Source organism: Thermobia domestica, chromosome 4 (assembly GCF_964235325.1).
Source record: "Thermobia domestica chromosome 4, izTheDome1.hap1.1, whole genome shotgun sequence".
Classification (NCBI taxonomy): Eukaryota; Metazoa; Arthropoda; class Insecta; order Zygentoma; family Lepismatidae; genus Thermobia; species Thermobia domestica.
In genome coordinates, this window is record NC_137457.1 from 334,282,177 (window position 1) to 334,343,124 (window position 60,948).

General features: G+C 37.4%; 2 protein-coding genes across 2 annotated transcripts; one reads left to right on the forward strand and one right to left on the reverse strand.

The window, feature by feature from the left end:
* Positions 1–23,187: 23,187 nt before the first annotated feature.
* On the forward strand, positions 23,188–23,526 carry LOC145683231 (protein GVQW3-like). The gene has a single exon (XM_081754600.1). It carries the CDS (start codon positions 23,188–23,190, stop codon positions 23,524–23,526), a length of 339 nt encoding a protein of 112 aa, XP_081610726.1.
* Positions 23,527–23,954: 428 nt separating this feature from the next.
* Positions 23,955–59,963, reverse strand: LOC145683232 (uncharacterized). The gene is made up of 3 exons (XM_081754601.1): positions 59,623–59,963; positions 25,921–26,386; positions 23,955–24,043 (listed from the first exon to the last, which is right to left on the reverse strand). The coding sequence occupies exons 2-3, from the start codon at positions 26,339–26,341 to the stop codon at positions 23,955–23,957; spliced, it is 510 nt and encodes a 169-aa protein (XP_081610727.1). The 5' UTR covers positions 26,342–26,386; positions 59,623–59,963.
* Positions 59,964–60,948: the final 985 nt, after the last annotated feature.

A 60,948-nucleotide genomic window follows, 5' to 3' on the forward strand; every position in this document is an offset into this window, starting at 1 on the left:
GCGCCCAGTGATTTATACGAATGAGTCCATATGAGACACCGCATTGTTTTTTTTTTTTCAGTTGAATAGACGTTGGAGACGGTGGTAGAAGCGGAGAAAATAAAACAGTGCTTATTTAAGTAGATTATCCGTACTGCAATCAGTTTTGGAAGTTAAAAAAAGGATTAAGATAAAAGACAGAGAACAGAAAACTATTTTGCTAATAAATTTTTGTGACCTTCTGTATTCATCTTCATATGTTGTTCTTCTTCCCATTCTCTGAGTTATTTACAAGTGAAGGTAAATGAGCGATTTGCACATTGTAGACTGAGTGCCGACCATGCTATAGAGGTAACAAAGAAAGTTCTGTCACTTTTTCACCTACCACCTTCGAACATCGATACGTCACCTAAGACGTACCTGGAACATCAAAAATAGTAACCATCAGGATCGACGACATTCTGCCACGTTCTGGAAGGCTATGAATGCCATCGCGGTAGAAATTGGTGGGCCGTCAAGCGAAGAAGGTATCAAGTGCATTTTGCACCCGTACTAGGGATTTGAACTGGCTTCCTCTAAGGTGATTGTCCAAGAACTGGAGCAGGTGATAATTGGACGGTGAAATATCCGAGGAGTATCGCGGATGCAATAGTGTTTCCCACTGAAGGCGTAGAATGGTGTTACGGAGTCATCCTAGCCACGTGGGGCTTAGCGTTGTCCTATAACAGGAGGACCCCTTTGCGATTCAGAAGTGCTGGCTCCAGAGTTTTGAGTTTTTCTTGAACACGGATCAACTGCTGACAGTACACAGTTTTACCAGTTGGTAGCAGTTCTCGATTATGATGCCACGAACAGTCCACCAAACACACAGGTAGACTTTCTTCTGGTGCAGTGCTGGTTTCAGTTGTTTTGGAACCGGTTCATGGGATGTTAACCAATGATGACGTCGCCGTGAAGCTTCGTACAGGACCCATTTCTCATCACATGTCAACACCCTGTCCAGAAATGGCTCCTTCCTCAGACGAAACAGCGAAGAATCACAGGTGTCTGGTCGCGTTGCCTTCTGGCCCGGAGTCAAATCATGTGGAACCCATCGACCCAACTTGTAGTCCGTCTCAATTTGATGAAGGTGCTTCCGAATGGTTTCTCCATTCACACTGAATTATAGCCCGAGTTCCTCACATGTCTGGCCATTGTTCGAGACAATTGTTGCCTGAAGATATTCGTTTTGTACACGTGTTGGTCTTCCGGTACGCGGTGCGTCTTCGAGTGTTTCATCATCGTTCTTAAGCTTGTTAAACCACCGTTGCACTGTCCGCGTAGTCATGACACCCTGATAAAAGGCCTGGCTTTTTTTCCGTTTCGATGGAGCGGCGTTTGAGTTCAGTATGAACTCATACAGCATAGACGCCTTATGACGCTCTGAGGAGGTCTCATGTTCACTCTCTGCTTACGCAAGTTCACAGTGTAACTGAATTTCCACAACAAGTTAGTATGTTGGATATACTCACACCAATAATTTACCTTCGTCTTAACTCTATTCGCATTCAATTCACGGTGTGAGCGCCAATTGAAGACTTTGGGGCAAAAACCTGTCAAGTCCAAAAAGTGAAAGTATTAAGGAGATAGCCTCACAAGGGTTTCTGGCCATCCGATTTTCTTCAAACTTGGCACATATATACTAGACCGAAAGTAAATCGACACGCATCTTTTTCCTTTCTAAAAATAGGTTAAGGGTGGCAAAGGGCTGTTTTCAAAAAAGGGCCTCCTCAATTAAAAGGACCACATTAAAGAAACAAAATTCTACCGATGCAAAGATAACTTCGAAATAGGAAATACTGTACACGTTTTTGTCGTTTTTACTAGAAAAGGGTTGTAGGGGCAATACCCCGTTAGAAATGACAAAATACCTTGCTCAATCCTTGCGAAAATTGGATTTTGGTGTAATTGCTTGAAACTGTGATATGTTGTAGATATTATGATCCTGAGAAAAAGTCTCAATGAGTACAACCACCAATCATCGACCATTCGGCAACTACGGGGCCAAATTTTTCAAAACAGCAGAAGGTAAAAATATTCTGGAATTTTGGTGGAATTGTGTGAAACCCTGAAAAGTCCTATCCCACAACCTAGAAAAGGGATGGGGAGAATAGCGGCCAACATAATTTAAACATAGACAATATTCTGATGTTCATCTTGGGATAAAGGCAAATCCTGGAAACCCTAGATAATTTTACTCAGATTGCGACATCTACAGCATATCATAATTTCATTCATTTACATCAAAATCAAAAATATCTTTATACTCAGCTGTTTTCAAAAATATGGACACTGTAGTGGCCAAACGGTCAAAAGGTAATGGTTGTGTCCATTAAGACTTTTTCTTACGATGAGAAAATCTTCAACATATCACAGTTTTACTCATTCTTACCGAAATCCAGATTATCGTTATACTTGGCTGTTTTCAAGAAAGTAGCTCTGTAGTGACCAAACGATTACTGATTTGTGGTAGTGTTCATTGAGACTTCTTCTCAGGATGATAATATCTACAACATACCAACGGTTTCTGCCATTTTGACCGAAATCCAGAATATCACTATCTTCGGTTCGGCTCCTTTAAAAAATGTGGCTTCGTAGTAACCAAATGGTCAGTGATTAGTGGGTGTGCCCACTAAGACCTTTTCTCAGGATCACAAAATCTTCAACATATCATGGTTTTAAGCAATTGCACCAAAACCCAGAGTATCGTTACCGTCTGTTTCCAAAAAGAAGCTCTGGAGTGGCCAAACGCTCAGTGATTGATGCAATTGATGTTTGTGCCCATTAAGACTTTTTCTCAGGATCACAATATATACAGCATATCGCGGTTTCAAACAACTCCGCCGAAATTCAATTTCTGTAAGGATTGTGCGGGGTACTTTGTCATTTCGAAGGGGACATTGCTTCCTGCTACCCTTTTCTTGCAAAAAACAACAAAACACGTATTTACTATTTTGAAGTCTTCTTTGCATCGGCAGAGTTTCGTTTCTTTAATCTGGCCCTTTTAATCAAGGGAGCTTTTTTTTGAAAAGGGGAATTTTGCCACCCTTAACCCACTTTCCGAAAGAAACAAAATAATAGGTGTCTTTTTATTTTCGGTCTGTTATATATGTGCCAAGTTTGAAGAAAATAGAATGACGAGAAACTATTGTGAAGTTATCTCCTTTGTACTTTCACTTTTTGGACTTGACAAGTTTTTACTCCAAACTCTTCAATTGAACACGGATCTGCAGAAGAAGCGACAGAACTTTCTTGGTTACCTTTATATGTTGAGTGGTATTCTTATGTTAGTATTCGTACAGTTATGAACGTAAGTACAGTTATGACCGCTACCGAGTCCAGATCGTGTTCCGTCTTGCTGTGAAGAGGAAGGGGGTCAAATGATACTACCTTTCCACATACACTACACTTACATCTATCTTCTTTTTATATTTACTCCTTCTGACATTCATTTCTTTCCTTTTCACTTTTCCCTTGTTTCATCTTACATTTCCCCCTTTTCTCCATCTTTTTAGCTTTCACCATCTGGATATTCAGCCTATACTGTCTGAACTTCTCTACGGATTCTGACGTTTCCTTTTCCCTATTGTGACACTTACTTGTCATTTTGTTTTACCTTATCATACTTATTACGTTTCCAATCCTTGTTACTTTTACCCTTTTTTACTATTAATCAAATATTTACATTATGCTCGTTTTATTACCGTTGTAAATTGCCGGTAAATCTTGTTCAAGACCGTGGTAACCATTTTAGAGTCGCTTTTATGTGATAACAAAAGAAGAAGAGAAATAACAGACCATGTGTTTAGTTCTTACTGGTATGTTGTGTTAAACATAATTTCGTAAGATTATCAACTGATAATAATACATCATTGTTTGTTTTACTTTAAAGTTCTTTGTGAGCACCAAGGGTATATGATATGGAACCTACCTAACTAACTAACTAACACTATGGCCTATACATTGCCGCGTTTACAAAAGCTTTCCATTGACTTCTGACCTTAGCTAACTTGATCCAGTTTCTATTTATGCGAGATCCATCTTAATATTGTCCTCCCATCTGCGCCTAGGTCTTCTTAATGGTCGTTTTCCGACTGGTGTTCCAGTCAAAACTTTCAAAGCGTTGCAAGTTTCTTCCATCCTGGCTACATGACCAGCCCACCTCAACCTTCTAGACTTGATGACCCTAACAATGTTTTGCAAACTGAATAAATCAAGCAGTTCTTCGTTATGAAGTTTCCGCAATTTTCCATTCCCATTTCTTTCCGGTTCGAATATTCGTCTTAGGAGTATTTATTCTTAAATACTTTCAGTCTGCATTCTCCCCTCAGAGTAAGCGACCATGTTTGGCAACCATACATCACAAGAGACATGACTATATGACATGTAACCCACTGATTAAAATTGACTTTATCCAAACAACGCAAAACATTTTTCGCTTGACTGCCACTGCAGCCCCGATATCCTAAATATTAAATTACATTCGCCTGTCAAATGAAACCCCCACAAAGTTTTTCAATCATGTAGTTTGTGTTGTGGGGCTGCCATACGCTGATATATTTCTTATATTGTTAAGCTTCTGCATTCTATCGGGAACGGCTAATTGAATTAGTAGCAAACTCTGTGCTGTCTGCAGTAATACGAGGTGAAAGGAGGAAAACGGGGAATTATGTTCTATTCAAAGAAATGTTCCAGGAAGCCAGAACTGCATCGAGGAGAGTGCTTTAAGAAATAGCACACCAGGAAGGAATACAGCGAAGATACTTATATACAGAGCCACAACTGTCAAATCAATGTGTTAAGTTTGTATCCGTGTTATTCATTTTTTATAAAGCAAAATTTGAAACATAACTCTTCAGTTACTGCTTCTGACAGAAGAAAAAACGAGTGCATAGGGTAGAAAGGGTATAAATAATGCAAGTGAAAATGGTTTTAAAAAATACTAACTGATTTATCAAAGTAACTGGTTTTCTTCATATATTGTGCTTTTTTAGTGTAATTGAACGTCCCGAAGACAGGTTGTACACAGTTATTTTTACTTTTATGCCTTTATTGAAATCGATAGTGGTAACCAATTCCGGTCTCAACGTTGCAAGAATTCATAAGCCTACATGTACTGCACATACTCCACACGTATATTTTCACTACAAACACGTGTTTTTACAATTATAAACAAACCGTGGCAGACGACAGGAGACTACATCTCCAGGAAGTAACGAAGGAGAGCATTGCGGATGTTTCCTCGGTTTATTATTTATTTCACAGTTGCTCTAGTTAATATAGTTTGCAACTTGCACCGATATTTAGCTAATATTAATGGTTGCAAATAGTGATTTCGATTTTCTTCTGCAAACTCACTAAGTTATCGTTTTCGTTTAGCGAACAGAAACGATATGTAGAAATGAATTTCGGTTCGGTGCTTGCTGAGGTTGATCAACCCAGGGGCCGGAGGACCAAGGTTCCCCAGTTTTTGAGTGACAAAAATAATTGAATCTGAATCTATTATTTATATATTTTTGAAAGTTTACAGTAGACACATCATATACCTACTGTAGACTGAATTCTAGTCCCCCCCCAGGCTTTTACCTTCTAGACCCACGCGTGCTTACGAAAGGACATCAAACTAAGACGTTTATTTAAGTTCTTGGACCGCAACATAAAACATTTCGTTTCGCAACCGTTAACAAAACACTGGGGTGAGCAAACTTAAGTGTGACATTCACTTTTTTTTTAGTTTTTGGATAACGTGAAGGAACTCTGAGTAAAAGTTAGTGAAATTCTTGGGAACGTGATTTTAGTGCTTCTCTAGAACGGAATTGAAACTTTTATTGTACGCAATAAAATGGTGATTGACATGTTGGGTCTAAACGAGATAAAGGTGGGCGAATGGAAGTTCAACAATCCCTTCGCGTGAGCTGTCATTGGACTCCAATTCTTCAGCCAATGAATGACAGGTAATGACTACCTGTTGTTTCTTTCAAGCAGACAGGAAGAGATAAAAAAAAAAAAAAAAAAAGAAATTTTGGTGAAATAAATTGTAGAAACCTTTTGATTTACATTTGAAGGAAGTTCATTAGCTCCTACGATTGAATCAAAGCTTCAAGTAAGATTCTAAGCCACAATTAATTGTATAACCCTTAGCTAGGAGCGCCATATTTCGTAACGTAAGTAGACGCATGGGGATATCGGATACCCCCATTAAATAGTTTCTATTTCTCAGTTAGTAATGATATTTTTGATGAGATTTTGTTCATTTGTAATCTTTAAAGCAAATTACCTTGAGAGAATGATTAAGAAAACTTAAAATGTTAATAGTTCGTTTTCCAAAAATCAAGACTCAGTTGGATCGAACCAGGAATTTCACACACCAGAAGTGAGTGGTATAACACTGAGACACTCCGGCTCTTTTACTGGATCTGCTGAAGTGCGTTGAAGACAGGACGAAAGTGTTCTGATACGCAGGATTTTAAACCAGTTGATAGAACTGTAGCATCATAATGAAAACAGTCTACAAATAATCCTGAAGTTCTTCTTTGTAGGATAAGCAAATACACCTTCCGCATGTGAGATATAAGTCCTCACTTTGTGCGTGTTTCATAGGAAATAGTTACAGTATCTAATTGTCGCATGTTTCATTGCAAATACTGTTATAGTCTTTATAGTTATTGCACATTTGCGTACTAAATGATGACGACAGGATGAAATGATATGCCGCATGCAAGCAATTGCTGAACCTTCTTGATATAATCCCGTGATGTTTGGATGTGTATGCCATTTACCACAGTCCCGAAGAAAAAAAAAACAGTTGAAGCGCTTGGAGGATAAAGGTATAATGTTACATTTTTCAAAATGTTTCATTCTGGCTGTTCATGCACGTGTTATATGCTACTCATGCTACCTAACACATTATTTGGTGAGTCTTCGTCCTAGTGCAGATATTTAGAAACGGTGAAGATGGTATGTTAACGGACAAAGTTGTGAAAGTCAATTTTCCTATCATATTCAATTTGTTACATACCACCTTTATCCTCCAAGCGCTTCAGTTACCTGTGAAGCAATGAAGAAAACCAGTTTTCTTTAAAGAATTGGAACAGAATCCTCCCTATGTTATGATTTCGACTAGAAAATGTCCAACATTCCTACTCGGCCTATATTTCCTTGACTGTGCTGTTAGCCATGTAATTGTTTTAGCATGCTACAAAACTACTTTCTCCTTCATAAGTTCGAGGATTTATCGATCGAGTATTTCTTTAGCAACATGAATCATCGACACATTATTCGCTTTCCGTGAGAGAATGTATAAATGAAGTGTTTCCTAACAGGACACTACATAGTGACCCGCACTTCTGCAGTTGTGTCTTAAAAGTCCTAGTCTGTGATAATGCATTGTAAGGTATATCAAACAGAAAGATGCCAGCGCTCATTAACACACAACTGGTGAACTTAAAGAAACTGTTCGAGACACGTTTGCCAAGGTGAATTTTATGGATAATTTCACAACACATTTGGAGGCAATTAATTCTCTTATGAAAATGACTTAGCACACACACACACACACACACACACACACACACAATGAAGTAAAGCCTCCTCAGATAACATTGTCTCCTGTTGTTATACTTTTTAAAATTGAGATCCATCAATTCACATTCAAAACATACATACCGTTAGGCGTAATGGGAGTTTTAGAATCACCCTGTATAGTTGTAATTTTTTGATTCATGCAACTGTGGATTTTTATGAGTCTTAAATTTGTATTTAAAGAATAGTAAATTCTCAGATAGAACTAATTGATTAGGCGTTGCGATGAATAATTCACTTAACTGCTAACTTCACATTCCTTCAGCAGGTATGTCATTGAATCATCCTGTTCGGATTAAATTTTAAATGTACTCCAACGCCATAAATCATTGAGTGAATAAACCAATACAAAATTCAACTTGAAACAAAGTTCATGTATATAGAAGCTTATAAGTTATTGACAACTCACGCAAAAGAAAAAGAAAAAAGAAAACGAAGTTTATTGAACCGCCGAAGTCATTCCACGTTACTCACTGATCGATCGAACTTGGCAATGACATCAATGACAATAAAAACTTGTAAAATTCCAGAGGGAAGACTCATGCTATGCTTTATAATTTCTTCGCACATTTATATGGAGATAATCGATTTCCAACAAAGGTTAAAGATAAGAAGCCACAAGTCGTTACATGTTCGGATTTCAGTATCTTGTGGAGAAATTATGAACCGAGATAATCAATTGCTTATACTAATTGCAAATCTATAAGATAATTAAAAGATAAGGTCCATCGCCACAGAAGCAAAAGGTCAATAGATTCTGTTGTGACATAACACTTTCACATATGAGGATTCAATTTTGAAACCGGAAGTAGTAGATCTTTGACTTCCGGTTTGAATAGTCATAGGTCCGGTAAAGTCAGAAATGGCACTTATTCCGAGCACACTGAATTCATAGAAAAATTGGAAATTGTAATTAATCACAATCGTTTCCTTTCACCCTAGTCACCGAAAGAGTGTTGACTAACGGTTGATTTTTTTGTAGAAAGTTTTTAACAGTTGCTAATACGTTGATGATATCAACTTAGCCTCAGTAATTTTGAATCAACCAATTTTGACCCCAAGAACAACCAAATTTAATTTCATTTTCAACTCTATTACCAGAAATAAACGTTATCATACAGTAAATATTGGTTGGTTAAATTCAACGAAATTGGCAACTACAAATTGTTGTTGAATTAAACGTGAAAATTCGTCAATTCAAGTAAACTGTTTTGACTACCATAAAATGCGTGTTTCATAGTTGTTTCACGTACTTAAAGTTAACTCAACAACAAAGCAACATTGGGACGATCCTTCCGTTAGGTGTATTCTAGGAACATTGAACCAATATCAGAAACCTTTTCTTGATGCCTATTACTGTTTTTTTTTCTGTGCCGATCAACAATGCAACTGCATGGTAGATTTGTATCGTTCTCAATTGCAAGAGAGTAATAAAAACGGAAACAGAAATTCATGCCTTCTTATCTACTTACCGTTTTTGCTCAAACAGATGCGCCTTGCCGTTCTATAAGGCTTGCCATGCTTATGGAGAACGTTAATAAATATAACATTTTGAACCTGGTTTTCATGTTACATTCTTTTTATATAGGAAAACGACATTCAAATTGTTTACTATTCTGAAAAGATTAATGTTTAAAGTTTTGCCTCTCTTTTCAGTATCGAGGCTATATGAGCCTTGGACCTACATTTGAACTGAGAATTTTACCCGGGAGTTGGGCGTCAAGGTGCACGCTATAGCTACTAGATCAAAGGGGAGCTTTCACTTTCTTGCATAAATGCTATCATCACTTTCTTTTCTTCACTTCTCTAGACTTCCAAACTAAGCTGTGCAGTGGCTCAGTGGTAGAGCGCTTACCTCTGGTGTTTGGGGTCCCTGATTCAATCCCTGGCCAAGTAAGTTTGTGGTGGACAACATCGTGTCCTTGGGTTTTCTCCCATTTTCTCCCACTTTCTTCTACTTTCTCACTCCACCAATTCTTCCATCATTATTCAGTTGCTTTAACCATAATCTCTCAGCCTAACGGGCATAATTCTGGGACGTTAAACTCAAAGATTTCATTTAATGATTTAAGCTGTCCATAGGTATCGGAGTTCTTATAGAACGGTTTTGTGTCTGTCGTCAAATGTCACAACAAAAGCCGTGAGATCTTGCGAGAAGCGATCTTTGGAAGCGATTCTGCGTCCCAAGAATAGGATTCATTTCCATACTTAGTGTGCAATCTGGAAATGGTTCCTTGGAAACGTTCATTTCCTTGGAAACTGGTACTTCTGTGTTTATATTAAATCCCATAGTATCAGAATATCTCGCACTTTCACAATAGGAGACGAAACTTCTATATTTGAAGAGTATACGTATTATCACAAAAGTTACGTAACGAAAACAATTGTATAGAAAGGAATTTCGATAAGCTTGAAAGGGAAATGGAATAAGCAGAGAGAGTTCCAAAAGCAAGTTATCAATAGCATCGTGATTATTTTTGCTATATGTTGTGCAAAACTTTAGAATAAAAGGGCCCAAATGTAACAGAGTTACGGATAACGAGAGGAGTTGCAGCAAATATACAAATATTGATTAGACCTTGTTCGTTAAAAAAGAAAAAAAAAAAACATAAATAAAAGAATTGTGATTTGAATTGAGCAGCTGTCAATGTAAGCGAACTTGTTGATAGGTGGCATCCATTTACACGAAACACAAAGGCTTGGTTTATCAAAATTACCCTCCCCGCATCCCTCTTCGTCCCTTGCTCTTCTACCAACACTCCCTGTCCACAATGAAACAAAAAGCAAACACAGGCATAGATATCCATAATGCACAGCGTTATCTCAGCTGTTCACTCGTTCCTCCAACTCACTGCTCATCAGGGTTGGAGACTTGTTCACTCATATCGTATACCACAACACAATTTACATTATTCCTCAATTATTATTATTATTATCATTATTACTATCAAATGTTTAATGGAAATGGTTTTGGAGAACAAATAATTGAGTGAATATTGTTGAAAATATAAATAAATCGAGAAATAAGTTTTCCGTGGTGACTATGGCCACAGGTGTTTATGCAACCCAAATTTTATGTTCCAAAGAACAGGATTTATGATATTTCTCTACATAAAAGCCAAGGACTTTGGTGCGTTTGCCATACCGCTTTATAAGATTACATGTATGTCCTGGATACGAAAAACTTCTTCACTTGTTCTTTGGTTTCGAAGGTCTTTCTATTGAGAGCCTTCTTCAATATATATAACGGTATATAAGTATTCACGACATGCTTTAATACCATTGTTATAAGAATGAAGTTAGAGCTTAAATACTACAATAATTAGTACCATTATTTTACCAATTTCTTATTGGTAACTTTAAAGTTTTTCATTCTGCATAAATGAATTGTTTGATATAGAAGTATGTTTCATCATTCAGTTTAGTAGTTTTTTTTGTGAACATTTAGGAAAGGTGGAGATTTTCGTATGGTTTAGTGATTTTGTGCACGCAAGGAACACTTTTTAAAATCTATTGTCGGTGCGAATCCTGTTGAGGAATTTGAAGCTTAAAATATACAAAACGAGCCTGTTGTGTGTATGGCTGGAAAGAACGTAGACTGAAAGTATTTAAGAACAAGATTCTGAGACGAATATTCGGACCGAAGCGGAACGGGAATGGAGAATGGCGGAAACTTCATAACGAGGAACTACATATTTTTACTGCTTACCAAACATTGTTAGGGTCATCAAATCTAGGAGGCTCAGGTGGGCAGGTCACGAGGCCAGAATGGAAGAAAGTAGGAGCGCTTTCAATGTTTTAACTGGAAGTACAATCAATAAACAACCATTAGGAATACCTAGGGCAGATGGGAGGACAATATTAAGATGGATCTCGCAGAGATTGGAATACAAAGTAGAAACTGGATCCAGTTGGCTAAGGATAGAAGTCAGTGGAGAGCTTTTGTGAACGTGGCATTGAACTTTCGGGCTTCATAGACCATAAAGTTAGTTAGTTAAGGAAATTTTTTTTTTACTAACTTGCTATTGATAATATAGGTCGCTTTTTATGAACGTTGAAATGGTTTTTCTTTCTATATCGAAGAATGAGACTAAACGCAAAGCTCAATGCATTTGTTCTTTATCGAGTGAAAGTTAGAGTGAGGATTAGATGGCAATTCAGAGCCTTTATTTTTATAGGAGAGGTCAAATTTAAAATTAGTGTTGAATAGTTCGCTGTTTATTGTTGAAAGTTTACATGTTCGTTTGTTAATTGCGGATGACTACATTAGGAATGAAATGAATGAAACTACGAACTTTTTGGTGTATATATCACGGAAGAGGTAGTATTGAAAAGATGGAAAAGTATTACGGTGTTTGAAGTTTAAAGTTTTGAAGTGTGGAGAAAAGTATTACTTTGAGAGAAACGTGTTTATTAGCATAATGTAAATAGGAGTTTTCTGCAGGTTGTTATAATTTATTGCATTGCCAGTTTTACATAACACAGAAGCTACATAATGGAGACAAACAACATAATTTAATTTGTAGATATAACTTTCTACTTTAAAAGATTTAACTTTGTACTTTGAATGATTTAACAAGCGGATAAAGAACAAAACTAACAAACTTATGTGTGAAGTGAACGAGCGGAAAACGAATGAGAGGGTGTTAGAAATAGTAGGGGAGAAAATAACAATTTTAGATATTATTAAAAAGAGGAAGAGAAACTGGTTCAGACATTGGCTAAAACGGAGTTGTATCACGAGGGACGTGCTCAAGTGTATGATAGTAGGAAAGAGAGGAAATGGACGTGGAGGGAATAATTGATGGACGATATCGAAACAGAGAAATCATACGTGAAGACGACGAGGTTAGCGGAAGACCGTGGAGCATGGAAGCTTCTCAGTTGCAGCAAGTGATCTGCCAATAATGACAGAGTACCGATCATGATGAACGGCGATATACAAAAATCTGAGTCAATTTCGATTCCAGATTTGGTAGGAAAATATAAGGAACGTATTACGGTGGAAACTTTGCCCGATAATGATTCGGAAAAGAAAAAAAAGTTGTCGTATGAAGAGAAAATAAACACAAAACGACCAGGACAAAAGGTTGAAACAAATTAAACTAAAACCATCTAGTACACAAATGAGAAAATAACAATCAATTGGAAAATTAAAAATGTCAATGGCAGGTCATGCATATGTAATAAAAACTATCACGGTAAAAAGGTAATTTAGGTCATGTGGATGAAGCGAGAAATAAATGAAGGCCAACATAAGCTGCAGTATAATAATAGTACTAATAGTCAAAATGTCAATAATAGGAAAAATGGGAAAAATTTCTCAAATAATCTTGGTCCTTTTTCTCAAAATCGAAGACGAGGCTGCACAGTGGGGCGCTACTTCTATCATACTGTAACTTTATACATACTGTTCACTTGCTGATTACAAATGGTACGGTTATTTCCCTTCTAATAGTGACAGAAGGACCCCTAACCTTTAACGAGTTTTCGTTACCATTTGGTTACACATTTTTTGATCTTGACTATTGCGTGTGAACAGTATTATTTCCAGGTATTGTTCGTTGTGGTCATTTGCGTACATACTTTCCGCGATGGTAGAGCAGCTATTGCCCCCTGGTGACAACTCTGGTGAATTTTACGCGGAAGTAGTCTGTGGATATGTTGTTTTCCAAGCAGTGCCGGAAACAGACAGAAGAGGTAGTGGAACGTTAAGGGCTAAGTGAGACGTACAAACTACGAGCAAAGCCACTATTTATAATTTAGAAGTTTTCGAATCTATTAACGTCAGTATTTGCGTTCATCTGGTGTTGATAGATTTGCATGGAAGTGATTCTCACAAACAGGAATCTTGAAGAAAGGATAAAAAGTTAAGAATAGTGAAACAAGAAAAGGAAGACCGTAGGAGATGTGTAAAAATAGTGACTATGAATTACATTACCGTTTGGTACCGTTTTAGCGTTTACTTTCTGTATCAATTTAGATTTTAATTAGTGGTTTACCCACTAGAAATTTCTCTAATTAAAACTTATTTAAATTCATTCCAGTGGTGAAGTTTGGTTACGATTGGTTCGGCTCTCTAGGTGGAGCTTCATATATACTATCCTCCAGTGTTCGAAGTGGAAAAAACAGAGGCGGTATGTATTATTATAATTTTGACTCAACATTCCGCCTATTTAAATATTGTCTTGCTCACTGAAAAACCAGAGACGGTATGTCCTCATAACTGAAAAACCAGAGGCGGTATGGCACACCACCTCATATCATCTCACTTCGACCACTGCTATCCTCATCACTGAGCAGAGAATTCTGACCACAACCTGACTCATATGCAAAGCTGCAGAACAGAGGCGTTAAACGGGTTGCATAACAAATAGGTGTTTTTCAACTTTTGATTCTTCCGACTTCGAGTTTGTGAATCTTCCGGGAAATCAGCTAATCAAACAGCTACAATTGGAGTCAGGCTACTTGTTTTCTTCTTTTTTTCTGAATTCAGACACTAGTTTATTTAAGCAACGTATCTAAGCAAGGCCACTAAGCCAGTATGAATCATTATCGTTAGTATTCTGTTATCATAATGGGTCAGTCACTTGACGCAATTCAGAAAATTTTGAACATTCAGCTAACGTTTCGCATGTATAATTTCTTCTACATTTGATATGCAATTTCTTCTGAAACATTAGGTACTTCTTCTCTGTCTTCTGTTTTTCAATGTTATAACAGCGGAAAAGAAACTATCCATTCTGTTGTTACGTACTTTATCTTTATAAATCAGGCATTGAATTTGTTCCTGAGGATTAGCGTGTCAAACTGTTCCTACACTTGTCTAAAATACATAGAATCTTTCACTGGAGGACTCTGACGAATAAGAAATCGACCGACCATATTCCAAACTGCATGTAAGCAGGTAGTGTTCTACTGAAATGTGACGATCAAAATTGTCCAAAGCTAAGGTGGCCAACAATTCGACCTGCGGCAGTGGGTGCCATTTTGTCCATATAAGTGAGTATTATTGTTTTATTACTCTCTCTTGCAGGATATTGAACAGACAAGTAGATTGCTAGTGCTTTCTGAAATTTAAATTGGATCTAAAGGTAAAATGGTTGGCCACCGCTGGTCACAAGAAACACTACGACCTCAACCTCCAGCCTCTGTGATGAAGTTGCCCTGAATCTGTAGTAGCTGAAATTCCATGTTCTGACCGATATTTCGTGTGCAAGATTTCAGTAATAATGCCAAAATAATTCTGAGGAATGCCATGATTTTAGAAAATACCTTACAATATTTTAAAATTATTGAAGTTTTCTAATTTAATGTATTAAAACGAAAGGAAATGATATCTTTGAGTTTTACGTCCCACAATTATGACGTGTAAGCTAAAGTAGACGATGATGATGAAAAATGAATGAAATGGTGGAATGAAGAAAGTGGGAGAACTCCAAGGAAAACCTCACACACGGTGTTTGTCCACCACAAAGACCGCTTGGCGCGAGCTGAATTCGAATTAGGGTCCCATGCACCAGAGGTGCAACTGGTGATCACAGCGGCTCCTACTCTTAATGATATTTGTAATAATAAAAGTTGAAAAATTGTTCTTTCTGATTGAATAACGTTCAAAGGGCTCAATCGATTGACAGAACATTTAAACATAATTAGCACCTAACTTGAATTAAGCTTTCACCACGTTACGTTGATTAAAATGCATAAAAGAAGGAGAATTAGCGAGAATTTAAAATGTCACCGCAACAGTGAATTCATTCATTACCATATATTGCTTAAATAGTGTCCGTTTTCCATTGCGACAGGTGGATAAAATATCTTCCATTTTTACATATAAAATATTTCCTACTCTTTCTAACCTACATTTTCAACATAAACCATTGAAAAAGCAAATAAACTTACGAACAGAAACATACCTAGAACAGCAATAAAGAGATCGCATGAACGCCGTTAGACAAGGATCGAAACAATTGAATATATTTAGTACTTGGTTCGAGATAGATTGTCACTATTGCATTTATATTGAAATATATCTCCTACAAGAGGTCGAGAAAGAAGGTGTATACACCTTTCAAGTATTTCGGTAGTTCAATGGACGGGTATTACCTGGTTTTATGCTAAACGTATTCTAGTTAGAGAATTTAAGAGAAATTTATATTGTCACCAAAAGTGAAGAAGATGGCAAAGCACATGAAACTGATATCAACAATATAATAAACATTTTGACAATTTAGAAAAATAGAAAGAAACTCAGTTTGTCTTGTCTTGACGTTTTCTTTAGGACCAGCAACAATGAGAGGTCACCTGCAACAATGAGAGTTCCAGACCCTGAAACATAGATAGTTTCACTAACACAACGTATTGGTTCAAATCATTGCCAAATCTTTGGTTAACATATATTGTTTCGAATATATGAACCAGATATGTATTTACTATGATTATACTGAATCTATGAACCTTATCTTTGTTTGAGACGTATTGATTCTTGCCTATAAATAAGATCTTTGTTTAAGATATATTAGTTCGAACCAATTAACCAGATTTTTGCTAAGATGTATTTTTGCGAATGTACGAAGCAGAGATTTCCTTACGATGTTTTGTTTCGAATCAATGAACCAGATCTTAGTTTATGATGTATTTCTTGACTCAACAAACCAGATCTTTATTTCAGATGTATTGTCTTGAATTTGTAAACAAGGACTTTATTTTAGAAGAAGTGTCTCGAACTAGTGAACCAGTTCTTTCTTTAAGATGTATTGTTTGGAATCTATAAATCACATTCATGTTTAACATGTACTATTTCTAATTTATGAAATTAAGATCTTTGTCAAAATATATTGTTTAGAAACTATGAAGCAATTTTATATTTAAGATATAATGGTTCGACTTTATGACCAGCAGATCTTGAAATGAAAAATGAAATCTTTGAGTGTTACGTCCCACGGTTATGCCGGTTAAACTAAAGGAGACGGCGATGATGAGTAATGAATGAAATGGTGGAATGAAGAAAGTGGGAGGAAACGGGAGAACCCCGAGAAAACCCACGCACAAGGTGTTTGTCCACCACAAAGTTTACTTGGCGGGGGCTGGGATCGAACCCGGAACCCCTAGCACCAGAGGTGAACGCTATACTACTGAGCCACTGCGGTCCCCACCAGCAGATCTTAGTTTATGATAAATTGTATCGAATCTATGACCATTTATGGTGGGTAGGATTCGCAACATTGGTGCATAGAATCACGGGTCTGATTCCCAATGGAAGTGCATAGAAATGTGACCGCATCATTCCACATAATGTTCGGATTCCACATTAAACTGTAGATTCACATCTTATTTAGCTGGGGTGCTGAAAAGAACACTAAACTCAACCCATCAAATTTTGGATCAAATTCCGTATAGACAATAAAATTAACGTATAATTATGATAATCGGGATACAATTTCCAACTCTGTTGATGACTGAGCGCAGAGGACAATGTATATGGATCAGTCATTGTTGACAAAAGCCACCTGAAACTCTGGTTGCCATGACAACGAAACACGAATCCTCCCGCAAGGGTTTACTTTTCTGTTTTTTCTTTTTTGTCAAGCTTTTTCTTTCTGTTTTTCAGATTTCTCTGACCAGTCTGACACATAAATATACACAATTTCCCTGTTTGGATGCTCTATGTATTACTTTTTTTTTTAAAAAATACATTTTTGGACAAGGGAAACCACTGATAACAAATCTGTTAGAACCCTTTTAGAGGTTGTTGTTCGTGCGCGGTATGCCGCAAGCATCAGTAGCACATTTCTTCTTGCGGAACTTTCCACTGTAGAGTTCACTGTAGAATTCATTCTATTTCGTAATTTTATAAATAACAACAAGTCAACAACCAATATCGACATTTTCGAAACAAATAAAACATCGTTGAAAGAGGTCATCAGTGATGATTACATGTTTCCACCGGGGAAAGGGGGGACTTTGAATAAATAAGGGAGATAGTACTGCGAAAATGCTGGTAACCCAGGTTGAGACCGATCGGAAATATGCCTTGGGGAAATTTCGTGCCAGGGGAGTTATGAGTACGTTAAAATATCAAGTAATACGTTCTACAACTTAGACACTTTTAAATACGTAGGATCAATATTAAGAGACGAAAGCCAAATCTAATGCCAAATGAAAGCAAAGAATTCATGTTATTATTCAGTCTTAACTTTTGTCTTCATTCGCGAATTCTGTCAAAGAATTTGAAGCTTAAGGTACACAAAACGACAATTGTATCTGTTGTGTTGTTTGGTTGCGAAATATGTATGCTTATATTGAGGGAACAACGCAGATTGAAAGTATTTAAGAACAAAATTCTATGCCCAATATCCAGACGCAAGAGGTACGGAATGGGAAATGGCAAAAACTTAAGGAGAAACTGCATTTAAGTTATACTGTTCACCTAACATTGTTAGGGTCATGAAGCGTAGGAGGCTGAGATGGGCAGGTCATATAACAAAATGAGCACTGAGATTCAAGAAATTCGGGACATTTTTTAACAAAATTATCATGACATACATTTTAAAATATTGGGTTAATTTACCTCCTTTAAGATGATTCAGAAATATGTAAAACAAAAAAGTGTATTTAACGATTATCAAATATTTTGTACGAAATTTATTCCGGAAAAATATTTTCTTGTTATGTTTTGTATAGCTGTTTACAGAAATGTCAAAATTTGTATAAATTCTATTTCTCCTTTAGCCCCTTATTGTTGACGAACCACAAGTTCAAGCAAAAGGTTTATTTCTTAATATAAGGCATGAAGCGAGCATAGGCCATACTTCATTAAAATTGACCGCGGTTCACGTAAATTACCTTGAAAGAGAGAAAGACACACATGTATACAGTTAGACTAGCAGCGTTCACCCCGCTTCGCTGGGGTCACCCCGGAACGCAATAAACTTTGTTACTTAGATAATTTTTACTTTTTCGCTTTCAAGTGATATGATAAAAACCATAGAAGATTGCAGTAAATGTTAACATTATATCGCCTGTCATTTATGTTAACCCGCCGAGTGACACGGTCATGTGGGTTGCATATAAATACGGTTAGATTTAGCTATGATGAGCTAACAAAGGATTTCTACGTTATGGACACTTGAATGGTCAATTATCTCAAGACACTGGTAATTGAAAATTAAAGTGATATGATAAAAACCATCTAGGGTCCAAATCTTAATAACCCCCCAAAAATGAAAGAAATTGGTTCAGCCGTATTAGCGTGATGAGCTAACAAAGGATTTGTACGTTCTCTTTTATATATATAGATATATACATATATACGCACAAAAATGCAATATTGAATTGAATGTAGAATTAATTGCATTTAAGAAATGCAGAGATCTTATTAAACGCTTGCAGGGGATCTTATTAAATGCAGAGAAAACTAAACACATGGAAGTGCGTCGGGACCGGAATACAGCAAATTATGGATGCGTTAAAATATTAAATAATACTTTTGATAAAGTTGATAGTTTCAAATATCTAGGATCAATATTAACAGAGTAAAATCATACTCACGAAGAAATTAAATGTCGACTAAAAGCAGGGAATTCGTGTTACTATTCGGTTCAAAATCTCTTGTCGTCGCGAATTCTGTCGAGGAATTTGAAGCTTAAAATATACAAAACGATAATCATACCTGTTGTTTTGTATGGCTGCGAAACATGGTCACTTACTCTGAGGAAAGAACATAGACTGAAAGTATTTGAAAACAAGATCCTGAGACGAATATTCGGACCCAAGAGGAACGGGAATGGGGAATGGCGGAAACTTCATAACGAGGAACTTCATAATTTATATGGTTTACCCAACATTGTTAGGGTCGTCAAGTCTAGGAGGCTTAGGTGGGCGGGTCATGATGTAGCTAGAATGGAAGAAAGTAGAAACGCTTTCAAAGTCTTGACTGGAAGACCAATCGGAAAACGACCATTAGGAAGACCTAGGCGCAGATGGGAGGACAATATTAAGATGGATCTCGCAGAGATTGGAATCCAAAGTAGAAACTGGATGCAGTTAGCTAAGGATAGAAGTCAGTGGAGAGCTTTTGTGAACGCGGCATTGAACCTCCGGGTTCCATAGGCCATAGAGTTAGTTACTTAGTTATTAACTGCATATTCAATTCAATGTTGAATTAAATACATATCGCACTAAATTTAAATTTAATATGAATTACGAGGGATGACTGAAAAGTTTTGAACCTAACATAGAAAATAATCTAGAATAGAATAATTATATAGGGTGTTTAATAAGTAATGGTCATAAATTAAACCGTAGATAGTACATGCCAAAACTAACAAAAAAGCCTTAGTAAACATGTGTCCGGAAACGCTTCGTAACGGAGATAGGGGCTGTCGAAAGTGTGGGAAAATGAAGTTTAGAGACGAATATCTCAAAAACTATGAATCGGACAGAGGGCGGTCCAATGAATGACTATCGAAGTCAGACATGCGCTATGCAGAAATGCATGGTTGATAACTCTGCAATGCGCGCGCAAGGGATTCCCCAAAGAAACGGAGGGATTCCCGGAAAATTGTCTAAGGAAAGGAGGCTCGAGATGAACATCGAGGGCGAGTCTATCCACCAGTAATTCATACGTCGTGGTACCAGGTCGAAAGCTCGAAAAGATACAAAATGGCGGACAATGTTTACGTGCCGTGTGTGGTTGCATAACCAACAGGAAATGAGAGAGGCAATCGAAGAAAGTTAGTGGTACATGTTCTGAACTACTTCAGAGCAGATTCCTAAGGCGAATGCACATGTACAGAGTAGTCCTTTACTGTACCAATACCAAGGTAAAACAAACGATGCGCAAAAATGAATGGAATGGCCGAAAGGAACACTGGTAGAACATGCAAGCCAGCTGGAAATACTGAATCGGGGTTGCAACAGACGTTGAGCTCACCTTGGGTGCATGATGTTACGAGTTCAAATCCGCTGAAGTGCCCACTGAATGCAGTGGTTCTGATCTCAGATTTTTCAAATCGTAGGTCCTGTCCTTCGAAGCTCCTAAGCTCGTTTACAACAACAATAACTCAATCAATCGAGCGCCTGTAGGTTGCTCATTATTTGGTTCATCCCTTGTACGTATACGTAAAGAAAAAAAACTGTACACGCAGTTCTGTCAATCAGCTGGTAAACCAGGAAATATGGAATGGAAGAACTCTATATTGTTTCGATTACAGACGTGAATTGGAAACACGCTTGCCTTTCCACGTTTGTTTGTTATGTTGCCTGAAGGGTTCTGCTACAGGTCTACATGCTTTCGTCGTACCGGAGTAGTCGCTTGGGAGAATGATTCAGAGTGTAGAGGTTCGTTGTCTTCACTTGTCTTTCTCGCCTACAGTGAATGTAGTAGTTCTGTGTGTTGAAGAGGGGTCAAACGCGCGTGCCTTTACAGTGTTGTGGATGTACTTACTTCATCGTATTGCGGGGAACAGTGCAATAGTTTCAGTAGTGTTGCAAAGCCATGGGGATGCTTTTGTGCAGTGCTAATTAGTGCTATTAATGTGTTACTAAATTATTGTTTACCTTGCCATTGATACAATGTACAGAAATATTTCACATGCACTTTATGTACGGCAAAGCAAACGGGAATGCGGTAGAGGCCGTTAGGTTATGTCGCGATACTTTCCATACGAGACAACAACCAGACCGAAGAACATTCCTCAGAATATATCAGCGGCTACGGGAACATGGGAGCTTTACACATTGTTCCAGGCCGGGAAGGCCAAGGACAGTACGTACCCTTGAATAGAAGAACGCGTACTACAGGCAGTGGACGAAAACCCAGGAACGAGCACAAGACGTGTGGGACTTGCCGAACGCGTATCCAATGCTCTCGTATGGCACATTCTCCATGAACAGCAGTAGTACCCATAACATCTGCAACGTGTCCAACCTCTGCCCTCCCACAGACTTTCCGACGAGAATGCAGTTTTGTCATTGGCTTCGCAGATAAATTACTGGCAATCCTCATTTCACTGATGACGTCCTATTTACTGATGAAGCACAATTCACCCGGAATGGCATTGTTAATTTTCACAATTCCCATGTATGTACCCCTAAGAATCCACATGCAATAGTGGAGTTAGGACATCAGCGTAGGTTTTCCTTAAATGTGTGGGTAGGACTCTTAGGTGATCAGCTCGTAAGACCATTCTTTCTTCCTAATGCATTAACTGCAGTCTCATATTTGGATTTTTCTCCAACACGGTTTGCCGCTTCTACTCGAAGATATACCTCTCGATAAGCGTCAGCGACTGTGGTTTATGCATGATGGAGCGCCAGCACATCTCCTTAATCGTGTCAGAGAACATTTACATGTCCAGTTCGGACGAAAGTGAATAGGACGTGGGGTTTTCCTATTGCTAGGCCACCGCGCTCCCCGGACTTAAATCCTTTAGATTTCTTTCTCTGGGGCCATGTGTAATCGCAAGTTTATTTTACCCCTGTTGCAACATTAGAAGACCTTCGAGAGAGGGTGGAACAATGGTGGGGGCATATTCAACAGGATGCCGACATGTTATCACGAGTACGTGGATCTTTGCGAAAACGGATACTAGCATGCATTCGCATGAATGGACGACACTTCCAACATTTACTTTAATGATAAATGTACGTTAATTTCTCACGCATCTCTTCTGTGGTTACACATCTGGGTATTTACTGTTTACCTTATGATTAATGCTGTACACATTACCAACATGACGATTTCTGTTTGTTGATATGGAGAAACACGATATGTCCATCATTTTTTGCTTGTTGTAATACACTTACACGCTCAACATACGGAATGTTTCAGATTCGCCTCCCACATACTCGAATGTTGTCATGCTTTTCCCATTGCAATCCAGTTTGCGGATATTCGTTACGTTAACTGCTTAGCACATAATGCTTCATCAGTGCCTTGCATACCGTTTGATTTACCTGGGTGCTGCCACATTTGTGCGTATGCATTAGTTGTCGGAATTCTTCCTGGAGCAATTTTGAACGTACATCACCACACTTCGATTACCTCTCTGATTTCCTGCTGGTTATGCAACCACACACGGCACGTAAACATTGTCCGCCATTTTGTATCTTTTCGAGCTTTCGACCTGGTACCACGACGTATGAATTACTGGTGGATAGACTCGCCCTCGATTTCATCTCGAGCTCCCTTTCGTTAGATAATTTTCCGGGAATCCCTCCGTTTCTTTGGGGAATCCCTTGCGTGCGCATTGCCGAGTTATCAACCATGCATTTCTGAATAGCGCATGTCTGATTTCGATAGTCATTCATTGGACCGCCCTCTGTCCGATTCATACTTTTTGAGATATTCGTCTCTAAACTTCATTTTCCCACACTTTCGACAGCCCCTATCTCCGTTACGAAGCGTTTCCGGACACATGTTTACTAAGGCTTTTTTGTTAGTTTTGGCATGTACTATCTACGGTTTAATTTATGACCATTACTTATTAAACACCCTGTATGTATTAGAATAGTAGAACCTTAGATATTAACGTGTATCCAGCTCTTGGTTCCTTTTGTCTTTTAAAGGCTCTTGAAATGAGTGAGATGGCAGAAGTTGGGAAAATGAAAAAAATCGAGTACAGGTCAGTCATCAAGTATCTGCAGTTAAAAGGAATGTCGGCGTCTGAGATCTACCAGAATATGTTCAATACCGTAGGTAAATCATATGCCATCATCAAAAGATGGGTCCAGGAATTCAAGCGCGGTAGGCAGAATCTAGAAGATGAGCGGAGATCTGGGAGACCATCCACGGAAAACATTGGCTTGGTACGTGATATGATCATGGAAGATCACCGAATGTCAGAAGACAGGCTGGGCATATCACAGGAGATAGCAGATCATATTCTGAAGAATGAGCTTGGTTTATCAAAAGTTTCTGCTTGATGGGTTCCACGTGTTCTGACTCCCGAACAAAAACGCACTCCGTACCTCATATCCGTGGACAATTTGAAACTGTTAGAACGTGATGTGGACGATTTTCTCTGTCGATTCATCACTATGGACGAGTGTTGGGTACATCATTACCAGCTAGAAACAAAACAACAATCCAAACAATGGAAGCACCCCTCCTCCCCTTCCCCAAAGAAGGCAAAGGTGATCCCCTCCGCTGGCAAACTGATGGCTTCTGTTTTTTGGGATTCCCAAGGTATTATTCATTGATAACCTGTAAAGGGGTCACACAATCACAGGACACACCTTTTGAAGAAACTTCGAGTGCAAATTCAAGAAAAAAAGGCCACGAATGATGTCCAGAGGCGTTCTCTACCATCGTGACAATGCTCCCAGCCACACATAAGCAGTTTCCGTGTCTACTATTCACTAATGCGGCTTTGAACTCGTTCCTCATCTACCCAATTCTCTAGATCTGGCTCCCTCAGACTTCCACCTGTTCTTAAAAAGGCTGTAGCAGGACGACGTTTTGCGAGCGATAATGTCGTAATGATAGCCATGGAGAAGTTTCTGTGGTCACAATATAAGAATTTTTTTCTACTGGCATAAGATCACTGCAGCACCGTTGGAGCAAGTGTGTTGCTGTCCAAGGGGATTATGTTGAAAAATAAAGGTATTACCAAATCTGTACTTCTTATAGTTTCCTGAAGGGTCAAAACTTTCAGTCACCCCTAGTATATGTGAAAATGAAAATATATACGTGTACAGGTATATGTTGTAAGTGAATGTACACTTATTGAATTGAATGAAGTCCAATGCTATTAAATTCGAGATAGAATTAATTGCATATTTAATTGAATGTAGATTTATGTTGAATTGAATGTAGAATATAATGCATAATAAATGGATGTAGAATTTATTACATATTCATTTGAATGTAGAATTAATTGCATATTGAATTGAATTTTCGCTTACAATCGCTTCTAGGAAATAAGGTAATAATCTCAGCACTGAAGATGGTTCACAGGAAGCAAGTAATGATTGAGGTTGGATTCTACTCTAATTGCGGCAGCAAATACCATCCCACATCTGGCTTCAATTCGTAAGTTTGAAAGGAAAGAGACGTTCATTTCTCTCCGTCGACGGCAGAGGTATCGAGTAACTTGTTACGAAGCTTCATCGAAAGCCCAATGGTTGCCATGGAGACCAGCGATTAGAGAGAAATGAACGATTGGATTATACATCCATGCATGACAGCAGCACCTGTGTGACAAAGGAGGAAAAACGGCAAAATATGTAGATACAGGGTGCTTTGCAATGAAGTAAATACGTTCTCTTGACGGATTTGTTTTAATTACCATAGCAGAAATTGTTAGCATGGTATTGCTTCCCACTCGGTCCTAGTAGAGGTATAGATTTTCAGTTTTGACCCAGAGTCATGAAACAATTGATCATCATGGTAAATATTGTGCCACGAATTTTCTATTTTAATACTGTCCATGAACTGTAAGCTCCTTCGTCACTTTCTCTTTCTCTGTCACACGTCCTTAATGACACAGTTCCTACTCAGCCAATGTTTCAATCTGCATCTTTTCCTCTTTCCAATCACATCGAAAATTGTTCTTTTCTCTACCACTATTTCTAACACTTCATTCGTTTTCGGTTCCTCGCAGCTCATTTCCTTAATTCTGTTCCACATTTCAAAGGCTCAAAGTCTTTTTCACTATTTTTGTGTAATGCCTATACTTCTGTACAATATAGTACAATACTCACAAAGTAGACTTTTCTTCACCATAAATACTTCTTTCTCCATTCCTATCCTTGCTCTTATTTCACGTTGGAACTTCATATCAGCGCTAACAATACTAGTAAGGAATCCAAAATTAGTCAGCAGTTTTATTTTCTCCTCTTCTCCTTCTATATTTGACATAGACCGCTTGGTTCTAATTGCGATGGCGCTTCTGATTTTAACATTTACTTTCATCGCATATCTTTCAAGCCCTTCCTCAAATTTTCTAATATCTTATTAACTTTTAAATTCAGATTCGATTCAGAAACGGAACCGCTTGCACAAGAGGCGAAAACGTTAGCAATTATGCTACGCGGGATCATCATAATGCATTGATTGCTGTATGCACCATCTTTGAACATTTCTCGTTACTTGTTAGCAACTTTGTAGAATCTTAGTGCACGGCTATTCGAGGCATTCGCAACGCATTTTTTATGGCTCATGCTACTCTTGGAATACACTGACCATGTATTTAAATACGGATGGCTAATCACAATGCCCTGCAAACACGAAAGTAATAAAAACACGCAGAATACGTCGGCTGCATTTCGGAACAATAGACCAGACGAAATCTGAAAGAAATGAGATGTTGTACTCACCTGCAATGTCGTCGCAGCTGGAACTCGGCTGCATTCCACTAGCCTCGCAGCACGCGGGGAGAGAGCGCCTATGCGGGGCATCCGACGGCGGGGATTCTGACTCGGAAGCCGTGCTAATAGTTGAGATACCGCTGCGGCTTCTTTTCAAACTCAGGTTGAAAGGGAGCCGCCTGTTGGGCAACTCGAATCTCAACACTCGGCGATACTGCTGCTGCTGCTGCTGCTGAGCCGTTGCTGCTGCCTGCTGCTGCTCGACGGGTGTCTGCTGCTGCTGCTGGGTGGCCTCGTAGTTGTGGTTCTGGTGTTGGTTGAGCTCCATCGCGTGTGCTGCTCGCTGCTTGAAGTGTTCCAGGAAGGTGTCGATCTGGTTCTCAATCTCCTGCGGCGTTGGTGGCATCGGGATGCGTCGACGGCTCTGCATTTTGCCACACAGGGGGGCCCGAGGCGCTCTCACGCTCCCGCAAACCTAAAGGGGGAAAACATGTATTATTTTAAATCACAAATGAGGACATAGAACTTAGGAATTACTGATATGCACAGAAGAATACTTTCTAACTTCTACCCTATTAATAAATATAATTTTACAATTTTAATTGATATTAATTATAAAACATAGATTCTAATGCAGAGAAGATGACTGTTTTCGTCACTCAGGAAAGTATAAAAACTTATGTAATGTTTGATGTTGTAATTTTCTACACATGGAATAAACAACTAAATAAATAAACAAGAACTCTAGGAATGATAAAAAATGCATCAAAGGATTTCGATCTTAGCCGTGAAATAGTTTCTGGATCAGGGGCCATACAATTTGTGAACGGCCCCTAAATCGAGTTTTTGTATTTTCTACGGAATAATCATATCATACTGAGTTAAGTGATAGTATGGGTTGGCTACATTGTATGTAGTTCTCCAGATATAAGACCTACAAGAAACGTTTTGATTGAAATATATTGGATCTTTTGATCCAATAAATAAATAACAAAGTAATTTCTTCGAGCAAAGTACCAAGTAGCAGTGTCACGTGTACAGCACATGAAAGAATTTTCTTAGTATACGGCGTATTTTCTTAATTTATATGGAAACCGCAAGTGGTAGAAGATTTCCACCACTTTCGGTTTTAATAGAGACAATACAGTAGGGTTTGCTTTATAAAAATCAACTTCAATACCGTAATTGAGTGATTTATGTCACTTCCGGTTTGAATATGGAGTTCAGAAAGAAGATGCTACGTATTCTTAAACAACAAAATCGAGTCCAAAAACACTGCTTTTCGGTTCGTTTTTGACCTATGTAGATCAGAACTAAAATCAGAAGTTGTAGTAGATGTTTTATTAGTAGTTCCAGTCAAGGGGGCCGATTTCTCTGTAAATTTGGGGGGAGGGCGTATTCAGTTGCAGAAGGTATATATATGAAGATTTTTTTTAAAAAAATACAATCAAATTATGCCAAATATTGTATATTCATAAATACAATAGGGAGCATACATGAGCTTTGGGGGCCCCCTCGGCCCCCCAGAATCGGCGCCCTTGATTCCAGTTAGCAAATATGTTTCAGTGAACTGAGAAAGAGCTAACAAATTTCGAGGCGCAGTCGATTAGGAGTATTTTTTTTTAAGACGAAGGGAATTTCTGTTACCAGAATGGGCACGTTACCAAGTTTTTCTCCCTTTAATAGTGAAACCGATAAGATACAAAGTTATTTGCAGAGGTTTGAACATCTTTGTAAAGCAACACAAATATCAGAAGATAGAAAAGTATCCACCTTGATCACCATCATGGGGACTGATGCTTATGAGCAAGTTGCTCGCGCCAAGCGAGGTCTGTGATGAACAAACACTGTGTGTGTGGATTTCCTCGGAGTTCTCCCGTTTCCTCCAACTCTCTTCATTCCAGCATTTCATTCATTTCTCATCATCACCGTCTCATTTAGCCTACACGGCATTATAGTAGATGTAAAACTTAAAAGATTTCATTTCATTTCATTTCGTAGCCGATGATGCTAAAGACGCAAACTTTTATCCATTAAAGATTTACCTTTTCAAATAGAAATTGACATTGCTTTAACCATGGAATATATGGAACAACCATTACAAGTTCAGGCCATGATATTAACATAATTTGTCGTTCTGGCAAGAGTACACAGAAAGTTTCAGAACGATCTTCATTTCATCATCAGAGTCTTCGCCAAAGTCCGTTATTAGTTCTAAATTTTGTAAGTTAAGACATAGGAGAGGAGCGTCTGCAGCTTGCAGACAAATATATTTGCGACGTGGAAGATTGAACCGCTGTGTTAGTTTGTCCTTTTGACACATTTAACAAAAAAGAGAATGAGCAATCCACAACCAATGCAAAATGTTATGGCTTCTAAAAGAATTGAATAGGGATGCGCACGAGACGAGTCGAGACAGGATTTTCCTGACAAAATTCGAGTCGAGACACGGCTCTTTCAATAGAAAAATATACATTTTTCGAGTCGAGACATCATTTTTATAGAACATTTTCGAGACGAGACACCCACAAATCTTGTCTCGTGAGCATAACTAGAATTGAATTAGCTTCACAATAGGAAGGAATTACTAATTTCATCAAACTTTTGAGATTAGATTCAATCCCATGTAAGTACATGTAAGTACAATTCATTCAATTACAGAAGGAGAATCGTCTTAAGGTATTGGAGAATCAGACATATTGGAGTTTTTGTCCTGTGATCAATACTAGTCCCCAGCAATGACATCAGTGGACGAACAAGGGTGAAGCTCTAAATACTTAATGGAATGGCACATTGGAATGGCAGTAGTGTGACACATCAGGATCAGGATCCTGGTAATGCTTTACAAGGTGCCCACCATCAATTCGGTATTTTCGGGTACATGCTGATAACATAAATTCCTTTGTTCTTAAAAAATAATCATAATCGAGTGCCCCGAAATTTGTTAGTCTTTTCTAGTACACTGAATAAAATTGGGTGACTGCAACTACTAATAAGTCAGCCTGTGCCATGCCGGGGGAGGGAGCGGGCGCCGAAGTAAGGGGGCGTAAATTTTGGGAGGAGAAAAGAAGAGATATATTTAAGATGGAATCAAAAAGTAATAAAAAGTGCTCAAAATTAACGAAGAGCAGGGTTTGCATTTGAAAATTTTCTTACGCTTTGCGCCCTCCATGGTGGCGCTTCGTGGCTGGTCTTTCGATCTCACTCATACATACGGGGCGTTGTCGTATACTCTCGCCCGGGCGCTGATTTTCCACGGCACGACACTCCAGTCAGCCTACTAACAAAACATACACAATATATTCTACTTTCACTTTATTCTCAATCTCTTTCGACATCATTATGATTCATCTGAACACTAATCTAAAAGCATTATTTTTTAGGGCAGAAACATTTAACTCAGGAAGTAAGTAGTCTTCCTTTAAGTTTTTATTTCCACAGCCATATATTCATAACCATAGATAGAAAACAGATCTATTTGTAATCATGAGTTTATTGTGGCTGAAAAAAAGTTAGCTGTATTGCACCTGCAGTGACATAAAAAATGCGACTTTTGTGTTCAAAAGCTGAAGAGACAAAATTTAACAGGATTTTCTATTATATAAGGGCTACAATATTTTTTATACTAGGCTACGTGCTTAGTCACAACAAATCTGTCACGTGTGTCTTTCGTCGAAAGGTGCAGAATACAGAAAATCAAGGTTATGGTCTTTGATAAACATCATCTGGATATGTGAGTACTCCTCACAGTCTAGAAAACCTGCACCACAACACGGATTTTCTACGATTGCGGTTCTCCTGCCATGACAGCAGCAGAGCCAAGAAAGCCGCTTAGGATTTTCCTTCCAAATGGGCTCGATTTTTCTTTGCCTATGCGTTGTTTGGTTCCAGAAATAGCTCAAAGTCACCAAAAATCCTCGCTCACTGAATTTGCAATAACTGTGAACTTTGGAATAATATTTAAAAAAAACAACAGTCAAAGAAGGGGAAAGGAATAATAAACACTTCTGACAGGGTATATACACTTATTTATTAAAAACTAAAATACAGTGTAACTGTTTCGACAACATAAAATTACTTTCATCAGACACTAACTGAAAGAGATATCTTCAGAGCATAGAAATATATACTAAAAGTGAAAGTACAAAGATTCATTGTTTTTATGGAAAGCCACCTGAGTCTTCCTTTCTCGGGCGTCATCTGTCAGCCACCTGCTCTGCAGATGAAAGGGATCAGGGGCAGATTAAGGGGATAAGGGACCAACAGAGGGCAAAAAGCAGCTTCAAAAATCATCTCTATTTGTGACTGAAACCAACATTTAACATATCGGGTACTTTCGGTGAACACATTTCGTCTCTAAAAGAAAACAAAATACACACTTTAAAATCGTGACAATAGTAATAAGATAAAGTTTTGTTATTCTGTGGATTCATATTTCATTGCTTTTAAAGAAGGAAAATGGAAATATTGTGGGTGCATTGAAACTTCTGCTGCTTTAATTAATATGAAAAGTAAAAAATTGTGAAGGAAGGAAATGTTAATAATTACTTTTAAGATTCTGCATCAAATGAAAGAATTTAATAACACAAAGTCTAAACGACAGTTTCAAAATTGAAACTAAAAACAAATCTTTTGTTTGGAGAAGCTTCAAACATTTTTCTTTCTCTCTTTATTTATTCGTCTTTTTAATGCAAAGAAGAAAATATTTTCTTTAAAAATTTTAATTAAAAATTCTCTTATGATGGATCGCTACACAGTTAAGCATAAAACCTTAGCTATTTACCATTAGGATAGATATTTACATGATTCTCAGGAACTGTATAAAAAATAACGTTCTTGTTTCTTAGTCGAGAGCTCCAAGCTTTGCACTGTGTTTGTTTTTCATCTTCTGCATATTATTCAATGAAATCTAGGAGGCTCAGGTGGGCAGGTCATGTAGCCAGGATGGAAGAAAGTAGGAACGCTCTCAAAGACTTAACTGAAAGTCCAATTGGAAAACGACCATTAGGAAGACGTAGGCGCAGATGAGAGGATAATATTAAGATGGATCTCGCAGAAATAGGAATCCAATGTAGAAACTGGATTCAGTTGGCTAAGGATAGAAGTCAATGGAGAGCGTTTGTGAACGCTGCATTGAACCTACGGGTTTCATAGGCCATAAAGAGTTAGAGAGTGCATATTAATCAAACACTTCTTCCACGGAAACTCTAAGCAGGACTATTCCAAAATCATCTCTCCCATTCTAAAGTTTAATAACTCACGTTAGTTTAATCATAATAACATGCAACTTATCTATATAAATAAAACAAAAGTCACTATATTCGTGACTTAATAACTTTCAAAACACACGACCGATCTCGATCGAATTTTCAACAGAGATGAATTCTGTCCTGGGATGTTTTTTCTTTATCATTTCACTTTGACGGTGCAACTTAGGACGCGGAGACGGGAGGTATATATTCTCTCTTATCTTTATTTCTCCTAATGCGCTTGGACAACCCTACGGAAAAGTTGTTCCTGACATTTCTCGATATAAATCATTGCTAACATCATTAACGTGTTTCTAAATATAGAAGTTAGATCACGCGCTAGTCAAACTCTTAATACGACGTTAAAAACAACTTTCAAAAAACTCAAACAGTTTTAACCCTCTGCGTTCCACTTGTTATTTTCCTATGTGCGTGCTGTAATAACAGGTTTTCATTCTGTTAAAAGACTGTATATAGGGCATAATTGTTGTCCAAGCGGGAGGATACCATTCACATTATTGATAAAAAGCATTTACATTAAGGAATATTTGGACTGAAAAAAAGGAAATGACATGACATCCACACGGGTTGGCTAAGCTGATGATTAGTTTCACATTCCGTGGCTAGGAAGACAGTAAATCAAGATGGCGGCGGAGAGCATTTTGTGCTCTCGAATTTCATGAAAACAGTTTGTCGTTAGTGTTTAACAACATTTGAGGATGAAATTCGGGTTAGATCCATCAAACGGGCACTCAATTCGAAAGTGGTACAGACAGTTTAAAAGATGTGGGTATATTCCCAAGAGAAAATCAACATGCTTGCCAGACGTTGATGAGAAAAGAGTTGATTGCTTGCGGGTGACTAGCGCTAGAAGCCCACAATAACCAACGATTTGTGTGTGCAAGGAATGGAACTTCAAAGAACAACAGTGCGGAAAATTCTGCTAAAACATTTGAAATTTCACCCATACCGATTGAAGTTGTTACAGGTGCTTAAACCTACTGACGAGAATAAGACACTTGAATTCTGCGTTGCGATGCAAAACTTTATGAAAAGAGATGGTTTTGTTAAGTCCTTGTTGAGTGTTGAGGCTATCTTCTATCTTTCGGAGGAACTAATCAAACTGCGAGGATATAAGCTTCAGAAAATCCAATGGTTATCAACAAGATATCCGTGATTTGTCCAAGGCCAAAGTGTTTTGTACAGTCACTCGCAAAAAGCATATCACCCTATGTCTTCCGACTAGGACACTATAAACGACTTTCCTACCTTCATATGCCGTAGACATGACTTTTCCCACAGCTAAAAGAGGATATGGAAAATATTATTTCCCAGCAAAATCAGACACCGTCACATTGGAAACGAGGGAAATCAACAGAAGGTTAATAAATCAGTAGATAGAACGAGCTACTCGTCAGGTTCTGCTTTCTTGCCTTCCCTACGTCATCGCCAGATATCAACCCATGCAACTTTTTTTTTTTTGTAAAGTTATGTTAAAAATCAAATGTATCAGCCACCCCTACCTAAACATTTACCTGAAATTGGAGTACACATTGAAGAAGCAGTTGGGTCTATTGACTGGAGATGTTGGAAACAGTGTTGCAAGGATTAGATTATCGAGTTGATATGTGCTGAATTGCAAAAGTTACTAATATTGAGCGTGTTTGACATGGAACATAACATACTGTATATGCATTAGAAACAGTTTTCCTTTCATTTAACGTAAGTAAACAAGCATGAGTTATTAAACTTTAAAATCGAGAAGAAGTATAAAATAGACCTGTATATCTCCTAGCACATTTCCTTTCACTTACTTTCCATTGATATTCTTGAGCAGTGATGGTTTCAGAATATTTTACCACAGAGGGGTAGAGGGGTTTTGAATACATGGGTAACAAAAATAATACTGCGAAAATATTGGCAACTAGCGTATCCCAGGAGACGAGAAGAACATTTTTGAATCCGAAACGAGACAACATTTGAAGAACCTTCTGGACATTACTGGTCCATCCAAGTTTTAGATCACAAATACTCTTTTAGTAATACATGATCCATAGTATAAAAACTATGAATTGAGAAACTGATAGTACGGATACAATGAATAGCATATAACTAACTCACTTACTTTATGGCCAATGAGCATTTCTGCGTTCACGAAAGCTTTCCATTGGCTTCTGTTCATACCCAACTGGATCCAAGTTTTAGTTTTTACTCTGGGATAACCTTCTTAATATTGTAATATCCCACGTGGTATTGTATACAAACAAAACTTTACGCTTTTGTTTACAAATACCACCACATAGTTTTACGTCAGGATACTACGCACCACGTGTATTTAATACAACCAGCAAACGACGTATCTTGCTCCTCCTACGGAGCATATGATGACACCGGAGCAACAGCACCACCGCCGCCAGGACGCAGCCGGCAGTTCTGCACCAGTTCTCTGGTGTCCCTCCTACTGTTTCCCACGGAACATTAGGAATAACCTAACACTAAGCCTCTAGTCTACCACGGGACTCTTGGTTATTCCTTTGCTCCTGGCATATCCTGCTACGGGGCTCTGTTGGGAATCCTACCTCAGTTGCTTAGCCTGCCACGGGACTCTGTGAAGATCCTGTCCTAGGCCTCACGGTTAAGGACTACCTAATTTCTAAACTAATAATCTAGAAGAGAATAACTTTCAAGTATTTCTGTAGTGTTATTTACTGAATTTTATAATAAAAGCCGGTACTGGGAGTCGATTCCGGACACTCTACCAACAACCTATATCGATCAGAGTTTTACAATATTGTCCTGCTATCTCCGCCTAGGTCTTCCTAATGGTAGTTTTCCGATTCGAGGAAATGAGTTTCTGATTGGAATAGAAAGTATAGGGGAAGATACTGAGATAATCAAGAGAGCTCTAAAGAAAATAGGAAACGTTTCAACATACAGGAAAGGGAGTAGGACATGTTAAGAATGAAGAAAAAGAAAAAAGAAGAGAAAGAGAAAAGCTGATGGAAAGAAGAGGAGTTGTTTATAAGGCAAGGTTAGGTGATTGTAACAGTTGTTATATGGTTGAAACGCAGAAAAAACTAAAACAACGACTAAAGCAACATCAAGATGATATGAGAATGGGAAGAGAAAGAAATGCCATTTTTAAACATATAAGGGACACGGGACATAATATTAACCCATTTGGTACCGCTGTTCCATTATTAGAACATGGTTTTGGAACAATATATTAAAGTGAGATATTTGTGCTGACGCGGTTGGGTTTTTCGAGACAAGTGATCGAGACAAAGTCAATCATCCTTTGTGGGAGTTCAGTAGTGCAAGTGCCGTTTGACTAAAGTGTACAAATATGTCACTCGAAACAGTTTTTTTTTGCATGAACAAAACGTTGGTCCCAAATGGATCAATTCGTGCGAGATTGAAGTGTTAGCACGGGAACAAAGGACATTAATAGGAAAGTGGAAGGAGACCAGGTTTATTGAAAAAGAGAAAAGCTGTTATGAATTGGAATACAAGACTTAAAATTGACGAACAGTGGGACAAGTTACTGGAAAGTCTTTAATTTGTAGCTTAGTTTTCCACTGGATCAGGGAGGGAAATGGATCTTCGATGTTTAGTTTTATTTTTGTCAACTTATGTTTTGATTGGCTGTTCAGAGCAGCGAATCAACGTTCAGAATCATTTTCTGTGTTTCTGTTACATTTATTTGCAACTCTCTCTTGTGTCTACAGTGTCTGATGAAGCCAATATGTTCTGTTAGTTGACGAAACTGTCACACATTTATTATTTTATAAGTAAACGTTGCTTTGCTCAGCAATTTGTAATTTAGTGTAAATTATGGAAATTCGGTTATCACAAGAAATTACAGCTGGAATGGACTGGAAACAGTATTACCAGCGACTGCAACATTACAAAGGCTCTGGAAGTTTGGGTTGTACTCTTTCTTTACACAATTTTGGGCGCTGTATTTGAACAGAACAACACCTGGCCTCATCAAGTTTGGGAAATGATTAGTCGACTCCTTATATAACGAATTCCACTGAGAGAATCCATGTATTTCGGACAGCCGCAGCAGCAGGAACACAGGAGCAGGAACAGCCTCAGGATTATATTTAAGGCCTGTTTTATAAGGATGATGGTTGTAAGATTTAGAAACTAGAATTATATTAATTAAAAAGATTAGAACTTTATCAGTGCATTACCCTAATTCCTAATACTAAACAGTCACGCTAGTACATGTCGCTAGCTGCGCTACCTGCCTTTCTGACGTTAATAGATACCACTAGCATGGGAAATTTAAAACTATTACGATGATTCAATAGCAATTTATAAAGGTAACCAAGAAAGTTCTGTCGCTTTTTGTGGAGGTATGTGTTCAATTGGCCGTCACACCGTGAGTTGAATGCGAATGGAGATAAGGCGAAGGTTAGTTGTTGGTGTGACTATATTCAACATACTACCTGCTTGTAGCTGTTCAGTTACACCGCAAACTTGCGTAAGGACAGAGTGAACATAGGATCTCAACACAGCGTGATAAAGACGTGTATGTTGTAAGAATTGAAACTCTAGTCAAACGCCGCTACAGAGGGCTGAAGATATGCCAGGCCTTTGGTAGGGGTGTCGTGACTACGCAGACAGTGCAACGAGGATTAACAAGTTTAAAAACGCTGAGGAAACACTCAAAGACGCACCACATGTTGAAAGACCAACACATGCACAAAATGAAAATCTTCAGGCAGCAATTGAGGCGAACAGTGGCCAGGAATGTGAGAAATTGGAACTACAATTCAATGTGAGTGGTGAAACCATTTGGCAGCACCTCCATCAACTTGCAAAGCGCTACATACCTTTTTCGCTTCACGGCCCACCAAGTTCTATCGCCATGGAATCCATGGCCTTCCAGAACGTTGGCAGAAGGTCGTGGATGCTGATAGGGACTATTTCCAATATTCCAGTTACGTCTTAGGTGACATATCGGTGTTCCAAGGCAGTGAGTGAAAAAACTCACAGAACTTTCTTGGTTACGTTTATAAAAGCTGGATTGTTTGAATTTAATTATTTCAAAATAAGACATAGTTTCATTTGAGAATTAATATTTCGTGTGTTTCTACAGTAAAATTGTGAACAGTTTAATTGGAGCTTAAACTGTATTGTTTCAATTTGATTATTTGAACTGGGTGCTGATGATATTGGACATGAATGTGTTTTGACGTTTGCTATTAAGACAAGGCCTCCAACCATATTTAGATTTAACCATTAATACTTCTGGAGCTGTAATTAATTAATTACGATTTTAACCTATAATGTACAGAGGGAGGAAGGCTCAAGCACAACAATTAGTTTCAACGAAAGAAGCACAAAACGAACAAAAATATAGTCTTTTCTCCGCTGTTATAACATTGAGGATATTTGAAAGACAGGGAGACCTAATATCTGAGAAGAAAAGGCGTTATGAAATGAAAAAATAAAATAAAATAAACGGAAAACAGGTGTGTTAAAGGTTTCTGAATTGCATCAAATGACTGGCCTGTCATGATGGTAGAATACTCATAGTAATGATTCGTACTGGGTTAGTGGCCTCTCTTAGATACGTTATCTAACTAATCTAGAATCTGCATTCGGACAGATAAGTAGGCTGACTCCAATAGTATCTGATTAAAAGATACCATAAGATTCACAAGCTCCACATCGTATGAATAAAAAAAAATTGAAGAACGCCTACTGTCTATGCAACCCAACCAACATCTCTATTTCGCGGGTCTGTATACGTGATAGGGTATAACTGAATTTTCTTTACTCTTTTCGCTGTTGATTTGGTTCTTCAGAGAGAAAAAAATCATAGCAACAACATTCATCAGCATTATCTCATCAGTCATTATTGGCAAGTTACTTGCTGGAACTGAGGAGGTTCCATGCTACACGGTCTTCAGCTAGATCTTTGTGTTTACATACGAGTTTTCTGTTTTGATGTTCCATCAACTATAGCCTACCTTACCTGCTATCTCTCTTTTCTCCAATATACCTTCTAGAAGTCCCTCATAATACAGTTCCTCCCCAACCAGTTCCTCTTCTCATTTTCAATTAGACTTTCTATCATTCTTTTCTCTCCTACATTTTCTAACACCCTCTGATTCGTTATCTGCTCGGCTCAGCTAATTCTCTGCATTATTCTCCACATCCACATTTTGAAAACAAATCAGTTATAAGAACTGTCTATATCGTATGCAATCTAGAGACATTATTCCATTTCAACTAAATTTTAAACATTTGACTGAACTTTAATAAATAATTTTAATTTCAGAAATATCTGGTGCGGAAATCACTGGTTAAAATCGAAATTGATTGAAAAAATTACACACTAAATTGGAACCAAAGATTAGCTAATTTATTTTATATCCACTATTTATCCACATGTCCTTTGCTCTTGTTTTTTTTTCACTTGACTGTTCTTATAGCAGACAAAAGCTTTCTCGTAGGTAAGAGGTTAGCATATGTGCTTTGGCAGGAGAGACCAGGGTTAAATTCCCCTTAGAAGCTGATGTCTGAATGCATAATATAATTTTGCTGCTGAGGGGGACGCTAAAATCAAATCAAAATAAAAAAATACGGCAAACAAATCCTTCACTTTTAGGGTATGACGTTGCTATTTAAGCGACGATTCAAACATTTCCTTGAGTTATTTCATACTTGAGAGTCCAAAATAATATTATTTAGTATTTAAAATATAGAACTACTTAAAATGTCTGTTTTTCACACGTGAAAAAATAGATCTATGGAAAAGATGTCAAACGTATATTTGAACTTTTAACCCGATTTCCGTTATTCTGCATTTTGAACTCAAAATAAAACGATGAAAATCTTTCTCCATGCACGTAGTACACATGTTCAAAATTAGTTGTCATTTTAGAAATACAAAACGTGGAATTGAAACGTTGAAGAAATTCTTTTCATTTCCTCTTTCGAAACGGAATTTTCGAAAACTCTGTGAGACATGCCTCAGACTAACCACTGTGGATTCTGAATTTCTTGCCGAAAAATATGCAGTACGAAACGCCTGTAATCTTGCAAACGCTAGTTAATAATATCCCTTCGGTCAGTTGAAGGGATAAACTGAGGATCTGTTACAGAATTTTGCAAAGGATTTTCTATGCTAAATATTTATGGTTAAGAATAATCTTTTTCTATTGTGAGGATGTTACTGAAACGTTAGAGGGTAAAAAAAGATTGTTAGAGTCCCTATTTGGAAGAGGCTGAAAAAGGGATAGTTTTTTCCATATTAATACATGTATTTTTATCGGGAAATGATACAGATTGTCCATTCTAAGGAGGTGTTCGTTGATGGTGGTGAACATTGGAAACATTAGCTCTAACTACAAACCTTCTATCCGTCTAGAAATTGCCTAGACGAAAAAAGATTTCTTATTGCAACTTTGCAGGTAACGCAGCCTAGCACTGTCTATTAGCCTGACAATGCTCTGTTAAGAATTAGTCTGACAATGCTTTATTGGGAATTAGCCTCACAATGCACTATTAGGAATTAGCTTGACAATGCTCTATTAGGAATTAGCCTGACAATGCACTATTAGGAATTAGCCTGACAATGCTCTATTGGGAATTAGCCTTATAATGCTCTATTAGGAATTAGCCTGACAATGCTTCTATTAGGAATTAGCCTTATAATGCTCTATTAGGAATTAGCCTGACAATGCACTATTAGGAATTAGCCTGACTATGCTAAGTTAAGAATTAGGCTGACAATGCTGTATTGGGAATTAGCCTCACAATGCTCAATTAGGAATTAGCCTGATAATGCTACTATTAGGTATTAGCCTGACAATGTTCTATTAGGAATTAGCCTGAGAATGCTCTGTTAAGAATTAGTCTGACAATGCTCTATTGAGAATTAGCCTCACAATGCACTATTAGGAATAAGCCTGACAATGCTTCTATTAGGAATTAGCCTGACAATGCTTCTGTTAGGAATTAGCCTGGTAATGCTCTATTGGGAATTAGCCTCACAATGCTCTATTAGGTATTAGCCTGACAATGTTCTATTAGGAATTAGCCTGAGAATGCTCTGTTAAGAATTAGTCTGACAATGCTCTATTGAGAATTAGCCTCACAATGCACTATTAGGAATAAGCCTGACAATGCTTCTATTAGGAATTAGCCTGACAATGCTTCTGTTAGGAATTAGCCTGGTAATGCTCTATTGGGAATTAGCCTCACAATGCTCTATTAGGTATTAGCCTGACAATGTTCTATTAGGAATTAGCCTGAGAATGCTCTGTTAAGAATTAGTCTGACAATGCTCTATTGAGAATTAGCCTCACAATGCACTATTAGGAATAAGCCTGACAATGCTTCTATTAGGAATTAGCCTGACAATGCTTCTGTTAGGAATTAGCCTGGTAATGCTCTATTGGGAATTAGCCTCACAATGCTCTATTAGGTATTAGCCTGACAATGTTCTATTAGGAATTAGCCTGAGAATGCTCTGTTAAGAATTAGTCTGACAATGCTCTATTGAGAATTAGCCTCACAATGCTCTATTAGGAATTAGCCTGACAATGCTCTGTTGAGAATTAGCCTCACAATGCTCTATTAGGAATTAGCCTGACAATGCTCTGTTGAGAATTAGCCTCACAATGCTCTATTAGGTATTAGCCTGACAATGTTCTATTAGGAATTAGCCTCACAATGCTCTATTAGGTATTAGCCTGACAATGTTCTATTAGGAATTAGCCTGAGAATGCTCTGTTAAGAATTAGTCTGACAATGCTCTATTGAGAATTAGCCTCACAATGCACTATTAGGAATAAGCCTGACAATGCTGTATTGGGAATTAGCCTGACAATGCTTCTATTAGGAATTAGCCTGACAATGCTTCTATTAGGAATTAGCCTGGTAATGCTCTATTGGGAATTAGCCTCACAATGCTCTATTAGGTATTAGCCTGACAATGTTCTATTAGGAATTAGCCTGAGAATGCTCTGTTAAGAATTAGTCTGACAATGCTCTATTGAGAATTAGCCTCACAATGCTCTATTAGGAATTAGCCTGACAATGCTCTGTTGAGAATTAGCCTCACAATGCTCTATTAGGAATTAGCCTGACAATGCTCTATTGAGAATTAGCCTCACAATGCTCTATTAGGAATTAGCCTGACAATGCTCTGTTGAGAATTAGCCTCACAATGCTCTATTAGGAATTAGCCTGACAATGCTCTATTGGGAATTAGCCTCACAATGCTCTATTAGGTATTAGCCTGACAATGTTCTATTAGGAATTAGCCTGAGAATGCTCTGTTAAGAATTAGTCTGACAATGCTCTATTGAGAATTTGCCTCACAATGCTCTATTAGGAATTAACCTGACAATGCTCTGTTGAGAATTAGCCTGACAATGTTCTATTAGGAATTAGCCTGACAATGCTCTGTTGAGAATTAGCCTCACAATGCACTATTAGGAATAAGCCTGACAATGCTGTATTGGGAATTAGCCTGACAATGCTTCTATTAGGAATTAGCCTGACAATGCTCTATTAGGAATTAGCCTGGTAATGCTCTATTGGGAATTAGCCTCACAATGCACTTTTAGGAATTAGCTTGACCATACTCTATTAGGAATTAGCCTTACTGACAGACTCAAGTATTTTATTTTTATAATAATAAATAAATTTATCTAAATGTCTCCACTTAAATGCAAGGACGCACCCTCGGGGTCGGCACTCCCCTGAAACTTCGCAACTTGACACATATTTGTATACTTTCTTAATAAAACTATATTTGTTTAGCAGAGAAATACTTAATATGGACTAAAGATTTGACCTTATTCATCATCTTTTCTGACAAAAGCAAACTAATTTTATCATTTTCCGTGAAAATATAGGTGTTAATACTTAATAGTTGCTAATGCTTTTTCTGCTGTGCAGTAATACTCTTTCGATACTATATAAACATACTCTCCTATTTATTTAAACCTCCTTCCAAACATTGGACCCCTCCCAAGAAAAAAAAACTCTTGTGCGCGCCTGCCACAACTCTTAAATGTTTGAAGTGTTACATATTGGCGTGGTTAACAGACTCAGGTCTGTTGTCATTATAATAAGGATGTAAAATATATTCTATTGGAGGGCTCTGTTTCATATATATTTGTTTTCTATGTGTGGGAAAATTTTCAGTAGTACCCAATGGTCAACATTGAGAAGCTTTACTATAGCATGATCTATTTATCATTAGATTTATCCATTTGCAAATTACAATTTTAAAACGAGAGTAAAATATTGTCATTGTTGATCAAAAGAACCAAATATAATGTCAAACCTTGTGTAGTTTTAATAACCGTCTGAAGTGTTAATAGTTTTTTCTTCTCCATCGAATTTCAATTGCAAAGGATTCCTCCCTTCTTTTATTCAACCAATGTACTTTCGGTTTCTATGGCAACGGACTCTTAAGGCGCCGACGCTTCAAAAGAAGAGACATCGGCAGCTGATCAGGGAATTGATTGAGGTAACGTGAGAAATAAAGCTGATATTTGTGGGTGATTTGCAACACTTGGGATTTCCAAGACTTCCATACACAGGAATATGACTTTTTAACTTTTTGCAAAATTTTAATTCTTCTGATGTTGTGTTTAATGAACCTTTGCCTATACTTTAGTTCTTTAGTGTTATTTTCATTCCGGGTTGGAAAAACGTCCCGTACCTAATCTATTGTCATATGCAAGGTAAATGAAAAAAATATGATAAGAATTTTTGATTCGCAAAACATGATGATGAAAAGAAGTCTGGCACCTAGGAAAGGTTTAATAGACGTTAGTGCAATATAAATTCTGGTGATGTAATCTATTTATCGCATATTTACAATCAAAATATACAGATCTTTGTCTGCACATCAACCTATCAGGCACGCAGAAACTCAAAGATTCCTACTTAATCACCACATTGTGTTTTGTTGTAAGTTATAAGTAAGCAATATAGATACAAGTTATTTATCAAATTTTAATTTATGCTATGCACATTAAACACTTTTGCAAATCACTTTTATTGTATTGCGAGCCTACTAGGTTGATTTGCCTGTGAAAAAACTTTAGTATTCTTTGCTTTAATATGTATTTGCAACACTGCTTTCCTCAATTGTCTTTCTAATTGCGATCTCTTCTATTTTTGGATTAAGAAATGCCATTCAAAACCAAAAGATCAAAATCAGCACTCGAATCAGACGGGAAAAAGTGGACACAGAATTTAACGACATGTAGCAAACGTCGTCCCAGCAAACCAGAAATGAAAACGGACATGAGTGAAATGGGTAAAATGCCTACAAACAGAGACAGTTGGTAGGTATTTGAGATTGTACCATGAACTGAAAGGGCAGTCAGACAGAATAAAGAAGATCTCTCAAGAACTGTGTAGACTTTGGGAGAAGCTCAACTTTCCTTTCCTTTCTATGCATCAAATTTCAGCAAAAGTTGACAAACTGATACAGTTGTTCGTAAAATATATAGAAAAGGAGGAATGAGGTATTTGAAAAATCTCTCGCTAGTGTCTTCGATATTACAAAAGTAAAAGGAAATTGGCTTTGCACTGAAGACAAAGAATTGTATAAAAAACAACTTCCTCCTAACACAATTTATCATCATATTAAAGGCACAACTGCTGCAGGAAACTTACGTTAGGCGAACTCTTTAGTATGGCACTAGGGTGCAGCGTTTTACCACTTTTTTTTTCGGAACGAAATGTAATACCTGGCAAAAGTGGCCCACCCACATGGACATTACAGGTATAGATTTGTTTTGAAATCGAATAATATCTTCTGTGAGAACTATTGCCTCAAAGTTTCAAAATTTCACTGAAAATTACAAAAAATACCAAAGTTCTTCATGAATTTTAGTTATGTTAAAGTAAACATTTTTTGGTTAAATACATGTCAGTTGCTTAGAAAACTGACATTCAAGTATAAAAATGCCAGTTATGTGCCCTTAGGTGGGATAGAAATGGCTCCTCTGGGGCCAGAAAAGGGGGGCAAGTTCAGTACATTTAAGCGGTTGTGCGGGTCCTCGCTCATCTGGTCATATAGCCTGTCCAAGCGTCCCAGAGTCTACCCCGTGGAAGTGGCTCCACCTAGGGCTCCTGAGCCAGCCTTATCCAACCAACTATCCATATATAGGGACGGATGAACTAATCCAATTCGTCACTGTCAGGAAAAATTGTCACAAATTGGGACTTTGATTGAAATTTAGACACAGCTTGCCTAGAAAGTAAGGTTGACCTGATGATCCCGTCCCTAGCATCACTGCCACATACTCGAGAGGCTGCTTCAGTGACTAATTTCACTATCCGTTCAAATGCCACCGTGTGGCATGGATAGAGTGTGGAGGACTATTCTGGCACAGTGTTGTCAGAAAGTGAAAGTTTGTCCATGAGTTATTTGTTTGATACCCTCCTTAGAACTGGTGGTACAGTTATTGAAACATCAGTGCTTTCCCGAAAGATCATTTCAGTGTAATCTTTCGCCTCAAAATTCAGTCTATGAATGATGTTGTATCTAATAGTGTTATGAAGATTCTCTGCTTCGTGTTTTCGAGCACTAAGAATCTTATGTAAATCATCTTGTCGGACAGCAAGTAGACCATCAGTCATCATGGCGAAAAGAACATTCTCTGGGAGTGCGAGAAATACATTCGTCTGAATGGATGAACGGATTACAGCCTGGTATTCATTTGGTAAGTATCTAGACCTATGAATGGTCTCAAAGTCGTGAAGAGGACCATTACCAATGGAAGACTTGAGATAAGTATCTCAGGTCTTTACTGAGTTTTCTGAGCTCTTCTGACTATGATGAGGTAGGTCACATTTTATTGGTTTGAATGACACCACTGGAAACTTTTCACAGTCAGATAGTTTTGAACCTATGGGACCTGTGTAAGAATAGAGGCTTGAATTAGCGCCAATGTGCGTGAAGAGAGCTCGGAAAGGCAGTTCATTAAAATGCAAGAGACAAATAGCCTGTTAGTTCCTTTAATTTTCGACGAATACCTCCCTTCCAACCAGTGTTAATGTTTGTTCCATCACACCCAAGAATCTCAACTTCATCAAAGCCACCTGCGATTTGGTTCATGATGTACTTGAAAATAGCCGTGGCCTCGTCATTGCCAATGCCATAGGATGGTGTCACGTCACCAACGTATTGAGAGTTAGGTTCAGCAACAAGTGATAAGTGCTCTTCTCTAACGATGCCTGCGTGTGTTTTAATGCCTTCCCTTTGACCATCAAAGTATAGGCTTTTAATGGGATCATCATTTCTAGAACTTTCTTTTAAATTCCGAGAAATTTTAATTTTCGCACGCCTTATTTTGCTCCTGTACACAATTACAGCAGAGTTATGTTGCTAGATTGTTATGTAGTTATAATTCCAGCCTTTAAAGCTGCCTGAAGCAAAATTGATGTTATATGTGCCGCAGCACTTTCGCTTACATTGTATCTCTGAGCAATAATAGCAGTTTCAGTCAAATCTAGCTTCGGTTTAGATGTTCTGTCTCTGGGTTTGGTCTCTTCCTCAGAAGAGCTTTCCTCTGCTTTCTCTTCAAGGTCTGCATGATTGTCACTGAAGTCATTTTTGTGATATAATAAATAATATTGACTTTTTTAAAAAAGAAATACAGAATTTTCTGTTAAAATAGTGTTTAGCAAACTATTATCTGCAACGGCCAATTCATATAAGCTTAAGGCAACAGTAACCAAATATAGCGTTTGAGAAATGGCGCCCAATTTGAAGCGTATCCGACTCGTTCCTGATAGTGACGCTGAGTTACGCAGATCGGGACAGGAGAGGGCGTTGCAGTATTGTGAGGTGGAGGGGTGGGAGTGTCACAATGAAAAATAGCAATGCTCTGCTACCACTATGAACCACCAGTAGAAGGAAAAGGCAAGGACGAAAATAGCTGTAGAAACGCTTAATTGTACTAAATTTGCCCCCCTTTGTCGGCCCCAGAGGAGGGACCTCTATCCCACCTCAGGGGCATATAACTGGCATTTTGAGATTTGAATGTAAGTTTTCATAGCATCTGGAAACATAGCTATATAGGTTTTCATAGATTGGAATGTAAGTTTTCATAGCATGTATAAATCCAAAAATATGTTTACTTTAACATAACTAAAAATAATGAACAATTTTGGTATTTTTTGTAATTTTCAGTGAAATTTTGAAACTTTGAGGCAATAGTTCTCACAGAAGATATTATCTGATTTGAAAAATAATCTATACCTGTAATGTCCGTGTGGGTGGGCCACTTTTGCCAGGTATTACATTTCGTTCCGAAAAAAAAGTGGCAAAACGACCCACCCTAGTATGGCACTTCACGCGTCAAAAAGACTCTGCATAAGGTCCCTTGAATCTGGAGGCCGAGTCGGATACACTTCAGAGAAAGTTGCCTCTATGTCAACGATCCATCCTTCAAAAAGGCAAACAAGCTCAATTGGTCCGTGTTCAAGCCAAGTGCAACATGTGAGTATCAGTGATACTGAAGAAGGTAAGATCAGCAGTGACTCCGAATTTTCAGAAGAGCCTCACCTTATGAAATCAAGTATCAAGCAAGAAAATGTACAGTCAAAACTGTCTCTGTCTACACGAAAAGCAGAGAAACTTCTTCAAAACTTGGCTCAGGAAGAAATAAATGTACCCGCACCATTACAATCGGGGATTTGGCGTTGAGTGATAAAGGATACTGAAAAAAATGAAGAACTGGCTGAAAGAAATGATCAGTGAAGAGGAATTCTGCTTGCATTTTGATGGAAAGAGAATAGGAAGTAAAGATTATCATGTAGTCTCTCTGCAGAATTCTGCAAGAAGTCTTCGCCTTGGAGTTTTGATTTGTGAAAGTGGATCCACCGAGTATATGTGTATCTTACTGCAAGCCTTGTTGGATGAGTATAATGCATGGAGGAGTATTAAAATGATCATTTCCGACACCACAACAGTGAATATAGGGCACAAAAGTGGTGTTGTTGTTAGACTCCAGAGATATTGTAAACAAATGGGTCTCGATAATCCTGAGTTTATAGGATGTCAGCACTATATTCTTGACCTGGTTCTGCGCCACTGGACGGATTCATTCTTCCAAATAAAATCACGTTCACTCTGTTTCAACTATCAATTCATTGAAGATGTTTTCGCTGGGTATGAGGACTTACAAGAAAACTATTCTAGCAAAGGAAAGTTACCACCACGTGAAAACCCAGGATAGAGAAATGATTTTCGGTTTCTATTTGAACTTTTTGAGCGATATAATTTCTACCGGAAGAACAAGTGACCTCAGTTCAACTGGCAGAAGCTACCTTCCCTCAACAATGCTAGGTGGAATCAGGTGCAATCTATGCACTTATTTCCTTTTTTTAGTTCCAAAATGGAGAGATCAGCTACAACGTACTTGCGCCTCATCGCAACTACATGGACAAAGGTATGATTTTCAAATCAGCACTATATGTAGGTGAACTGCATGCTACCATCTCCGATCTAAGTGTCCTAAAGCGTTAAAGTGGTTTTCCGCTCACTGGGTAAAAGAACGTTCTGTGCTGGATGTGACTCGCTCAAATATGGTGGCCGAGCGAGCTGTGAAAGTAATGCACGACCATCACAACACTTGCAAAAGTAACAAATATTTCAACAGCAAGTTCATTAATAGTAATACACAAAATTTAAAACCCTTTTGCTAATGTACTGTATAGAATATTCAGTGTCAAATGCAGACTGTGTAAGTAGACGAATTTTCACTTAATGCTAAAACAACATCAATGTAGGTGCGGGAGCTTTTTTGTTAATAATTAAAGAAAATCAAAGGGATTTTTGAGGTTTGCAGCCAAATCCTCATTGTTTGCAACCCCAGGCTTTTCAATTTTTTTTAAAAAAAGCACATACCTAATACATATTCTCTGTATGCTCTTTGATTTTCTGGCTTTCTCTCTCTTCGTAATTTATGTATCATTACATGCGTGCTGCAGAAAGATTTGTGTATTATTCTCCACACATGACGCATGAAACAAATTTTAGGACAAGAAATATCAAGGTTCGATACTCGACAGGAACACCTGTGACTCAGAGTCTACGTTAAGTAGTCTGCGTAATAGATCTTGATGCTGAAAATTAATGGTCGAATGAATTACTTATTTGCTTTAAAAGATGGCAGCACAAAGAACCGATTTTTCTATATTGATTCTAGTAAAAGTCTCAATATGTCAAAATATCTAAAAACTGACTTACGCCATTTTGCCATCCAACACCTGAATTATTAATATATTGGAAGAGCAAATTGAATTGGCTTTAAATTATTGTCATTTTAGTAGAGAGATAAGAAAAAGCAATACATTTATTATTTATTTTCTGAATGCAATCAGAGAACCGTTTCTCACCATCTTTTACCGTTTTCGCTTTGTTGCAATCGATATTCAAGTTGAAAATCCGAGGGAGGGTTCTCTCATTTCCGATCGACATACGAAAAGAATTATGAAGAATTTAATCACTGCACGATACTCAATTTTTCTAGTTTGAAAAATACCCTCACAGCAACGAGTTAAATAACTACTCACAGGAAATACTAGCTGGAATGACTTGCAATCTCAAATCGCGTCTACTAAGATCCCTAGCAACATGAGAAAAATAATCATGAATCCAGTGATGCTATATATGCATGAGATCAGAGAACTTTTCAGAAAACCTACGTATTTTGCGATTACAGGTAATGTATATAATAAAAGTGAGTGTGTTTCCATGTAATCGTATCACGCAATAACCACTCAACCAATTACAATGAAACTTGAGATGATTGTCAATCTTGTCCCTCTCAAGGGATATATAGCATTAAATATAAGAAAACGCATATTTTAAAGGGAGCAACGGAGGGTCAAAATTTAAGAGAGCGTTTAGTATCTGAGAAGTTAGTCAAGTTAGGAAGATGAAGCTTGGTTCGTAAATTCCTGTTTTTAAAATAAACTGAGCCGTGTACCTGTGTTTTGCAAATAACCGTTTCAAGGGACGAGCGGGGAGTCATAATTTAGGCGAAAAATTGAGTAGTGACATGGAAGAGCAATTGAAAACGACCAATATTACTATGGTAAGATGACTAGTCACATTGATGATGCCGGTTACACCCAAGTTGATTTCCATCGGTATAGATGAGGGGTTTGGGTGTTGGTTTATAATTTAATTTCACTTTCAATGTAACGCGTATCCTAAGGGAGTTGAAATACTTTCCATAGTGGAAGGTCATTTCAGCTCTATTGCATACATTAGTCGTCGAGAAAGTATTTTTTAAAAAACAATTTTGCTTTAGTTCTTATACTGTGCTCTAACTAATGTTAACATCAACATTATTCGAAACGGAGAGCTTTGCTGTTAGTGATAAAAACAGCGTAATGTAGCAGAGTGTGGCGTCTTCGCGGCGCCGAAAATTTGAACTGTGTAGATTGTTGGTAGCGGAGGCTCAAACCCACGACGGACAGGAAATGGTTGATCGATGAGTCAGCCGGAGAGAGATGAAGCCAACTCAAAGGAAGTCGCTCCGTTAGTATTTGTATGAAGCATGGGAAGGAGAGAATACCAACAACAAAAATTCAAAAAAAAAGAAAGAAAACATTTTTGTAAAGAAACCCGAAGCCAACAAACAGAATAGAAACATGTTAGAAAGTAAAGAAGAATTCCATGCTTTACAAAAATAGAAAAGAAAACATTTCTTCCGGACGAAGATGTAGTTGAAAGAATTGTATCGAAACAGCGACGCCTACTTTAAGGTACAGAATTCTATGGTAGTCTTGTCACATTTGAAAAATGAGAAAGTCCTTGTCATGGAAGAACCCTATGAACCAAGGATAGAGTAAAATAAAATCACTTTTGTTTTCTATTGTGAAAAACTAAAATAGATTCATTACACGAACTCTTTTCTATACAAGTATTTACTTTCTCTGTCCGCCTCGGATTCAAAAATTCTACAGCAGCTTGATGAATCATTTTCAATTTTGACCAAAATGTAGAGGAACAAACCTTATGAATCAAGTTTACTGCTGGAGATGATAATCAAATCAAGAATTGAGATTGATCTCTTTGGAACAAAGAAACGGTAACAAATAGCGAGAACGGTTTCCTACAATCGATCCAGCCAGCGTCCGAGTCCCATCGACATCCTTAACTCTCTACTAACACAGGAAGTGACAGGAATCAACTACTTCTCCTTTACAACAAAACGCGTTCTTTTGAAATTTATGTAGGATTCTAAGGAAAAAAATGAAATCTTTAAGTTTAACGTCCCACGGTTATGCCGGTTAGGCTACAGGAGACGGTGATAATGAGAAATGAGTGAAATGATGGAATGAAGAAAGTGGGAGGAAACGGGAGAACCCCGAGAAAATCCACGCACACGGTGTTTGTCCACCACAAAGTTCACTTGGCGGGGGCTGGGATCGAACCCGAGACCCCAAGCACCAGAGTTGAACGCGATTCTAAGAAAAAAATATCACATTCTGTCTTAACTCTGTATACGAACGCTGATAAGAAAGTAAGGTTAGAAAGCCTACACTGAAATGTGTATATATTATTTTATAGGTCCAAGAGGTAGAACATGCATTAGGTTACTTTTAGATATGCTCTCCATATTGTTTGATGCACTTGTGGCATCGTGGGATGAGTTTGAAGGTTTTCTCCTTCTAAAAATCCTGTCCTTGCATTTCCTACCTTCAGGTGACACAAGCTATCAGATCGAGACGTTAATGAACTGATCAAAGAAAAAAAAAACTGAATTTTGTTTCACATGGTCATTTTATTCTGAAAGCAAAAGCAGTAAGTATATCACATCCGGCTGTAGCAGAGGCACAAAGGTGAAAGATATAACCTATTTTTCTGACCCTCAGTTTACATCCCCCTTATCTTTTACAACTATTACTATAAAAGAATCAATATTGAAACAGGAAGTCCAGCAAATTTTAACTAGTTCCAGTTTCAATAGAAAGGTAACAAATGAGATGAAATATATTCTTGACATCCTAAACCTATTTCTAACAAGGTTTGATGCCTTCTACAAAGCATGTCTAAATGAAACTTTCCAGGTGACTACTCCGCACTCGATGAAGCATCAGGAAAAATGTCTGATGGTCAAGTAAAACAACAGTTTCTGCACGGCTATTCGAAGCGTTCGCAACGCGTTTTTATGACTAATGCGTACACTTCGAATATACTGACCATGTATTTAAATATGGATGGCTAATCACAATGTACTGTAAACGCGAAAGCAATAAAAACGCGCAGAATACGTCGGCTTGGGCGTATTTGGTGCGTTTCGGAACAATAGATCGCCTGCTGTTTCAGAATCAGTAAAAAATGTCTAAAGGAAGGAAAAAAAAAAGCAAAAGACGTTTTGCCACGCAAGGAGATTTTTAGCAAGAAACAGCTGCTTGGAAGATGCTTTGTGTAGAGTATTGGAAATGCTACAATAAAGTATGTGCGTTTATAACAAAAGAAAATTCACATAAGATACAAGGAAATTCCGAAAAATTAGCTAATCACAGAAAAGTCTATGTAAATCTAATAAGGTTATTTCTCTTGATCCGCATGAATGAGAATAACGGTGTGGCAGTAAGGTCTGGAAACCCTGATTGGCTCAAAATATGATTTATAACTCTGGAGAAAGTAAAATTACCGAGTAGCCAACTACGTCGCGTTCGTTGCGGGGGTAACGCATCGGAAACACATCCTCGAATAGCCATAAACTTTGCCAACAAGTTAATTATTCTCGTCACAAGGTCATCTGGATGTGGAGTGTCTCCCATGTGTTATGAACTTCCCTGAACAGTTATGTCCAATGAATTAAAGTCGTCTTCGATCTCCCCATAAATTGCACTCATTTGACAATGAATGAATCCCTCTGTGACAAGACTTGAATCCCAGCAACTTGATCAACATGGAACGGGTTTCCAATGGCCGTCATACCTTTTCCTAGATATCGCAGTCAAACACCAGGCACTAACAGCTGGTCTAATATGCATGCACGTCTATTGCTAGCTGTTGTATCACTTGACCAACAAACAGTTTCTTTAGTGCTCAGTGGAGTGTGCAATATTACCCGTTAGGTTTCATTTGGACAAGCATTATGCTAATCAATGTTGGAAGTAGAAGTGCTTCCAATTTAAGTAGAGAGAGAAAAGGACAGAGTTGAAGATATTGATGTCTCTGAATCCATATCAAGAGTCCGCTTCTCGCTATCTATTACCATTTTCTTTTGTAGTAAAGCGATCAGTGTTGAAAGCAGAGTTGATAGATATTCAGCACTTCTGGTTTCAATGGAAGGAGAAGAGTAGAACATAACATTACTCTTGGGATGATGATATACTCAAAAATTCATTTTACGCAATCCCCTACCGCTTCGCTATATTTATTTATTCAATAAATTTATTGATCTATTTGGAGATCAATTAGAAAACGGAAGTGGTATGATATTTTTTACCACTTCCGGTTTTAGTAGATACATAAGAATGGATATACAGAAGGTATTCTTATGACGCAGAATTCATTTCAGGAAAACTCTTCTCCAAATCTATCACTATTTTTGCTCAAAGCTGCTGAAGCTAAAAATGGAAAAGGTTGATTTACCTTTCCTTGTTTGAATACATCGCCGTTTCGTATATTTTCTTTCAAGTGGAGATGCCTTTTATTAGTCAGAACATTGTGTTTCCATCCCACTCCAAAGAAAATTTATAATTTTAAAGGCATTTCGTTAACCAAAACAACTTTATAAGCGCCGCACATATTTCCTGCGGATTTCCTGACTGCACACCATAGGAGCGGGAGACTACAAGTGTCGCGAACATGGCACATGAAAACACGAATGGCAGGAAATCCGTTTTTAGATGAATCCCACTTTTGTCTTCAGTATCGTGACGGCTTCATCCATCTTTGATGCTACCGTTACCAAATTTTGCTGGGCGATGCCTTCATGGTGTATTGCCATGTCGGCCCATGTATTATTGTATAGGGTGCTATTACCTGTTCTTTCCACCCAAATGTACATTGACGAGGTGTGGGATCCAATTATGGTCTCTTTCATGGAGGTTCTGCCGGGAACTACAAATCAGCAGGATAATATGCGACCTCATGTCGGACGTATTGTTCTAAGCTTGCTGGTTGGACATCTGTTCCTTGCTTCCTTAGCCGATGCGTTCCCCTGACGTCCCTCCAATTGAACACATTTGGTCAATGGTTCCAGAACGCTTCCTACATCTGCTAACTCCTCTGTGGCATCGTGTCGAGGACGCATGGCTTTCTATAGCCCAAGAGCGCATTCGAGAGCTCATCGTATTCATATTTGGCCATGCTGTAGCTGACAAAGTGATCATCGCAAGTTCCGACGTGCTGTCACCAAGTCGTCACGCGTAGCCACGTCGTTTAATAATTTGCTAGTTGTGCCTTCAGGTATCTGCATGCCAATTATGACGCTTCTTAGTATTGTATTTCTAATGACCAGCAATGTATTTATATCATGCTTATAGCAGATTCGGTTTCTCTTAATCATACTAATATGTTAGTTACATATTACAGTCACTAACTTGCGCGTTGTTTCATTTTAAGTAACACCTATGAGGTAATACATTAAAACCGCAGGTGTAATCCATTTCGACTACGGTATGTAAACATTTAATCATATCAAATTGTATTGTATTTTATTCTTACGGCAGAAGATATGTTCTTAGTAAACACACTTTCTACTTAATATCTCATTGTTTCTTTAGTAAAGTTTGATCAATTGTTATTTCCACAATATTTTAATTGCGTAAGTGGTCTCGTTAGCTTAAGACTACTCAAATTATCCTAATGCTTAGTATTGTCTGATTGAATTTTAGGGTCCCGTTGAGCAGCGAGGCTATGTAAGACTTGAACCTACAACTCAACGTATGCTTATTTGCTATTATTGAAGCAAGCATAAACAGTTTCTTTCATGCAAGTTAATTCTGCATCCACAAGATATGTGCAAAAATCTGTCTGGTTCTTCCACTATAACTTTCGTAAAACATATGTGATTCCTATTTACCATTTTTGTACAAGGGCTATAAATTTTCGCAAATACTTTCAACGCTTAGTGAAGATAAAGGCCAATACTTTACCAACCAATAAGTTACTGTATACATATATATATACAGTAACTTATTGGTGTACATATATAGGATACAAATATTATTTTCCTCGCAACATTCATTAAAAAAAAAAAAAAAAAACTAGTTTAATTACAGCACGATTCATTTGAGGAATTTAAAGCTTCCTAATTATTCCAGGTTGAATGAAGTCAGGGATAAGACACGTTCCACAATTAACTTCTTAAAAATTATGCAACATCCAAGAAATAAAATGCATGTTTCTTTGATACTTAAGAATACCGCTTCTCCGTGACACAAAAATTACATACAGATGAGATTATTCAAATAGAATGGATATTTTCACCTCGACTAATCAGCATATTTTAAAAAATAGCTTTTCCTAAAAATTGGAAAATATTCTTCAAACGGATTATGCTTTCTTTAAGGGTTCCCAATAACTTTTATTGCTTAGGGTTGAAACTGGAAAGGGACGCAGGGATGGATTTTAATTTAACTTGAAGAAGAAGTTTCCAAATAGCTTTGTAAAGAAAAAATCCGATTTTTATGCCCACCAGTTTCATTTAGATTCAAGAATCTATCCTATTGGTTGAAGTTAAAAGTGATCTACAAGTTAAAATTATCCTATTGATTGATTGAAGCTAAAAGTAACAGAAATTCTCTAACTTAACATAGTCTTTTACTGTATACAGCAGCATTGCTTATCGACAATATTTCACAGGTCTACAGTCAAATTACAAGGAAAGGTATCTATTAGAATAGATGTTCCTCTTCAAAGTTCCACAGTTCTAAACCAAAATAATAAATGTTGAAAACAAAGATTTGTACTAAAATAGATGCGAGTCAATAAAGTCCCACAGGCTCAAAAGATAAAGAATGATGATAAGAATTTGTCTACTAGAATATCACGTTACTGTTCTGTGTTTCACAGTTCCAAAACCAAAATAAAACATTTTGGAAATATAGACCACTCGTTATACACTCGAATACATGTTGGTCTAGAGTGTTTCATAGATCTAAAACAAAATAAAGATTATTGAAAAGAGAGATATGTACTAGAATAGATGTGGGTCTAAAGAATCCATAGAGGTAAAAGAAAATAAAGAATGTTGGCAAGAGATATGTCTACTAAACTATATGTCACTAGACAATGTTTCAGAGTTCCTAGGTCAAAATAAAACAAGTTGTCAAGAGACATATGTTAGAATACATATTGATCTAGAAAGTTCCACAGATCTAAAACAAAATAAAGGATGTTGATAAACGAGATATGTACTAGAATAGATATGGGTCTAGGAAATTCCACAGACCTGAAACAAAATTTAAAATATTGAGAAGAGAGATGTCTATTAGAATGTTACCTTACATTATTTTACAATCCTAAAACAAAATAAAGAACGTTCACAACAAATATATATACTAGAATAGATGTGGGTAAACAAAGTTCTACAGACGTAAACCAAATAAAGAATGTTGAGAAGAATGATTTATCTAGAATAGATGTTATTCTGTTCCACAGAGCTAAAGTCAAAGCAAGAATTTAGAGAAATTAGAGAATACAGTAGATGTTTAAAAGAATAAAATTCGTAAAAGAAAAAATACATCATCAAAATGTACCAAAGTTTTATTGTCCACAATCTGAATTCCTAATATAAACCGTTGTTAAATAAAGCCAATTGCATAAAGAGAATTCAAGACTTAACCCTGTACTTTGGAGACTTTTACAATGTCAGCCATGGTTATTTAAATGAACGTAAAACAACACTATAACTAAAACAAGAAATGAAATACATATGTAGAGTTGAGCTGTGAGACAGCAGTTTCTGAAGGTAAAGTAATTTCAATCGAATATATCAAGTCTTAGCTGAAGTGCTCGACTGACTGTTTTTTGGACAATGCTCAGCAAGAATCGAGTAGCTTTTTCTAAATTTTGAAAGCTTTTATTTTCTCCCCTGTCTCATAAAATTAGCTGTCTCATTTTAACTTCTGTAAATACGTTTTTCTGTTAAATAACTTTCTCTTTTGAATGTAATACCTTGTTCGTTGTTCATTTTGACACTTTCGTGTTTACATAGATTTATTCTTTCACTTTCGTAAATATAATTTTTCATTATTTACAAAATAAAAGTATTTTTTTTTCTTTTGATATTAAAAGTATATCCCAAAAGCATGTGGAACAAGTTAGAGAGACATCTATCAAACTATATGTTTCTTTAGAGTATTTCACAGAACTAAAGTCGAAGTAACAATGTTGGTAAGTTACAGACATGTTACCAAAATCCACAGATCTGAAGCAGAAGAAGCATATGCACAGGTTAGAGATATGTTTATAGAAATAAATGTTCATCTGCCAAAATAAGTTTGTAGTGTTTGCTACAACTATGGAAAAGAAAGAATTGTATTAAGAGTCTCCTCAGGTTTTTGTGTTTGTGTTAGACTGATATCGGACAGTCAGTCTGTGTTCAATCTCTTTGTAATCCTGATTTGTTATACTAAATATGTATTAAAGTGCAAGTATAGTGAGGTGACATTTGACTGTGTTATAAAATAAATATCTTGTTGCTAACTCTTGTGCACTCCACTTTATTTAGAACTAAGACCACAGGAGAAGGCGTACTACTATGTTAATCCTAATTTATAAATAGACCAGCAAGGGTTTAGACTGAGTACCATTATTAATGTATTTATCTTATCTTTATTTATTTATTTATACATATTTCTCGGCATTTCTACATCTATGGCTTTAAGCTCGTCATGTATGAGGGATGATGTCCCTGGACAAGCACACTATCCAGAGAAGGGGCGGGGAAGAAGAAATGAATGGAGAAGGAAGGAAGCGGCCTGGAGCCTCTATGTTAGGTACCTTCCAGGCATTTGCAAGGTGTGAATGGGGAAACTCGAGGTAAAATCTTACTTGGATTGACTGATCTGAAAAAGCTATTTTGACCGAGTGTCACAACTGGGAATTAAACCCGCTACCGCTCGCACCAAAGTCAAGAACATAAGAGACAAGAGACATACGTGGGGCAACTTATCTATTTTTTAGTGTATATTTGAAATTTCGTTTTAATTTTATCCTCATCCTCGGATATCATTGGAGTTGAGACTATGCTAAGCGTAAGTATTGGAAATCTTTCGGAACGTTTACGTCCTTCGTCGACAATTATCAGAGTGAAAACGATCAGAGACATCGAGAAGCGCTTTTCTTTGAGTCGCTTCAGCGTTCTAAGAATGGGCTCGATGTCATAGCTAAACCTTCTGTTCAAACCGAAAGTGGTAAAATTAGCTATTTACAATTTAGACGTTGATTTCCATACAGTAAAAACGGTAAGATATAAGGAGAAGCATTTAAGTATCCTTAGAATGTATTTCATTTTCACCCTATTCTTAAAAAAAAAGACAAAAGTTTTAGAAATTTCCGGATTCAACATTAATTTTGACGGAGGAAAAGCGGTAAGAGATAACGAATAGTTCTTTTCCTTGAAATGACTCTTCGTCTCAAGAATAGGTTCCGTAGCCTCCCTTAAAAGTCTATTCAAACCGGAAGTGGTACAGATCAACCATTTCCAGTTTTAACGTTAATTACCATAGAGTGAAACCGTTAATGAATAGCGAGAAGCATCTTCTTGATATGGATTTAGAACGAAAAGAATATCTTCTTCCTCTGATTTTATTGCTCCAGTACAGCCGGAAGTCGTAGGGATCTACTACCACTTCCGGTTTGAATCTTTATGTATGGAAAATGGTAAGAGACAGGAAATGGATTTTTGATATGAGTTCAGCATTCCAAGATAAAATCTACCTCTGAGTGTATTCCTATACAACAAGTCTAGGTTATAGTTGATGTTGGGTTGATTTTGAGTTTAACGTCCCGTGAAGCACCGCTACTTTTAGTTTCAATATTGAGTTCGCATCGTTTGGAAGTCTCTCGTAGATTCACAATGTCAAAAAATAAAATGAAATCTTTAAGTCCCAGCTAGGCTAAAGGAGACGGTGATGATGATAAATGAATAAAATGATGGAATAAAGAAAGTGGGAGGAAACAGGAGAACCGCGAGAAAACCCACGTACACGCTGTTTGTTCACCGTAATTTCACTTGGCGCGAGCTGCACTGAGAAAAAAAATGTATGTGGCGTACGTAAAATCGTATGTTACTTTTGTAAATCCTGTAGTTTTTGGACTTAAAGTAAAGCAAACGTATAGGGTCTAACTGAAAGCACGTGTTTTACAATACTTTCGGTATAATTGTTCTATCCGTACGTACTCTCCGTATGAAACAATATAGGCTGCCAGATTCTCACATACAAATGGACGTATATAACATGTAGCTCACGAAGTCAACATACATATATGTATGTAATATAAGGAAGACTGTAAGATATGAGGCATCCTGCAACGGCATGATGTGCTTATATAGCATATGTATAACGTATGCTCCGTACTGATTTCCATAGTAAGCAAGAGGATTCCGTATATTTCTATAATATAACGCTGTCCGGAGAATGGATTTTTCTCAGTGTGGCATCGAACCAGGAACACCGAGCACCAGAGGTGAACGCTCTACCACTCAGCCACCGCGGCCCCTAGTTTGTGAATATGAAGCGAAAATTACCTGTTGAAATAAATGTAGAAGGAGCACGTGGCTCTATTATACAAGGTCTCGGGTTTGATTACCAATTAGAAAGCATTTCGGTGCATGCGTTTAATCCTAAGTCCACGTCTAGTCTCTGTGCTAAACACCCACAAACAACAACAATTTAAGTATTTTATATCGTATCTCATATTATTATAGTTGTTGGATTAGGGATTGAAATACTAAGTAATATAGTTCAGGATAGGTGCAGATAGAGTTATGCTGAATGGCACTTCGCAAGGAAATTTTTAATATTTTCATAGTTTATTCTTGATTTTTTTGTTTGTTTTGTTCTTCTGCTGTGGTTCCTTTGTTCTTTCCTTTTTTCTTTCTCTTTTCACCTTCTTTTTTCTCTTTGTCTAATAAAGATAAGAAAACAAACAAATAGCAATGATGATAGCCCGTTCCGGTCAAAAGTTTCAGATGTCGGATCTGAAAGACTGGCCTGAACCAAAAAAAAACATAAATAAAAAAAAAAATAAATAAATAAATAAATAAAATAAAATAAAAAATAAATAAAAAATAACAAAATAAAATAAAAATAAAAAATAACAATTACATAAACGCATTTAGAAAACATTATATGATACTTTCCGTTATTGCAAATAATCTATGAAACTTTGAATATATCTCAATAATAACCAGGATTGAGTTGAATTTCAGTTTAGCGTCCCTTTGAGCAGCGAGGCTATACGAGACGTGGACGTACTGATTAACGTGGAATCCGAACCACATGAGCTCCCGCCGGGAATCGAACCCGCGTAGCTAAAGGCTTAGCCACGGACGAGCACAATAACCAGGATGTCCCTGATTACATGTGAATGTTTGGGAGACAGCATCGTGTTTTTTGGAGTTCTCCCACATTCTCATTCGACCAATTCTTGTACGAAATAAAATAAAATAAAATCACATTTCTAGTTTACGGTTCCCCAATTATGGACTCAGGCTAAGGGAGACGACGTTCATGATAATGGATGAGAGAGTGACAGGAAACGGTAGAACCTTAGGAAAAATCCTCGCACACGGTGTTGGTACACCACAAAACTCATTTGGTAATTCTTTCATAACGATTTACTTTCATTAATAAAATCCGTCCCTTTTAGCCTAGGGACTGTAACCATGGGACCTAAACAAAATTATTTGAGATTCGAACCAATACACTCACACTCTAATATCTTTCAAAAAAATACTAGTAAGTACGCGTAATTGATTATGAACATTGAAACGTTTGACCGAAAATTAAACTTTTGCCAAAACGAAAATATATCAAAAGTCAGAACGTTTCATTTTCAATTTAGAGGAAAATGAACTGAAAGCAATTAACGATATCCTGTTTTAGTATTACACAATACTATGAGTTACAACATATTAACCATTTTTTGCTTCAGTTCAAATTAAAAGTGCCACTTCACAAAGTAAACGCAAAGTAGAAAAAAATGCATTTTTATATATCAAAATAGTTTGCTTATTCTGTGGTTACATAATGAATTAAAATGTACATTTTTGGGGTGGACGGATGAAAAAACATAATTCGTGACGTAAGCTATTAAGATGCACTAAATATGCAACAGTTGTGAATGTCATGCTTACTCAGGCTAATCCCATGCTTTAACTTTTTTAAGCCTAACACATCAAAACACATGCTTGCTCACAAGATAGCCAGTTGTGTTGACATTGTAGTCAAACTAACACCTCGGAGGACTTACCTGCCTTCAAATCACACTTTTCGTCCTCTTTGGAAATTTTTATTTGTTCTAAACAATATATTCAACACTCGTGTCACTCTACTTATCCCCGATTCGAGATTATTCGTCCGATCGACAACCTCTCGCTTGAAGAGTGCTGTTACGAAATCATGCAACAATTAATTATATTTCGTGGGGAAAAACCCTTCGCGATCGTTAAGCCACGAAGCACCCCACCATTTGCAAGACAGCTTGTATGTGTCGCATGGGACTTAGGTAAAATCAGTTTTGGCCGAGATCAGAGCACATTTTTGGAAGACTTTCTTTCAGTGCAAAAGACGACAGCGCGGAAAATCAACGAACGCTCCTCCGTTCGATTCCACTGACATGAAGCACTCCCTCTGCTCGTAGTTTTCGACGGGTGAAGCGGAATCAGCCGTGCGCTGGGCGGGGCAGCCTTAGGAGAAACGGAACCAATGCTTCATTTTAATTCGTTGTTGTTTTGTTGCTTTAATTTTCATTCAGAGAGAAATGAAAAAAAGAAAAAAGATAATTCTTCTCCTTCTAGTTGGTTAGTTACGTTTTAATTAAATAACCATTATCAAATCTTTTCTACCTCGTTTCTACTTGCTGAAACATGAATACGTTGATTTAATTGCAAAACGTGTTTCTTCATCAAAATAGGGGCAAATTTATTAGAGCTAATGTCGCGTAAAATTTTCTAATAGAGGGTTTGCTACCAGTTAATGAGACAAGTCATTCTAATCAATTATTTACATAAACGTACATATCAACATTGTAACTTTTTAGACTTCCACACTATGCTATGCATAAATATGAGAACTATCATACTACGACTGCGTCCGCCTGTCTGTCTGTCGGCTAGTGTGGGTAGCAAAGATGGAAAGAGAAAACGAAGACCGGTTTGTTGAAATCGATTCAACGCACCAGCAATAAGTTCCATCTCTCCCTTAACACCTATTCATACCGAAAGTGCTATTAATCAATGACTTTAGGTTTTAAAAGAGATAAGCTGGGCCATCCAAGTTTATAGAAATATGTATTCGAGTTCTAGAAAACTTTTACCAATTTTTTCACAATTCCTATTTAAAGGTGGGCCCTGCCAAAAAATTAATAGGAGTACACAAATATATCTGTATGTCCTATGAAAGAAAAACAGACCCTTATAAATCGTTTGTAGTAGTAAAATCTCATCAAAAAGATAATTTAGATCAATAACCAGCCACATGGCGACACACGTTGCAATACTCATATTTGCCTATATTTTAGTCATAGAGGAAATAAGCAGGACACATATTTACAGCATTATGTATTCATATTATAGAG

What these genes read in the sequence shown, in the direction of transcription:
- LOC145683231 (XM_081754600.1), top strand. Translation starts at nt 23,188, where the DNA reads ATGGCAGAAGTTGGGAAAATGAAAAAAATCGAGTACAGGTCAGTCATC.
- LOC145683232 (XM_081754601.1), bottom strand. Translation starts at nt 26,341, where the DNA reads ATGCAGAGCCGTCGACGCATCCCGATGCCACCAACGCCGCAGGAGATT. An exon ending in CAGCTGCGACGACATTGCAG is followed by an intron (nt 24,044 to 25,920) that starts GTGAGTACAACA and finishes GTCCTGCTACAG; the next exon opens with CCTTTTTAAGAACAGGTGGA.